Raw genomic sequence first — 72,089 nt, forward strand, 5'->3', positions numbered from 1 at the left:
ATTAGAAGATTAGTCTTGGAATGAATGTACGATATCCCTGATTTCCTAGTATTGTATGATGTTGCTCAAGATACATTTCTATCGCTATCAGTGAAATTTTAACCAAATTAACCAATTTTTTTCGAGTTGTACTGTCTTCAAAGTAAAGTGTTACTGGTCACATCACAGGTATTAGTTTTACGGTCAGCGTTGTTTGACTACCAGTAACGTGTATCTAGGAGCAACAATAAATTCTTTGAAGATCATTCTTAATTACGCTTATTAAATGAATAGTTGCCGTGAAAGCGCCCTTTCATCTTTCTGGAAGGTCAAGTAAAAGAAACCTCACTCTTTGCCTGGTATACAACATCCCTCTATGCAAAATTTGTGCTCTCTCAAAGTCCTCATGTCATTGGCACCATGCTGAAACTCACGAATGTGAAAATTGACACTTTTCAGGAGAGCCAAAACAATATTTTTTTTCCACCTAAAACGAAAAGTTATTTTAAATTTTTTAATTTTCACAGATAACTGTATGTGTGAAACTATCCTTTGAAATACAATTGAACTCTGTTAATACGAAATGTCAAAATTCCCCGAATTTTTTCCTTTTAGAATTTATTCGTTTTAACGGTTAATGAGTAATACTGTGAAAACAAGAAGAAATTCTTACCTATGTTTGAAAAACATTACTACTAATACACGCATTGAAATCTAACTGCCAGTGTATTCAGAAAAAAAATCGCTTATTTATCATAAATGAATATTTTTGGAAAATATTGAAATGGAAAATGATAATCGACATTGGCGGAATAGGGTGTCATCCACAGTGGAAGATGAACAGTTTATCTCCGAGTAAATTGAAATGTCTACAGGTGAACAAATGTACGGACTTTATTTTATATGTAAAATATTTAATATTTCCTCCTCTTTTCATAATGGGACTTCTTTTACCTGACAAAATAAAGAATAATTTCAAAAAAAAAAAAGAAAATTAAGCATTCAACTACGAACATTTTAATAAAGAGGTCAAAAATGCTTGATCGTCTTAGTCCAGACTTTCAACTTTATGTACATATTATATGCGAAAATTTTAATGTAATTAAATAGCAAACCAAACTTAACGAATAAAATGTTCACTTAGTCGCGATTTCGTATTAAACGTGATCGTATTAACAGAGTCAAACTGTAGTTACAACCAGTAGGTATCCCCTTTTTGAGCACTACGGCAAACCATTGGTTTTGAAGAACGTGATTCGCGCGATTGTCAATAATCAACCTCATCTAGGTAATAGATTGCTTCCGATTTATTTGCATTCAGTTCTTTAATTTTCTATGTTCTAATAAGAGTATGCTCAAAACAAGGTTTTGCGTTGTAATATTAAATTTGTTTACGCAATTATCAATATTTTTGTTTAATAACCTGCTTCAGCAATCCCAACTAGCTTCAGTTTCAAATTTTGACCGTGCAACGTATTGACGGAAAGGGGGGGGGGGAGGGTTATGAGCTCTCGTCAGTGTTCAAAGGGAGGCGCAGAGCCTAAATGGTAGAGAACCCATGGATTACCCCTTAGTCAGTCAGCCACGTTCCTAAAATGACTTTTCAAATGCTTATCAAATGATAAGTAAATTTCAGTATTGAGATGAAATGACTTTTGCACTCAAATGTTCTTTTCCAGCATTATTTCATTTTAAGAAAAAGTTTAAATTTTGTGCCAAAACGTTTTCTCGGAAGTAGTCACTTTAAAACTTTATTCCTTCTAATGTTGTTTTTAATTCAGGAACTTTTGAAACAAGTTTTGCCAATTTAGTCTGCCAATATGTCAATAGTTTAGGTTTTATACCTGACCATTTTAGAACCAAAGCTGACAACTGTAGCTTAATTGTTGTTCGTTATGAAACAAAGAATTAGATTTTCAACTGTCCATGTTTTCAAGTTAGTTAACATTTCAGAAGTAAGAAATTAAGACGCTTTACTTCTACAATTACGTTTGATCAAATTATTTCATTGAGTATCAAAATTATATTAATGTTATTCTTTCTATTACTCACAATGCTAAATTTGTATGATTTAGCAAAAGGTTCAAGAGATTGGTATTGTACTAGGTTAGGGTAATTTAATTTCAAGTATTGGTACTTTTAGTGAAATATTTAATTCACTGAGTTCCTCAGTGTAAGGGTGAAAGTGAAATATTACACGAATGCATTCAGTTCTTTAATTTTCTATGTTCTAATGAGACTATGCTCAAAACAAAGTTGTGCGTAGTAATGTTGAATTTGTTTACGAAATTATCAATATTTTTATTTAATAACCTGCTTCAGTAATCCCAACTAGCTTCAGTTTCAATTTACGTTTGATCAAAACTTTTTGAAGTTTCTTTTATGGATATTGCAAAAATTTTAATTGTGAAAGTAAAATAAGTACTGTAGTTTGGTGGAGGGGGGCGTTTGGGAGAACTCGCTGACACAAAACGTGTTTTGAACCCAATTTGCGGAACTTTCGCATTAATTTCACATTAAAGAAAAATATAGAGTTGGGGGAGAGGGAGGGCGTCCCCTCCTCTCCCTCTCCCCCAACTGCAGCACTACGTATAATAATGTTTAAAAAAAAGTTTCGCATTAAATTTTGTTAAAATTCATTCACTTGTACCGTTTAGGTAAATAAAAGCGAGTATTGGATTTATACGTCGTCGAGCACCGAATTTCTGTGGACGACTGCTGTAGAATTTGCACGTATTAAAAATACCTTGATATTTTAAATAAAATTACTCTGCTCTCTGAGAAAATTAAGAGGAACATAATCAGGAAAGTATACAGTTTATTTCTACAGAGCTATTTTTGCTGCACTAGTTGCTGATATTTATACCTTTACGAAAATCAACAATTGAGCTCCTAAAAGGTCGACTATTGGCGCTTTTCCCCGATCAACCTCTTGTAGCTATACAAGTAGAAACAGGGTGAGACATCTAATTAAGTAACTTACCCATGACCTTCGCGAAAGGTAAAGCCATAATGTTTACAACTGAGCTGTTGCTGCACCATTATTTCGGGGCGTCTGCACTTGCTTTCTAAGCATGTCTGAAACATGTTGTATTGGAGAAAGTTCTGGCTATCTGACAAGCCACAGGATTACATCATGCCGTTGAAGACATTTTTTCGGAAAATCGCTTATTATATGGACGAGCGTTGTCTTTCTGATAGATGACACTTGGATAACTTGATAGCACTGACAGTACAACCTGCGTTAAATGTCATCCACGGAACAGCGAGCCATCGTAGTAGAGCAAGAGCCCGTGAGTGTCAGACCTACGTCATAGTATAAAGGCACAAAAAATTTTTGTATAAGCACATCACAGGCAGGTAAGAAAGGTTCGCTATTATTTAAGCAGTCTCGCGCTGGCTTTGGCAGGAAACAAGTAGCTAAAGTTGCGTCAAAAACTGAGTTATTCCATGTCGAGTGACCTCGTCGTCTCCGATTTAAACGAAATTTTATAGAGGTGCAGACATGCCTTTGAAACTAACCTATACAAATTTTCAGCTTCCAAGACCCAAAGCCTGTGAATCTAGGATCGATTTAAAAAAAAAAAGGGCTCTTATGTAGCGGATCAGATGTGAAAAAAATTGCCATGTTTAGCCCAATTCCCCCCTTAGAGGCCATCTGGGAGTCCACTTTTTCTTTTCTTTTTGAGGCATCCTAGATCCTCGTCATTTGTGTCTTGGAAGCTGAAAATTTTCATAGGTTAATTTCAAAGGCATTTCTGCACCTCTCTAAAACGTCCTCCAAATCGGAGATGGTTAGATGGGAACCATCAGGTGACGTGACATGGAATGCATGATGTTTAGTTTTTGCAGCAATTTTACGTACCTTTGCTACCTGCTTCCTTTAAAAGCCAGCGCGACTCAACTTAAATACACTGGCCTCAAAAAGTTTAGGTACAAAATGTTTTTCGAAACTCACCATAAAAAATGGCAGTAACAGTAAAATGCATGGTTTGCATGATTGATAATAAACGAATTTTAAAACCATTTATGAAAAAAAAAAGTTGCTTCCACTTTTATTTTACAGAAAAGAACATATTTTTACGAGTGAGAAGTAACATGCAAATATTGTGCTTCCGTACTTTTGTGTGTAAGTTATGTTGATTTTCAACTGTTGATGGCAGTTTCGGTGACGATAGTCAATAGAGTTTAGAAAATGTCTCAGAGACGTCATTTGCTCGATTCGTTAAGGTGGCGGACTGTTGGGATTGGTCCCATCTCCCTGATGGAGATGGGATTGTCTCAGCTAATCGTCTCAATGTGTCTCGTAGTGTTGTTCAGCGACTTTGGGATCAATACCAATCAGAAGATTCTGTGTCCAGAAGACCTGTTCAAGGCCGACCACGAGCTACATTACTAGTAGAAGACATTTTTTTTCTAGTTCTTTCAGCCCGAAAAAGAAGAACCACTACAGTGCCGCAGCTTGTTGCAGACCACTTTTTTGCATCAGGAAGAAGAATCTCTGCTACTATGGTGCGAAATCGTCTTCACAATGCAGGTCTCTATGCAAGAAGACTAGTTGTGTGCGTTCCACTCAACGGACCACAGCAAAGGATCCTCTTAAGGCCATGTCACACGTAGTGAAATTCGTTCAACCTGATGATCAACTTCGGTTCGACTCAACCGCGAGAGCGAATTCCGACCAGAAAATCCCCGTGTGCTATGCTTTCCGAGGTTGAACGTATTCCATTCAACTTTTTATCTTCTCGGCAAAAAAGTTGGATCAACCTCAACTTTCAGCCAATCAGGAGGAAGCAATCCTTTGACCTGTTACGTCAAAATACAACATGGCCGCCTGTAACAACATCAACTACGTGTGCAAGGAATGGAATAAACTGCTAGAGTAACTTCAGGTGAGTTATTATTACTATATTTTCGTCAAAAACAAATATAAAACGTAATATTTCATAAACCTCCATCTTATTATTGTGTTAAAAGGTCAATTTCTAGTTCAAAGTCGTCGTAAGAATTTCCTTGAGCCAAATTCGCCAATCTCGTAGTGCGCAATCTTGCCAAATGAATGAATGTTAGTAAAAGATCTGAAGCAAGAGCAACGGTAATGGGTCATTCCGTAGAAATCACCCAGGCCGTGTTGCTCGACATTTTTGATTTTCCTAATTTTTTTACTAATTAATTCTCACTACTAGGTGAGTTCAAAAGTGTTAAAAGATATTTTTTAGGCTCATACTTTTTTTTAACCCACCATTTTAAGTTTGCTTAGTTGCCGTTTTTGGACCAAAAACAAGTTTTACGTAAATGCATCTAACTCGGTTAATTTTACAGTTACCAGGACAAAACAAAATCCTACATCACCAGAAGGATGTCCCAGATACGATTTGCTTGCAAAATATTATTTAAATGGTGAGAAAGGTGAAGAAAAAAAATTAACAATTACAAACTGAAAATTAGCATAAAATACGAGTTTTAGTGCAACAAAATTAGTAAAAGGAGGAGAGTCTCAGCTATATTTTTTTTTCTTGTGTAGATATAATATAGGACTACTTGTTGTAGAAATTTTAAACTTGAGAACTTTGTCCTTTTTTTTGCAAACTTTTTCAAAAATGGAAAAAATTGAATTTTGGCTAAGTTTAAAGTCAAATATCTCAAAAGGGACTAGTGAAAAATTATGAAATTGATACAGGTAACACTTTTTTATGACATGAAAATATGATTACAATTTGATGACTGAGACTCAACTGGTACTAGAGTTATAGAGCATTAAAGTTGGCCAAATATTGCACTTTCGCAAAGTTTAAAGCAAATTATTTCAAGAGGGACCGAGTGAAAAACAATGAAATTAGTACAGGTAGCACATTTTTATTATATGAACCTATGATTACAATTTGGTGACTGAGATTAAACTGGTGTCAGAGTTATAGTGCATCAAAGTTGGCCAATATATTGCATTACACTTACACAAAGTTAAATATTAATTCATAGATAAGCTTCACTTTCCAAACATTTAATAGCAACAAAAGTTCATCTTCTTTAATAAATTAAATTCATGCAATAGAAATATGCACAAAAAATAAACAAATGATTAAATGAAATAAATGTTTAGCTCCTTTGTCCTAAACATTTAAGTATATACACATTATAAATCAATTGTTATTAATAACAACACATTTTTTTTTGCTACAATTTATCATTTTTTACTTAAGTTTTCTTCTGCATATAAAATACCACACACCCGGTTATCACATTCAGAGGCTGGAGGCAGATGTTATCGCTGAGATGACATCTGCCTCCAGCTCGGTTATTCGCTCTTCCGAACTGATGAGTTCTAATAAAAACGAAACTGTAGTCTCTGGATATGATAACCGGGCTGTCTGGTATAACATGTGGATTGTTTAAAAACAGCACACACACCATGCCTATACTTTACGGAAATACATTGATTTTACATTTCATAAAAGCTAGGGGGTACTTTGCCTGTCCTCCTCCCTGTATAATATTCATGTTATATATACTTGTCTAATTTGTTTTCATAATTTTAGATTATGTGAGAAAGAATTTCAAGTTATTTTGTACAGATGCAGTTATAGAGGTTGCAGTCAAAAACTGTTTGTTCCAGGGCGAAGTTAATTATTGTTGAACTTTGAAATGTAATTGAAATTATGTATTAATACATATGAATGTGTGTGTGTATGAAACTTAATGTAAATAAAGTTTATGTATAAATTTTATGTGTCAGTTTCTCTAAAGAATACTAGAAAAAATGAACTATTTTTTAATTTTTTTTTCTTTTTTGATATATATTATAAAAGATAATGTTCTTTCAGTATGCTCTGTAAAAACATCTATGAAGCATTGTTCTTCTCAGAGAACAAAAGTAAAACAATTCACAATTTCTTACCTAATTGATTGTACCTGCATGACTCAATGAAATCAATAGAACCATTTTAAGTCCAACTATGAAAAGTAGTACAAACCTGCCTAAATCAGTAGAAAAGTTGGTATTCTTGCGTTCTATGTAACTTGTAAACTATGCAAGAAGTACTTTATACTCTTCACTATTTAAAATTTTAAGTTTTGATTTTTTTTTAAAGTAATAAATTTCATGTGCATGTGTTGGAAAGATAAAATAGAATGGATCATGTACAGAGGTTTCATATAAAAACAGTAGCATGTATATATAAAAGTAGAAAATTCTGTTATTCCACTTTTTGTGTATTGCTAAAAAGATTTCTATTTTAACAACTACACTTGGTATACATTCAATAGCAAAATAGTAATACTTAGACAAGGTTGGGTTTTTGACAAAAAAAAAAAAAAAAAAAACTTTTTTACATGACCTGTTAAAAACTCCAATACTGACATTGATAATTTTTATAAACACATATGGTTTTCTGATGCTGAAAAATTATTTCACATAATATCATTAAAATTAATAGTTCAATTAATAAGTTTGATTAAAATTAATTGATAAATTTTCTTGTAAATTTGTTACACTGTAAAAGTAGTTATGGATAACTGTTACAGCTTGTTTTCAAAGTAGTTTTGTTTTAAACTTTTTAATAATTTAATTTATTTGTAACAATTAGAAACAATTAATTTTATCAATCAAAAAGGCTTTCTGGGAAAGTATTTATGCAATGTCTTTTTTCTTTTGAGTAAAAATGAAACTAAGTTGATCAGCACTCAATAGTTAAGTATAATAGTATCTAAATATTTTGGTGCTATTTACTTTTTTATGTTATTATTTTTTTCTCTAATATAAATATTCTCTGTTTATAGAGGAACTAATAGTTGCTTGATACAACCAAAGACATAAGTGTCAAAAACTTAAATACCAACTCTAATAGCTTTTGTAGCGGTTATCTCTCAATTCAGGATGTCTCAACAAAAGTATGATGGGAAAGTTTTAGACAAATCTATATACCCATGTTCAGCATCAATAGAGAGGATATTCTCCAGTTTTGAATTGATCCATTCCAAACTTAGAAATAGACATGGTGTGCAAAAGGATTTGAAATTAGTATTTTATCACTGCATGCTTTGAGGAGAAAAGATTTAGAGTGGGAATAAATGTAAATGTTGACTAAAGATTCAAATTTTATTAAAGTTTGAAAATTAAACTGGACAAATGTATGCATTGCCTTGCCCTTTCAGCTTTAGAAAATTTAAGGAGTAAATAGTCATTATTATTGTTAAAATTCAATATACTGCTATTTCCAATACTTGTTATCCTATACTAATAGTAGCTCTTTTATTCATCTCTCTCATTCTACAGACAAGCAGCTTGTTGAATCAACATTCTATTTGGGATTTTTTACTAAACATATTTTTTTTTTTTTAAATCTAAAATAGTCGAAAAGTTTCCTCTAGTGTATGAAATCAAAATCAAAATCTGAGAATCATTTGTTGTAGTAATTTTATAGTAAATATAATTTTTTTAGTCAGGTTTTGGGCAGATAAGTGTTTAAAAGTAATAACTTAGAAATGTCCATTTACTTGATTAATAATTGCTGTTATTAAATTTTGTCACATATTTTAAAGTGGTAGACAAGTGGTTTAAAAATCACAACTTTTACATTAATAGACAAGTTATTTATAAATATCGACTCTTACTCAGGTCCAGATCTGCATGCCCGCAGTTGGGGGAGGGGGGGGGGGCAACAACCCAAGAAATTGGAAAACTTTTTAAATAAACGAATACACTTAAACCTTCAATGTTGCAAACACATTTGGGACATTTCTGTAAAGTATCAGGATAATTAAAAGACTTTATTTTGGAAAATCAGCAAATGTGAAATAATTACATAGAATTACCTTAACATGAGCCACGAAAATGTCCGTTTCAAATAAAATTATTTTGAAAAACCCTTTAAATACATTATGAAAAGCAGCAAGACTAATCAAAGTGTAAAAAACGTAATTGTTACATAAGAGTTACCAACATTTGCAAAAAAAAAACTTGCTATTGGACCCAGAAAGATGGATAAAACACAATTTTTATTGTACAAAGTTTTTTATGGTTCATTGATTTTGTAATGAACTTATACGTAAAATGAGAGGAAAAAAAGAATTTCAAACTCCCTCAAAAACAAAATAAGTCAAAAAAAAAAAAAAAAACCTTTGTATGATAATCAAAATAGCGAGTTAAAACATAAATAAATAATAATATTGAATTTAAAAAAGACAGTGAAGAAAAGCTTCCATGTTTTTATTCAATTCTTATCGGCGGAGATAAGATTGGGATCAAAACTTACAGATCCAGGCCTGCTTTTACTCATTGTTATTAGGTAAAAGGGCTGTTACTGCTGTATTGAGCTAGTAAAATCAACATGTTTATAAATCACTTTTTCATAATTTCGAAAGATTGCAACTTTCAAAACTGAAATTTATTTACAGCTTTGAACAAAATTGAGAAAAAAAACCCCATTAAGTCCAAAAAACATCGCTCAGAGTACATTGTGCTAAGTCGCCTAAAATGGTAGACAAAAGCCACGTTTAGGATCAACCCTTCGTTTGAGAGCCTGGAAACCCTGTTCAACTTCTCCAAGAGAAAGTTGAATGAAAGCTTGAAGTTGAACGGGTAAGTTGAGCGAATTTCGTTACGTGTGACATGGCCTTTATGCTGGGCAAGAGAACATGTTTTCTGGACCCAGCAGCAATGGGCTTCTGTGCTGTTCACAGATGAGTCCAGATTTACATTGGAGAGCAATTCAGGGCGTCTACTGATCTGGAGGGAACAGCACAATAGATACCATCAATCCAAAACCACAGTTACAGAAGTGGTTGAATCATGGTTTGGGCTGGGATTTCGCTTGGTGCTCACACTGACCTGCATGTGTTCCATGGAGAAACTCTGACTGGTCTGAGATATCGGAATGAGATCCTTGATCCATATGTCCGCCCATATGCTGTTGCTATTGGTAATGATTTCATTCTGATGGATGGTAATGCACGACTTCACCGAGCTCAGATTGTTGAGGAGTATCTTGAGGATCACGGTTTGGGACGAATGGGAGGGGCCAGCTCACTCTCCAGACCTGAATCCGATAGAACATCTTTAGGACTATCTTGGCAGACAGGTTAATGCTTTAAATCGTTCTCCAAGGTCGTTACATGTGCTGGAACAAAGCTTTGCTCTGTATCTGGTCTTCGCTTCCTATTCCGGTTGTCCGACAACTTAATCAAAAAAAATGGAAAATTGATGCCGCCAATGAATTCAAGTTAGGAAGGAAACATTTCTTATAAGAACCCATTTTTGTATTGTTTCTCTGACATTTTACTACATAACACTGCGATGTTCTGTTTTCTTCAAGCATGGGCTTTCCCGCAAATATTGCTTTTTTTGTTATAAATCTTTTTTGCAACACACTTAAACAAATTTCTATGACGCATTCAATAAAAAACCATTTAATGCACATATCCTCCAAATTTTTTGTTCCTACATTCATTCATTTGCAAATTAAACGCAAAAAACTGGTTGTACCTTAGCTTTTTGAGGCCAGTGTAATAGCGAATCGTTCATACTTGCTGTGATGTCCTTACGAGAAAAATTTTGAGCCTATGACGTAGGACTGGCACTAATGGGCTCTTCTACTACAGTGCTCTGAAAGGTGATTAAAGATGATAGTATGTCCCAACAAATTGCTCCCCACAATGTCGCACCTTGCTTAATTGCAGTATGCTGCTCAGCAACAAAAACTGGAGCAGTGGGAATAAAATTATCGACATGATCAGTTCGGCAATACATCTCCTATTTCAAAAGCCATCATTTAGAGAATGCTTTAATACGGATAGAACACCTTTGGCAGCTTTATAAGAGGCGACGGCATATAATTTGCTTAATAAAAAAGTGCCTAGGATCAGGCCCTTATCCCGCGTACATCCCAGTGATCAGCAAGAAGCGCAATGCTACTCCCTCTTTCCAGATAATACAAAATATATAAACGGAATGATTTCCATAAAAAAATCCTGTTTCAAAAGAATTTCATGACAAGATGGTGACTATTGATCCTTATTCTAATGCCTTTTTACATCAAAATTTGTTTTAATTAATATCTAAGTAGTTTGTTGGGCCGGGTGCTTATTATACCCTCAAGTATTTGTGTCTGCATCTACTTCAATGAATGAAAAAACAAGTACGAAAATAAATGTTTATAAAACATGGTTATTATGTACATAATATAAACCAGTGTTCTTTCTCTGTGCTCTTCAACAGTACTGTTACAGCGAGAATTTCGCTTTTGAAGTACTGATGTTTTTTTCTTCGAATTAAACAAGAGGCCCTGGGCAAATCCAGCCTCCAAATTCTCTCTCAATCTCTCTGGCAACTGCCAAATTCAGATAATCGTTTCTGCATCCAGACACAACTTGAACTCCAACTGGCAGTCTGTCATCGTCCAGTTCAACAGGACAATGCGTCGCAGGCAAACCTAGGACGTTAAAAGCTGCGACGTATCCACAGTTCTGAGGCCGCAAAACCTCGGCATAGTGCCTGCTGGCATGGCGTGGCAAAGTTGGCATGATAAACACGCAATCGTCCTGGAGTAGCTGCCTGAAATCTTCCTCCATCCTCCTACGGATCCGAAGGTAGGGCTCGGCATCAGCTTTGGATCGTGGCGCCAGGTATCTCTCCACCAGGACTGTCGAAGTGGCTGGTAATGAGTATTGGGATCTGTCGAAGAGTCCTAAGAAATACTCCTTCCAGGGATCGCCGGTGACGTCTTCGCCAAAAACTCGGGATTCGATTGTCGCCACGTCTGCAACCACAGCAGACAAAGCGTGCGCCCAGACTTGAAAGCTGCGCTTCAAGCCTCGAATGTGGACCTTCTGTGGCGGTACGTCGCATATCTTGCGAAAATGAGCAATGACCTGCGAAATATACGAAGATTGTGTGAATTGGGTGGAAAGAAAGCGAGAAATGCCTTTGCATAAGAAGTCACCAAAACTTCTCTTGTTAATATATGAACTAAATGAGTAATTATTATAAACAAACCACAAATCATCACGAAATTATAACAAACAGCTGAAGTAGAGCTTATTTATAATGCGAAAATATTCAACACAGCACAGCAAATATTGAGTGTGAAACAACTAATCGTCTGAATTTTTTTCACAAATTTTCTTTATTGACACTGACTTTTCATTTTTTCTTAATAAAGAGTTACCACAAAGAATTCCTTTGGTTCAAAGCAATATCTACTCAGAAAAGTAAAAGTTAAAATAATTAATGGTTTATTCAGTAAATTACCGCCCCATTTGCCTGGGCTAAAGCAGAAATACGTGAAATACACCGCCAGCTCAGTCATTTCCAGCCGAGGACTGCAGTTTCGTGCTTATTAGCACTCATCAGCCCGGCATAGGAAAGTGACTGAGCTGGAGATGGAAAACCTCATAAGGAAGCCAAGAGTGCGAAACACCACAGGTTTTCCATCTCCAGCTCAGTCACTTTCCTATGCCGGGCTGATGAGTGCTAATAGCACGAAACTGCAGTCCTCGGCTGGAAATGATTGAGCTGGAGGTGTATTTCACGAATTAATGGTTTATCAAAAAAAAAAAAGAAAACGTAACAATTGTCTGGTATCAGGTTCTTAAAAGTGCTCAATGTGCATGCCCGAAGAATCAATAAAACAAATTCGTGCATACAGTTTACGAATCTCACCGCTAACTCTACTACAAGCCAGGAGGTCCGTGGCGCTTCCAAAGAGGCAAAATTCATTTCACTATAGCATTAACTGTTTTTTAATTTGTTTCTCCTTTTTAAATAAGTAATTAAACTATTTGGGAAAAAAAAAACACATTCATACAAAGAATATCTGAATAAAATCACTTTGATGTGTAAGAGATGATGAAGAGTAATATTGTAGTCAGTGGTAAGTGTAAAAGAATACATAAATCTCACGAGTTTCAAATGGGGTTGTTTCCTTCAGTCAAAAGTAGTACTTTTTGTCACTGATTTGATAGAATAATCAAATAAATAAATAAATAAATAAATAAAATAAAATAAATAAATAAAAATAAAAATAACATGGATCCAGAAAATACTTTCGTTTTCCCAACAGGTATTTTTTAATTAATATTTTTAAATGTCCGATTTTTCAAACAAGGCGGGGTCTTGATGACGTTACAAATGATGCTCTTTGGCGCATCTTTCTACCAGGTTTCCACGTTATGATAATCAAGAAGCGAAGTAAAATTGCGCTCTACGCTTGCTATCAATCATATCGTTGCCAATACACGTGAGTAAATATGAGAATCAAATATTTTGTTATGTGAATGGCAACACTGAATGGCATTTCATCATTTGTGATGTCATCGGCAGAAGCATAAAAAATGAAAGCGCACCGATTTAAGTAATTTTATAAAAATATTTCCACTTTGTCAAACTATTTAAAAAGTTGTCAGATCCTATGTTTTTAAGCATGCTCTTTCAGAAAAAAATACTTTTAAAATTTGGAAACGACCCCATTCAAAAGTAAATAAAATCGAGATTCAGTCATAAATTCATTGATGGGAAAAAAATGACTATTCTGTTTTAATATCCTGTTGTCATTCTGACAACATTTCTAAGAAATGCTTTGAATTTGTACACCATTTTGGTGAAATAATATACAGAGGTGTGAAAATTATTAAAATAATTGTGATTTTTTTGCCAGTTTTTCGTGAATAATTAAGTGTATACTTGTGCAATAATTTGTGAAGATTAATTTTTTTTTCTTTGTTGCAATCAATATTTCACTCCTTTAGAGTCGTTTTGGGGGCATTGTTTTGTTGAATGTTGGCATTTTTAAGAAAGAAAAACATTTCATCTAAAGTAATGAAATTGTTTGCATTAAGCTCTAGAGCAGCGTTTCTTAAATTGTGTTCCACGAAACCCAGGGGTTCCATGGAGATTTATCAAGGGTTTCACGAAACTCTCATTCCTTGTTTTCCTTTCGTTTTAGAAAATTTTAAAAAACTCTATCAAAATAATGATTTTCAAAGCTTAAAATTAAATTTTAAATTATAAAGTTTTCTTTGTTCTGCAAAATTTTGTTTTCTCAGTTGTTATCAAATTTTTTTTTTTTCTTCAAACTATACTACTTACGAAAAAAACGGGTTTCACGAAAGAACTAATTATTTAAAAGGGTTCCACTCATTAGAAAAATCAAGAAACGCTGCTCTAGAGCATTAAGAATTTGTTCGATCAACACTCGAATTTAAACCAAAAATTTTAATTATCCGCTTGTTATGCTAGTATTTTATTTTCTATCCTTGAGTTGGTATCAGTATCGTTTCATCCTTAAAGCAATTCTTTTTGCAGCTTGAATTAGTTTATAATCGATATATTTTTTTCTAAAGGTTTATTGCGTGATTATGAGTGAAGTAAGTGATATTTTTCCTAGAAAACGAGCTGCGATATAGTGCCTCATCCAAGTAAATCACTGTACACAACAAGATTCGCTAAAAAACTAAAAATTTTGCAAGCAACTGTGTGTTGAATAAAAATATCTTTGGATTTTAAATGTGAAAATATAAATTCTAGAGTAGGGAAACGCAGTAGAAAAAGTAAATTTACAGCAAGGACAGAAAGGAAATAATTCAAATTACTAAAGTCAACAGTCAAACAACTGATCATGAACTAAAAATATCTCTAGAAGTAAGCGTGTATGGAGTAAATTATGTGATTCTTCTATCCGTAGGAAGCTTATCTTAGTACAGATCTCTGTACTCGTTATGTCGTTGCCCTCGAAAAAAGGGCTGACATCACATTTGCTATGGCATTTTAAGAGACTTGCTCGGGCGAAAATTGTGCATGAACGATTTGTAAGTAATTGCAGCCTGGAGAGAAATATTAATTTTTTTTAAACTATACAGTTGAATTCAAGTTGATCATTTATTTTTCTGAAATTATATTTATTTCATTCAGAACTACTTATGAATGTGACTAAAACCTCTTTAAAAGAATATTTCTCAATAAACTACATGCATTGAGGGTATTTTTTACCATTTAGGCATAGTTTTCGGATGAATCAATGTTTAAAATATCGAGAGAAAGCAGTCAGTATGTCAGAAGATGTACCAGCAAAGAATTTCCTCCGAATTGCTTTGCACCAACTGTTAAACATCCTACCCAAGTTCGGTATTGGAGCAAAATTTCCGCTCGTGGTGCTAGATGTTTACTCATTGTGGAAGGTGTTATGACCTAGTATCAGCATGAAAAAGTGCTTGAGCAAAAGTTCCATAATTAAAAGACTGGTTTCTAAATGCAACTTCATTTTCATGAATGATGGAGCTCTTGTGTCTTGAAACTATATCTCTGACCAAAGTTTTGAATGAAAAAAATATAAAAACACTTCCATGGCATGGAAACAGACCAGGTATGATTCAATCGAGAATATTTGAACAATAGTAGAGAAAAAAATTAAAGAAACCGAACTTCACAAACAAGAATAGTCTGACAGAAGAACTTATTTAAATTTCACACCATGACGAGGAAATACAAATAAATTGCCAAAATCTTATAAAAAGTATAACAAGACATTTCAAATCTTTAATGAAAAACAGGAAGATGCATCCTCAGTATTATGTGTGTCAATATTTTTAAAATAAAGTATTATTTCCTTAGAATAACAAGAGTTGACTATAATTTTCGCAATTACTCTAATAATTATTATTTTTTTGATTAACAAAGAGTACTAATAAGGACAATAAATTATCTACACTGTTAAAAATTCAGTAAGATTTTCTGGTAATTGTTACTGTAAAATGGCGGACTTACAGCATCGCTGATTTTTACGGTAATTTACACCGGAGAAATAAGTGATCCCAGCTCCAAGGGAAGTTGCAACCTATTAAATGTTCATATTTTGGCTATTGGATATTGTTAATTGACCCTCAAAACTAAAAAATTCACCATCGCCGAATTTTAAAACACCGTGGTTGATTTTTAACGAATTTTTAAAAATCCACGCGCAAAAGTGCGCGCTTCTGAAACGTCACGAGCCTACGTCACAGGGCGCGAACGGTCAGCCTTCCGCCGAAGATCCCTTGTTTTCGCTAGGAATATTTTGAGCGCGCTGATATTTATATTTTTTAGAAATTCAATAATCCTTTTGAACACACTATGGAGACCGGATTCGTTAAAGCACAATCTAAATAATCTTCCTCATGTAACATCAATGAGGATATTCGAATATTTCCGAGAGGATGAGAGGTTTAATGTTCCAGAAACGCGAGGAGTTAAATGCGAGGAGATAGCCTTTTACGTTTCGTCTTCGAAGTCGAATCGTGACCTTCGGCTTCTGCCCTACCGGAAGGCGCATAACGTCACTTCCTATGCCATCTGACGTCACAGGCGCTTGAACTTTAAAAATTAATTTAAAAAAAACTACTTATCGTATCGCAAAAATTTTTTCACCTATGATGTTCATACATGTTACTCTATCATATAAAAATAAAATTGAAAAATCGAAAACTTCCCTATTGGTTGCTGTGGCCTACCGAGGAAACCGTATAATCTTACAGTAACATTTGATTTTTACGGTAATAGTTACTGGCAACATGGATGCCAGTAACAATTACCGTACATTTTCCGGAAAATGTTTAACAGTGTACTTACTTTTCGTAAAGCATTTCTCACACTTTCTGCCACAGGAAGTGTAAGAAGAGGATCCCCGTCGTTTTCCATATAAAACACTTTCAAAGATTTCAAAGACACCTAAAAAAGAAACAATCGTTTTAAGCCATTTTAATTACACTCATGACCTAAACTAAGGTCACAAACATAAAATCTGCGCAAACTGAAAAACTATTATCTGCGTTGCCATGAAGTTGAGCCCAGAGGTACAGGTAGTTATCAAAATAATAGAAACACTTGGAAAAAATTTTTTGGGAATCGCTACTCTGCCGTAAATGTTCTGTTTATAAAGGTGCCATTCTAACTTTAATCGCTCTCACACTGGTGACTCTATATGGTGATTGAGTTCTGTTGTCACTTTTGCTGCTATTCTTCGCTTTTTATACATTACAATCCACTTCAATACCCGTCGGTTTATTTCACTAAGCTCCTCTTTCCGCCCACTATATTGCTTTGCCGAGCTTGTCTTACCGCGCCGTGTGTATGCTGTCATGACTTTAGATACTGTACTTTTAGATGCGCCAAAAAAGTTGAAATGTTTCAGTTACACTTGTTTCAGCTAGACGCGCTCCAACAAGTTGGCCTCTTTAAAAATTTGAGAGGTCCGACATTTCACGTGCTTGAAAAAAACCAAGATTTCTAGAACTTCCGTTAAACCACCAAATAGTACCAGAATATGTACATTGCTATATATATATATATATATATATATATTGTTACAAATCCTGTAAATAGTAATTATTGTAGTAACGTAACCTGTAAATATTTTCCCGTAATGAATATACAACCCCTTTTTCATATGGCTAAAATATACGACCCCTATTCCCTTTTTGTTCATTGATAAAATTTGATAACGGTCAACGCATTTCGAGAAGCGTGTGGAATATTTGAGAAAATTCTTTTCGGTGTATTTAAGCCGTTAGCGATGGATAAACAGTTTAGTTTCGATTGAGATTTCGAACTGAGTGCATTTTTGCTCTGTTTATTGCGAGGCATTTTCGCTGTGTTGTTTTCGTATTTGGAAATAAATACGTGTGTAAACGTTGAGTTTACGGTGTTGTGTGATAATTGCTTAATTGCTGATGAATAATTTAGCAGTTGTTGAAGATCTTTCCTGTACATAGTGTAAATAAATTTCCTGTGTTTTTATCAAGAACTGTGTCTTCATTTCAAGAAAGTGGAAGTCGCACCGAATCCGTTACAATTTGGCGCCCAACGTGGGGCTACTTCAGGACTTTCTTGCAGTAAGTGTGACTTTGGACATTTTTTCATAAAGACTTTTTAAATTTGGACTTTATTTTTATGGTGATTACTCGCGCAATGGATGAACAATTAAAACAACTTCTTGATGCAATCAACTCTGTTAAAAATGAATTGGCGGCTAATCAAGACCAATTAAAAAGTGATTTGACTGCAAGTTTTACTGCAAATCAAGAACAATTAAAAAATGATATGGCGGCTAATCAAGAACAATTAAAAAATGATATGGCGGCTAATCAAGAACAATTAAAAAATGATATGGCGGCTAATCAAGAACAATTAAAAAGTGATCTGACTGCAAGTATGTTGGCAAATCAAGACCAGTTAAAAAGCGATTTAACGGTGCTGAAAAAGGACTTAGCGTCTAACCAAGAGGAAATTAAAAACGACCTTATTTCGGTAAAGACTGTGATGGAAAATAAATTTAATGACATAGAGCATCGAGTTGATGCAATTGAAGAAAAATTTGATACCGTTGAAAGCCGATTCAATGCTGTAGAAAATAAATTTGAAGATGAAGATAGAAGATTTCATCTACTTAAAGAAGAGATCTTTAAGGACGTGGAAAGGAGATTGGCTACCGCGGAAAGCAGCTCTGTACAGTTTGGCGCTCCCACATCGGTTGCTCGACCGTCCATTAAACTTGCCACATTTGATGGGAAAACTTCGTGGCAGGTTTACAAAACTCAATTCATGATAGTGGCGGAAGCGAACGGATGGGACTCTGCTACCAAGGCCTGTCATCTTGCAGCATCCCTGAGAGGTGACGCAGCGGACATTCTCCAGACCCTTCCGGACAGCCAGCGCCTGGATTTCGCCGCCCTCACATCTGCGTTGGAGCTTCGCTTCGGTGAGAAGTGCCAGAAAGATTTCAGCCGACTCCAGTTGAAATCCCGTTTCCAGAAAACCGGGGAAACCCTGCAAGAGCTAGCGGCGGACGTCGAGAGATTGTCTCATCTTGCTTTTTGTGACTGTCCTGCGGATGTTCGAGACAACCTGGCACTCAACTACTACATCGACGGGGTTCGAGATCCGGAAATCCAGAAAGCTCTACGGATGGCGGATGTCAAAGACCTGAGTTCTGCTGTTGTGTATGCAATGAAGTTGGAGGCCGCCCAGCAAGCAACCCGCAAGGATCGCCATTCAATCCGCGGCGTGAAAACTGATGAGCCTGATCCGGTTTCGTCACGTTTTGCTGATCTGGAAAAGCAAATAAAAGAAATTGCAGGAATCCTCAAAAGGAATTCGGCTCCCAAGGACCATAATGGACAATCACTTAAGTGCTGGAAATGTGGTGGCGAGGGTCACTTACGAAGAAACTGTGAAGCTCGTCAAGAAACCAGAGGGAAGAGCACCTCTCCCTCGCAGGTCCAGGAAAACTAAGCCATGGCAATCTCGCGGGGCGGAGGTCGCCAAATTGGAATGAGCCCCATCTTAAAGTTTTCCAGATTTCATCGACGAGTGGCGGCAGTAATGGACTGTTTGTTTACGCATATGTAAACGGGTTTCCCTGCGAACTGATTATTGACACTGGAGCCAATGTTACGATCATTAGAACAGATGTGGCTCGTCAATTTGGACTCAACATTCTGTGGACGCCGCCCTGCGTTACCCTCCAAACTGTGACAGGTGACAAGATCGAGATTGAAGGTAAAGTAAACTTAGAAATTGTGTTTGGAAATGCCACTTACCATCATACGGCATTCGTTGCTGCTATCACAGACCCCTTCATTCTCGGATTGGACTTTTTAAAGAAGTATGACTTCAACCTCGACTTCAAGACAAATGAGCTGCACTCGATGAGAGAAGACATAGCCGTTTTCCCCGCAGAAAGTGATGTAAAATCCGCTCATCAAATAATAGCCCAAACAGATTTATCGATTCCCTCAAGGTCAGAATCATTAATACCTGGCTCTATTGAAGAAAGCAATAGTTTTCGATTTGGACTCATTGAATCCCCCAACCTAAACAATAATCTAAAAGGAGTAATGATAGCATCTACGCTTGTGGACCTTTCTAAAGATGTAATTCCTGTAAGAGTCGCCAACGTGAGTGAAAGGCCAAGGAATATTCGGAAAGGTGAAGTGTTAGCAACTTGTACTCCAGTAAACTGCATCATTAGAAGAATCCATTCCCCCGAGACTGTGTCTTCTGAGTCCTTGACATCGAAGTTACTTGGGAGTGCGCCATTATCGAAAGATCAAAGAACTGCTGCGGAACAATTGGTGGAGGACTTCAAGCATCTGTTTTCATCTACATCGGAGGATGTGGGCAGGACGAATTTAACGCAGCATAGGATCTACACTGGAGAACACCTCCCTATTAAACAGCATCCAAGACGACTACCGTTCGCCAAGAAGGAAGAGGTTGAGACCCTCCTGAAGGAGATGAAGGAGAACGATGTAATCGAACCTTCATCCAGTCCTTGGGCGTCTCCCATCGTCTTGGTCCGAAAGAAAGATGGCTCCACCAGATTTTGTGTCGATTACCGGCGGCTGAATGAAATCACCAAGAAAGACAGTTACCCTCTTCCACGGATAGATGACACCTTGGACACTCTTTCCGGACACAAGTGGTTTTCGACCCTGGACTTGAAGAGCGGCTACTGGCAGGTTGAGATACACCCTGATGACCGAGAGAAGACAGCGTTTACAACTGGACAAGGCTTATGGCAGTTTAAAGTGATGCCCTTCGGCCTCTGCAATGCACCAGCTACGTTCGAGCGTCTTATGGAGACAGTGTTAAGAGGACTTTCCTACGAATCCTGTCTGGTCTACTTAGACGATATCATCATCGTGGGACGCAGTTTCGAAGAACATCTGGCAAATCTTAGGAAGGTGCTGCAAAGGCTTAGGGAAGCTAATCTGAAGTTAAGCCCGTCCAAATGTAATTTATTCCGCCGGGAAGTGAACTACCTTGGTCACATCATCTCTTCTGAAGGTGTACAAACCGATCCAGAAAAGGTATCTGCGGTCAGGAGTTGGAGTCGTCCCGAAAACATCCATCAGCTGCGAAGTTTCCTGGGGCTCTGCACCTACTACAGGAAGTTTGTAAAGGGTTTTTCCAACATTGCACGACCTTTGCATAAGCTGACGGAGAGCAAGCAAAAGTTCGAATGGTCCAAAGAATGCATTTCTACGACTGAAGGAGGCTTTAACATCAACGCCTATCCTCGCCTATCCTCAGCCTGAAAAATCCTTCATCCTGGACACTGATGCGAGCAACGAGGGCATCGGAGCTGTTTTATCCCAAGAAATTGACGGAAATGAACATGTCATCGCTTACTGGAGCAAATGCTTATCAAAGTCGGAGCGAAATTACTGCGTCACCAGAAAGGAGTTACTGGCCATAGTGAAAGCTGTAGAACACTTCCATCATTACCTCTACGGCCGAAAATTTCTGCTTCGGACAGATCATGCCTCGTTAACTTGGCTTTTGAACTTCAAGAATCCAGAAGGCCAGATAGCCAGGTGGATACAGCGGCTCCAGGGATATGATATGCATATCAAGCACCGAAAAGGGTTGTCTCACGGTAATGCTGACGCTTTATCAAGGAGACCCTGTCCTGAGAACTGCAATTATTGTTCCCGAATCGAGAAACAGTATGGAACGACTAGCCCTACTGCCTATCAGGTGACAGTGACTCCAACATCATCAGAACCTGATCCATGGAGTGAGGACCAAGTTCGAAAAGATCAACTTGAAGACCCCGACATAAAACCAATTTTGGAGTTCATGGAAAGTGACAGTCGGCGACCTAGCTGGCAGGACGTTTCCATCTTCAGTCCTGCAACAAAAAGATACTGGGCTCTATGGAACTCGCTCCATTTACGGAACGGCGTGCTACACCGAAAATGGGAATCTGACGACGGCAAAACATCTAGGTGGCAGTTACTACTTCCCCGATCAAGGATTTCAGATGTTCTGAAAGAAATACATAGTAGTGCGACTGGAGGACATTTTGGTGTCTTGAAAACCCTCAATAAAGTTCGGGAGCGCTTCTTCTGGAGCAAGGCGAAGGATGACGTGGAGAAGTGGTGCCATTCTTGTGACGCCTGTGCTGCTCGTAAAGGACCGAAGAAGAGAAGCAGAGGGAAGCTACATCTGTACAACGTTGGAGCTCCTTTCGAACGAATTGGGATCGACATCCTGGGTCCTCTACCAAGAACTGCTGATGGGAACAAATACATTCTTGTTTCCATCGACTATTTCACCAAATGGCCGGAAGCATATCCCATTCCTGATCAAGAGGCTACCACCGTCGCAGAGACTCTAGTCCAACATTGGATCTCGAGATACGGAACACCTTTGCAGATTCATTCCGATCAAGGGAGGAATTTCATCTCTGCTGTGTTTAAGGGCCTATGTCAAATTTTCGGAATTGAGAAAACTAGGACAACACCACTACACCCACAATCGGACGGCATGGTGGAGAGATTTAACCGCACAATCCTGAATAATCTCTCGCTTATGGTATCCAGAAATCAACAGGATTGGGACAAGAAGCTACCTTTGTTCCTGCTGGCCTACCGCAGTGCTGTCCACGAGACTACCGGATTTGCCCCATCTCAGATGCTCTTCGGACGAGAGCTTCGGCTACCTTGTGATCTCGTCTTCGGTCGTCCTCCGGATGCGCCTTCATCGCCTGAGGAGTACATCCAGGATCTCCAGGCCCGGTTGGAAGACGTTCATAACTTCGCACGAGAGCGAATCAACATCGCGGCGGAGAAGATGAAGACCCGATACGACACAAGGTCTACTGGACATGAATTCAACGAAGGCGACAAGGTTTGGTTATGGAATCCCATCCGACGGAAAGGTCTGTCACCCAAATTGCAGTCGCATTGGGATGGACCCTACAAAGTCCTTAACCGACTAAATGACGTCGTAGTGAGGATCCAGAAATCACCTAATGCAAAACCTAGGGTTGTACATTATGATCGGTTAGCCCCATACTATGGCCATAGTTCATGAGTATTACGTAAACAACCATGGTTGATAACATAAAAGTTGTAGATAAATTTTTGCTTTTAATGTTTAGTAATATTTCTTGTTATTATTGTATTTTCTGTATCTGTTAGTTATTAATTAATGTGTATATTTGTGAACATGTGATAGAAGTTTGGCACCCTTTCTGGGGATTTTACTGCCCGGGACGTGCAGTCCTTGGGAAGGGGGCAATGTTACAAATCCTGTAAATAGTAATTATTGTAGTAACGTAACCTGTAAATATTTTCCCGTAATGAATATACAACCCCTTTTTCATATGGCTAAAATATACGACCCCTATTCCCTTTTTGTTCATTGATAAAATTTGATAACGGTCAACGCATTTCGAGAAGCGTGTGGAATATTTGAGAAAATTCTTTTCGGTGTATTTAAGCCGTTAGCGATGGATAAACAGTTTAGTTTCGATTGAGATTTCGAACTGAGTGCATTTTTGCTCTGTTTATTGCGAGGCATTTTCGCTGTGTTGTTTTCGTATTTGGAAATAAATACGTGTGTAAACGTTGAGTTTACGGTGTTGTGTGATAATTGCTTAATTGCTGATGAATAATTTAGCAGTTGTTGAAGATCTTTCCTGTACATAGTGTAAATAAATTTCCTGTGTTTTTATCAAGAACTGTGTCTTCATTTCAAGAAAGTGGAAGTCGCACCGAATCCGTTACAATATATATATACAGTCGGACCTCCATATATCGAAGTAGCAAATCGCCGGAAAAAAATTCGATATATAGAAATTTCGATATATAGAAACACAATCTTATTTTATCATAAAAATATCCTAAAACATTAAAATTAAAACTAATTTTCGTGCATGAAACCCAACTTCTAATTTAAACGAGCATCGGATTAAGTGAAAGTTAATAATTAAAAATTTAACAGAAATTACATTTTTGCTCCTTCATACACCTTCATTCTTCGGCAATTCAACTTGAATCGCCACATTAGGGGATTTTCGTGTTAACAATGTAATCGAGAGAAAAGTAAAAAATCAATCTACTTAACTTGAATGATTTTTACTGAAGCTAAAAATACTAGGAATGATAATCAACAGACAAAAGGGATAACTTGACACTGATTTTAGTGTTACTGGTTGCAACTAAGATTTGAAATAAACTTGAGGGAATGTAAGAACTCCAGAACGGAACAACGACCCTATCTACACATCCTTGAACCCCCTATTCCTTATGAATTTCGTAGCAACCTTTACCTTTAGTGATCATAATTTTCTCCGCAAACCTTCATTTTTCATGAGACATACAGTCTAAAGTGGAAAAAAACCTACGAATGTCTCGCAAAAAATTTCGATATATAGAGACTTTTTCGATATATAGAAACAATTTTTCTATGTAATGAACATAGAAATTTGCTGGGATTTCGATATATAGAAAATTTCGATATGTGGAAGTTCGATATATGGAGGTCCGACTGTATATATATATATATATTAAAAAAAACATATCTAATTTTATTCTTTACTAGTGGTGCCCGCACGGCTTTGCCCGTAATAGAAAAATTAAAAGGTCTTTTGATTCGCCTGTATATTTACAAATAATGTATGGTGAATCTTCTCGCCAATTGGCTTGTACCCATGTTACGGTTCCACGTTATGATAATTTCGTATGACGCCAATTGGCTTGTGCCCATGTTACGGTTCTACGTTATGATAATTTCGTAATTTACTCGTCCATCTTATGATATTTTTGTTCTTGAAATTGGAATAGAAAAAGAACCACATGGAATTTTCGAAAAATCGCTTCGAGGTGCACACCCCCATGCTACAAACTAACTTTGCCAAATTTCATGAAAATCAGCCGAACGGTCTAGGTGCTATGCGCGTCACAGAGATCCAGACATCCTACAGACAGAGAGACTTGCAGCTTTATTATTAGTAACTAGTGATACCTGCACGGCTTTGCCCGTAATAGAAAAATCAAAAGGCCTTTTGGTTCGCCTGTATATTTACAAATAATGTATGGTGAATTTTCTCGCCAGTTGGCTTGTACCCATCTTACGGTTCCACGTTATGATAATTTCGTATCTCGCCAATTGGCTTGTGCCCATGTTACGATTCCACGCTATGATAATTCCGTAATTTACTCGTCCATCTTATGATATTTTTTTTCTTAAAATTGGAATAGAAAAAGAACCACATCGAATTTTCGAAAAATCGCTTCGAGGTGCACCCCCCCCCCATACTACATACTAACTTTGTGCCAAATTTCATGAAAATCGGCCGAACGGTCTAGGCGCTATGCGCGTCACAGACATCCAGACATCCTCCGGACAGAGAGACTTTCAACTTTATTATTAGTAACTAGTGGCACCCGCACGGCTTCGCCCGTAATAGAAAAATTAAAGGTCTTTTGGTTTGCCTGTATATTTACAAATAATGTATGGTGAATTTTCTCGCCAATTGGCTTGTACCGACGTTACAGTTCCACGTTATGATAATTTCGTAACTCGCCAATTGGCTTGTGCCCATGTTACGGTTCCACGTTATGATAATTTCGTAATTTATGATAGTTTTTTTCTTAAAATTGGAATAAAAAAAGGACTACATCGAATTTTCGAAAAATCGCTTCGAGGTGCACACCCCCATGCTACAAACTAACTTTGCCAAATTTCATGAAAATCGGCCGAACGGTCTAGGCGCTATGCGCGTCACAGACATCCAGACATCTAGACATCCAGACATCCAGACAGAGAGACTTTCAGCTTTATTATTAGTAAAGAAGATAAAGATAAAGAAGAAGATTACTTACAAAGTGCATTCAAAACTGTCACTTTTATTCTCAGGTGTTTCCATTATTTTGATAACTACCTGTATATTAGAATGGGAGAAAGAACATAAAAACACAACAACGTGGAAAAGATTCTAATTGGGAGTTCAGAAACAGGGTATATCAAAAAGTGTTAAATTACGAATAGGGTCATTTTCCCTAAGCAGCGCAATTTGGACAGGGCAAGGAATGGCATTCACTGTGACAGGGGAATGACACTTAGCGGAAATAATTAATTTTACTGACGGTATTATAATTTCTGTGGGAAAAGGAAACACTATTTTCATGATATTTAAAAAAATACAATGCGGTGGTGTGCAAAAATTAGTGGTAGTAGTCGGTAGAATCCATGCCAATTCAACAAGGGGTGTAACATAATAGACTCGTATTTTTTTTTTTTTTTTTGAATTTAACATATGTTAAAATTCATAAAAAATTAAGAAATACTTTAATTTTTGCCCAAAAAAATTCCTGGGCCGAGATACAGGTCTCCAAAGATGGCGGTCTTCTTACTTGGGATTTTCGTCAAAATTTTTAAAGTCCATTATCTCAGGAACTTTAGAACATATTTTGTTGCGGTTTATTTTATTTAAAAGGATATCCTTTCTTGTTTAAAAACATATGCAACATAAGTGCTTTCGTTTTTTTCCACAGGCTTTTGAAAAAAAGAAGTTTCAAATAATGTTTTTCGATTTTTCTCATGCGTCAATATCAAAATTTTTCATTTTTTTTTTTTTTTTTAACTTTATTAGTACCACTATCACGTAATGGCAGACCTGAAAATTCAAAAAAAAAAAAAAAAAATCGCAACAAGTGACCAAAGAACAATTTTAATTACATTATGTAGCGAAATGTTCATTTTGAGTCGCCATTTTATCCTGGATATTGAATTTAGTGAGAACAAAATAGCATATTGCGCTTAACTATTCTTTCGGCGCTATGCTGAAGGGGAAATGCAGCGAATCGGCTGGAGGCCGCGTTCTTGTTTTCATAAAAAATAAAATTTCTGGATAAAGTAGGGACTTAAAATGAAAATTTCGCTACATAACTTAATTAAAAGTGTTCTCTGGTCACTTGTTGCGATTTTTTTTTTTTTTTTTTTTTTTTTTTGAATTTTCGGGTCTGCCATTACGTGAAGAGTTCCTTAAAAACCCTCATTTTTTCAAATGCCTCTAAAATCTGCTAAACGAAAAAGTGGAAGCTCTCCTTTTCAAGGAACGTAGTGCTCAGTGGTACTAATAAACTGTAAAAAAAATTAAAATTTTTTAAATTGACATATTTGAGAAAAATCGAAAAAATTATTTTAAACTTTTTTTTTCAAAAGCCTGTGGAAAAAAACTAAAGCACATATTTCAAAATGTTGCATACGTTTTTAAACAAGAAAAAGTATCGTTTTAAATAAAACAAACCGCAACAAAATATGTTTTACCATTCCCTGAAATAATAGACTTTAAAAATTTTGACGAAAATCCCAAGTGAGAAATCATGACAGGACCGCCATCTTTGGCGACCTGTATCTCGGCCCAGGAATTTTTTTGGGCAAAAAAAAAGTATATCTTAATTTTTTTTAATGGTTTTTAACATATGTTAAATTCAAAAAAAAAAAAAAACGAGACCATCATGTTACACCCCTTGTTGAATTGACATGGATTCTACCAGTCATTTGTTTCCCTTGCATTTGACAGGGGAATGACGACAGGGGAATAACAAAACATAAAGTTTACTTACACATTGTTATAACTACGAACAACAAAAATCAATGTCACTTTAAGTACGGTAGACAAACTCTACACAAACAAAAGTCAATTCATCATTGAGTGATTATTAGAAAATTAAATTAATTATTATTAGAGACAGGGTAGTGACAGTCATTAAAAATACTTAACAAAATTTAACTTGAGACCACCCAATTATACTTGACTCCGTGTATTTTTGCAAAAACAACCAATTAAGATTATTTCCATGATTAGACCACAATTCAAAGACTAAATTATGGGTTAATACAACTATTACCAGATGTAAGAAACATTCATTCCATTCTTCGGCAGTGGAATGACAAAAAAATCAAAGGACATTTTTTAGTATTTTTTTCAAAATAGTGCAAACCTTGAAAAGTTTTTATTTTTCCATTTTACAACATTGCATAATAGTTGTTAATAGGTTAAAGAACAATTTCTTTACAAATCTGCATGGCTTCCTGAATCTTTAGAGCTAACTCTGCTTTAAGGTGGAGCTAGGGACACACAGGGGAATGACATTTATCATGTAAAAATTTATTTAAATGTATAATAATAATAGAGAGTTTGTTTTAGCTTATTTTACAAAAATTAAAAACATGTTGTTAAAGCATTCCAGCGTTTATTTCTATACAAGTTAATTTGTTATTTTTTGAGCAAGGACACTAATTTAACAGTTTAGAGTAAATAACCCAATAGAAGATAATAATAGATATAATAAAAGATAATATAAAGAACCCAATATAACCCAATAGAAGATATAATAGAAGATAATATCAAGTTTTTATCTCGGAGAAAAGCTCATCCAGTCAAGAGTGTGCTCACCATGCATTTTTCACTTCAGGGTCCCCCGGACCTGCCACTATTTGTGTTTTAACCAATTGGATGGGATCCCGAAGACAGCTCTGATTTTTTGATTCAGATCAGTAACCGAGCAAACCCTGGTCTAGCACCCCCAGAGGTATCATTTCGCTAGGAGGACTTTGCAACTACGAGCGTTTTTAACGTCCCCCCAGTCTCCATTAATGAAGACTGGGGGACCTTCGACCGGTCAGGATCGAACCCGGGACCCTTCGGTCACGAGTTCAATGCCTTACCGATCAGGCCACCACGGTCCTAGCCACCATGTACTGCTATACAAGCTTTGCAACGAGATTTCATACTGCTTACGAGGGTGTCCTTAAATGCTTGGGGCATCAATGCCCATTCCCCAAAATCACGGCTTTTAACTCTTGGAGGGTATTCGAAGGGGAGTTACGCTGTGCAGCGGCTGTTCCTAGACCGTCCCAAACATGTTCAACAGGATTGAGATTCGGAGATCTTGAGGGCCAGTCCATGCGTCGAATATTCCCTTCCTCGTCATGTTTGTGACTTTAATTTTGGATATGAGTGCATTTAAGATTATAGTGTTATGTATTGGTTACTGTACAAAAAGATGCTGTTACGTACAGTAAAAATTGAAATGATACTAGTCAACGAGTAATTGAACTTGAAGGTTAAGGTTTTTTCAAGGGGCTTTCATCAAGCTAGTGAAATTTATTTTAAATTAACTATAAAACCAAGGCAATACGTACTCACAACACCTCATCATCCACATAAAACTCACTTACCTCTTTGTCTAATTGAAGATATTGTGCATTTGCGCCTGCCATGACCTTTAACATGACCTTCAGATCAGACGCGTAGCGACACATCGGTCCTGTGCCTATATATTGCTGCAATATCGGCTCTGTAGGAGGGAAGTGTCCACGGTTGGGCACAATGCCTGAAACACAGTATTACCTACATTAGATTTTCATGTTTATCTATCAACTAGAAAGTTAGCCGTCAAGGTATGACGGGTGAAAATTGCATCTACATTTGAACGAAGCCATTGTCTGTTTGGCGATATTTCGATAGTTGAAATTGTAACCCTAACTCCAGTGGATTAACCCTAAACTCCAGTAGGTAGCTTTCATTGTTGACTATTCTTTCGTTTCTTCATTCCCCTGAAATGACAGTCTTACCAGTAAAACTGTTAAGCTGCCGGATGGCGTTCAGCTTTGTCACAATAAAGCCTTTCCCTGCATGTTGACTATTAGCAAAACATATTATCAAATTATCATGCCGTGGCGCGAGTTTCATTGTTGAAACACGCTGGTTACTCGATCATCGGCTATTATATATAAGAGGATTTATCTTTTCAGAATTGTAAGGACAGCTCAGTTTTTGAGTTATTCAAAGAAAATCTCATAATGTTAGCTAAAGATTGTTTCTCTCGAGGAGACTAAATTTATAGTCGAAACATAGAGTAAAGAAATTTACATAGAGAGGGCCCGTCTATATAATAAGGAAACGAAATTGAAGCTGGAATTATGGGATACAGCGGTGCAATAATGAGCGGGGTTATGATAACATGATCGCTTCTCTAGAATAGTTTTCACCAATCTCGCAAAGAGACCGAATAAAGTAGCTGGCGGATTGGTTTGCATTTTTATTCATTTTATAATGCAATTTCAAAAACGCACTTCATAAACTTGCATGAATATCTAAGTTTAAATTAACAACCAATTGAGATTCAGTAATGGAATTTTTGAGTCAAAATGTATCTCAATATATTTAGCAAGAAGCTATGGATCTTGGGATACAGCGGTGCAATTTCCGGCTTCAATTTTTTAGTATAGCGGAACCTCTCTATGTAATTTCTTTACTCTGCGCTTGAGTTCGATGAGCTCAACCTTTATCTACCGGTTAACCGATCACGTGACAGCTAATGATCACGTGCTTCAATCAATCAATCAACAGCTTAAAACAGTAACCGGTACGGTAACCGGTAGATGATAGAACGCTGCGGTTAGTACCGGTTACTCACCGGTCGATCGGCTAGGGTCCTCGAACGCAACCTATGAGTCAAAACGATTCAAACAGCAAAATGATTCGGTCAAAACGATTCACACAGCATAGTATTTTAACAGAACAAAAGTTACCTCTGGAGGGTTTGTGACCAAAGACGCCATTGAGGAAAGCAGGTATCCGTATACTGCCACCAATGTCATTGCCAACTCCAATCACGGAGCCAGCTGAAGCCAAGAGGGCACCTTCTCCACCTAAAGATTATGAGAAAAAAAAAGAATCTTAAAAAAATAGTATTTTTAAAATAACATGTGTGTAAAATTCATTGTCTGTTCGTCTACTTTAAACATACACACCGGCACACTTATTGACAGAGTCAAACAAGATAGGTTGAACAATTCCATCACATCGTGATGGCCTCGTCGGAAAGGCTTCGTACTCGAAACTGGAGGGTTCTGGGTTCGATGCCACCCGGTCGAAGATCCTCCGTGTTCTTTAACGGGTTGACTGGAGCTATGGCCCTATTGTGGAGGAGCCATCCGCCATTTTGAAGCAAACTTGATCCAGTGCTTCGTATCGATAGCATTGCTGCTGATGTTTACATTTCTTTAGTATATGTTAAATTAAGTCAAATGGGTGGTTGTTCGGCTGTTAATTGTGCAAACAGCTCCAAAAAAGAGTTTCAGCTCTTCAGTTTTCCAGCAGATGCAGAAAGAAAAAAAGAAATGGATAATTAATAGCCGGCGAAGTGACAGCAACGATAACCTGTCTATAACAATTTTTTTTTCTTTTTGGCCCCAGCAAAATGTCAGCATGAATAATCAAAATGTCTATAAATGATAACCTATTACGATATTTGTTTTTAGGTCCCAACAGTATCGTTGTAGACAGGTTTTACTGTAGTTAGTTAAATAAAATATTAAATTCAGCTAAGTTTGGTAGTGTCCCGAAACTTTTTTCTGGTAACCCTAGCGATTTACTCACTTGTGACCTCAACAGTGATACGAAAACAACGCCTGAATGTCATTTAAGATTATTTTTTAAGACGTTTTTATTAGCTTCACTTGTATGTTTGTGAGTAACTCTCCTCCGGACTAAGAGCTAGTGGCTTATTACTGTTAGTACATTCCACCACTTTATGAGCGTTTGTGGCCGAGTGGTCTAAGGCGCGGGTCTTCGCCTGACGTTCACCTCCGGGAATCATTGGGCATGCGTTGTAATCCCGTCTACTCCGAAATTAAATTTATAATCTTTCAGCTCAATTTTCGCCCACTTTTTGTGATCGGATTCTTTTAAAATTTGGAATGCAACCTCAGACCCGATGACAATGCAATATTCTACAATCAAATTAATTTATTAACGATAAGTTATTAGTTTATTCTAATTAACATGCTTTTATTAGCTTAACTTGTATGCTTGTGGATATGTTTGTGGGTCCAGCTTTCCTTTGGACAAATAGCCAGTGGCTTATTAGAATTACTTACAACGTATACAAATCAGAGCTGCGAAGTGTAACAAGGTTTGCACATGAATTTACCAGAAAAAGCAAAGCTGACTTTTTAGCAGCAAAATGAACTAAAAAGTTAAAAATAATCTTTGGATGGCAAGTATATAAAGTAATTGACCAAACACTTAATTTTACTGTAATATAAAAAAAGCGTGGGGGCTGCCTATTTACATTTTTGCATGACTAACAAGTGGAAGAAATTTGAGACAACTGATTAGAAGCCCCCCACGCTTTTTTTCTATTACAGTAAAATTAAGTGTTTATTCAATTGCTTTATATACTTGGCATCCAAATATTTTTTTAACTTTTTAGTTCATTTTGCTACTAAGAGTGTTTTTTTTTTTTTTTTTTTTTGGTTTTTTAAACTATTATTTTATTTAAGAAAGAAAATAAGTCAAAAATAAGAAAAAACATAACTTACCCCATGTTTTTGACCATGTTTCTTCAGAAAATGTATTTTTAAAAAATGGCAAACAACCCCATTGAAGCATTATAGTAAAAACTTTAAAAACGCAATTGAAGGGGCTTGCAGCAACAAAGAGTTAACTCCCTTTTTTGGTCGTTTGGTTCAACAAGGAGTTATCTCCGGTTGATAGTTCTCGAGTTATTCGCTAGAATGAGTTAGCTGCTTCATTCGCTTGAGTCAACATGGGGTTAACTCTAGGAGATTTCCCAGCAATGAAAAACGGGAGTTAACTCTTTGTTGCTTCAAACCCTTCAATTATTTACCGCTGCTTCCTCCTGGCGTTCTTTCAGGGTCATAGGGATTATTGGTTCTCCCATACAGGTTATTGTAGGATTCCATCCAAAAGCACTGCTCACTGGTGTTCGTCACTACGATGGGTATAGCGCCGGCCCTGCGCAAGCTTGCCACCACATCCGCGTCCTCTTCCGCTCGAAAGCCTCGACGCTGCACAACTCCAGTAGTAAAGAGCATACCTGGGATGAAAACCATATTTAAAACTCAAAATTTATGTTCTATTTATTCATTTGTTTTATTTCATTCAAATTAATTAATTAATTTATTTATATTCTTTTTTCATTTTATTTCTTTCATTATTTATTTATTTATTTTCCTTTAATATACATATTTTTTTTTTATTCATTTATTTAATTTTTATTTTTATTTATTCATTTTCTTTTCAGTCCTTTATTTTATACATATAATTTTATTAATGTCCCACAATCGAACCGTTTTCAAGTGTAGACACATATGCTGATATGTGTATTATCTATATACATAAACAGCATAAATTAATACCAAGCAATGATCCATTTATCAAACCGTTGTATCACACATGATGTTTCCGGAATTTACAGTCGGAAAGCTTTACTTTTACTTTTCAAAGTAAGGTTATCCCAAACTTTTCCTGCGTTTTGCATATTTAAAGCTCGATTTTTTTCTTCTTCTTTAAATAAGAATTATAAGTAGGGTGATTTTCAAAACGATTGACAGTTTTGAGACTTGACTTTATCCGTTCATTTTTATGTTGATAAAATAATTTTTTGGCACTGCAAAAGCATGTAGTAATAGCTCAGTAAATTTAGGATTTTTTGCACCACAAAATTATAATTAAGAAATATTTTTAGAATTAGTTCCTCATAGCATGTAGAGTACATCCTAAAAAGTCCCCTAAGATCCCATATGTGCTTCCATCAAAAATGGCGGATCAAAGATGGCTTCCAGTACTTTTTGTTTTTTTTATAACTCGGTCAAGAATGAAGATTTTTCAGTTCTAAAAAAACCTCTATGCTCTAAATGTTTCGACATATACTCTTAAATAACCAATAATTAAGCTCAAACAATTGTTTTGACATCAAAAACTAAAATTTCTATTTTTTACGTAATATGCAGCAGAACAAATAAGCTACTAAAATAAGAAAATTTTTATGGTATTTTTTTTTAAATATGAACAGCAAAATGATTGATATATTCCATTTATTGAATAATCAAGTTACTTTTATTCTATTTCTGAAAGAAATCTTGCTATTTCTAGCTTTGGAATGAGAATATGATAAGAGAAAAAAAAAGTGACCTTATAATGAGTTTTCAAAAAAATTGCAGAATATCATTCATTTAGAACTTTAAAAACTGACATATAATATCTTTTTCAAAAGCATGTAAAATACATAAAGAGAAGGTAGTAATGTCAGTAAAAATGTAGAAAAAAAAAAGCATCAACATTCAATATCATCATCCTCATCTTCGAAACTGCACAGAAATTGAATTTTTACTTGTTTCACCATAACAATGCATGCAAAACTTGGAACATTAAAGGTCTGCATTTTCATTGTCATTTAGATCACAGTCTAACATAATTACTGTTAATTTGTAGTCACAAAACATTAAATGCGAAAGTTCCTTCAAAAGCTTCGGGAAGTCACAAAAGCGTTGTGAACATCAGTCCACCTTCTTTCATAACACATCCCCATTTAATTGGATTCATTTTTTTCTTAAGCCACTGTTGTACTTTTGAATAAGCACAAAATAGATGCTGTGGAGCAACTGCACTTGTGGGTGGTGTCAATCTTTAAATTTTGAAGAAGGTGTTTTGGGTACTTAACTATTAAAGCGATTGTATCGTAAGATGCGTTGAGAATTAAGTATTACTCCCACCAAAAAGATGTTTCAGCAACACTTCTACAATCTGGGTGACCTTTTCTGGATAGATTAAGCTGAAAACTGCTGAGCTGTGAGATCAGAGAAAGCAGTTTGAGATTTTCCTTTAGCAACTTGAAAGCTCAAGATTTACCCTTCTGTACTAATAATAAAGCTGAAAGTCTGGATATCTGGATCTCTGTGACGCGCATAGCGCCTCGACCGTTCAGTCGATTTTCATGAAATTTGGCAAAGTTAGTTTGTAGCATGGTAGTGTGCACCTTGAAGCGATTTTTCGAAAATTCGATTTTGTTCTTTTTCTATTCCAATTTTAAGAACATTTTCTCGAGCAAAATTATCATAAGATGGACGAGTAAATTACCAAGTTATCATAACGTGAAACCGTAACATGGAAAAGCAAATAAATATAGCAAATTGGAGAGTAAATCATCATCCAATATTTGTAAATATAGAGACGAACTAAATGACCTTTTAATTTTCTACTACGGGCAAAGCCGTGCGGGTAACACTAGTTCTGAATATAGCTGACGTGGAGTCGGAGTCACATCCTGTGGCTGCGTGGAGCAAAAGAAGAGGATCCTTCAAGGGACCCAAAGCTTCTTGCACTTTCAATATATTGCAACATTTTTCTTTGAATTAAATTGGTTTGGGAGTAAAAAATAGTGATGTTCCAGGCATACCTCTTTCACTTAGAATCGAGAGCAGATCTGTATCAGTACCTATTACTGCGGACTGGTCTAGAGATGTTCTGGTATGTTTTTATTGCAACTGAGGAAATTAATACATTGGCTTCCCTATCCACTTGCACAACAGTCATTCCTCTTAATCGGAAATATTCCATCATAATTTGAATTAATCTTGATTTGTTCTCAGAATTCCGCAAAAAGTTAGTCAATTTAGTCGTTCCCACTATATTTTCTTCAAAAAGCAGTAGTCTCTAGACGTTTTCGACATCACCCTTCTTTGTTTCTTCTAAATGTTAGCTGGTAATGCATCAGCGTATCCATTGAAAACCATTGCTTCAAATAAAAATAAGTTTTTTCTGAAGACACCTCAAGTATTTGAGGCATATGTTTTTTTATTATACGTCTGATTCGTCCCATGCCAATGCCTGTCTAAGAAATTCTTCATCTTTAATGGACAAAGAGATTGGTGTTGGGTGGCTTAACAAAAGACTCTACTGATTCAATGATAGCTGCCACGCTTGTGTTTTTATTCTTTCTCAGAGAAAACTAACCAAAAAACGAGGGTAGTTGATGACTAATTCATATTTGAGATATCTCGTAAATTATCGTTTGATTTGAAAACAGCAGCATCCTGGTGAAAAACTTTGGAAGACTGAACAGAACGTTCATTTCTTAATAATAACCCCTTTTTTTCTCAAGTTTAACTTCACAAAAGAACTTCCTGAAGTTGAAGACAGTGATCTTTAACCAACATTTTTCCCATTGGCACATAGTTATATTAATTACATGGAATAATAGGGAAACATCTATATATATAAAAATCTCGTGTCACGATGTTTGTTCGGGGTAAACTCCGAAACTACTCAACCGATTTTTCTCAAATTTCATATCTATGTGTCATTTGGTCCAACTTAAAAGATAGGATAGTTTTTATAATTTTTTATTGCAAATTTCATATTTATTATGCAGTAATAGTGTGAATTAATTGTTTAGTTCTAAAAATTCTTAATAGATGGCGGTGTAATTTAATTAATCGATATAACTCTAACATCGTATGACTTACTGCTAAAAACACCATGATAAAAAAAATCAGAAATGTTGCTCAGAATTTCCATATAACGTTTCGGGATATTACAGGTTATTATTCACTTCCTGAGAAAATCAACTATATTTTTCAAAACGTTTCCTTGAATTGCTACAAATTGCAGATTTTACACCGTTGTGAAAAATATTCTTCTCCACCAGTATCAAGATTAACTAAACGCATTTAATAGGTGTATCGGTTTCGGAGCGATAACGGTTCGTCCAGATTGACGCAACACCCAGTGAGTGCGAAAAGATATCTGGATCACGAAGTTTTGCAAGAGTTGCAGAGGAACTACATTCGAGCTACTTGCTTGAGAGTCTGTCTTCGCGTTAGCAATGCGTGCATTAATGCTTTGAGAAATTTCTTAGAAAAGCACGAAGGTTCCAGGCTATTATATTAATCCTGCGTTAGGCTTCTCTGAAGGTGCCAGAATCATAACTGCCTTTAACCAAGAAGACTACTGAATTCTTCAAAAATATTCCATGTTAATTTCAGGAAGTTTAATGAATTTAAGCGGAAAAAAATTATTTTCTTTATTTTGTTCCTCAAGAGATTTTTAATATCATTAATTCTTGCAAAGATACGTTCGCAGCAGAAAATTGTAGTGACAATTGCATCGTCAGGCATTGCTGCTACTTTTTTTAGATGGTAGACGAACAGCACATTCAGCTTTAAAGTTGCCTATTAGATATTCATAACAAACAAAACGCAATGCGTAACATTAAAGAAAAAAAAAAAAACGTGGTATGGCTGTAGTGTTGCAAGAGAGTGAAATTATAATTTGGGATAAGTGTACAATGGCTCATGAGTAAAAGCATTCATTCGAAGAACATCATAGGATTGTGCAAGATTTGAACGGCAACGATAAACTTTTAGGCGAAATTGTCTGAATACTGTCTGGGGACTTCCGGCAGATATTACCAGTTATTCCGATGAAATCAACGCATGTTTAAAACAATCGTTTTTATAGCGTAATGTCGAGATAATGCGATTGACCATGAACATGCGAGTATAAACGCAAAATAATCTAATCGCTCAACTATTTTCTAAGCAATTGCTGGGTATTGGAAACGGTGAAATTGAACTGTATCAAAATATACAGTACAACAAATAGACAGACATTTTCTACACTGCCGTTGAGACGAAAAGTGAACTAATTGAGAGTCTATTCCCAGATAAATTTAATTTTTTTAAAGTCATAATTGCCTATGTAATCGCGCTGGTTTTGTAGCAGTTTTGTTTTCGGTTAACATTCCCGAACAAACAGGAATATTTGGGATCGTGAATTGTCGACTGTCAAATACATATCCCGATGCATGTCGCAAATTGTATTTATTAGTCGCACAAAGAAATTGGGAGTTGACACTTTCTAATGCAGTTTGGATATAAGGAGAAACAGTATTCGTCAACTGTTTAAAACAATTTTGACGACATACTATCCAACACAATCATCATTTTTTAAGGAGAAACTATATAACTTTCACGTTTGAAGACGTATTTCATAAAGTTTAACAAACACACAAATGTCCAAATCCAGGTTTTACACCAGAAATGAATATGAAGCTTTAGTTTTAACTGAAGGTTTTTGCGTTTCAATTTCAAATTTGCCACTTAGTTATTATGATATGCCATCACTTGATAGTTGGGGCACCGACTTAGTTAACACTGATTTGTAACGTATAACAACAGAGAAATGACGCTGTCTTAGCTACAATTATTGCGAATAATGAGCCATTACTGACGGCTGGAAAAAAAAAAGCTCCCCATTGTTACTGAACAAGCCTATACAGTTGTCGATGAAAACAAAGCAGTAAACATTCCAACTGAATTTTTAAATTCCCTGGATACACCAGGAATGCGACTACACGATTTCCGGTTGAAAATTGGCTCAACAATTTATTCTTTTTCGCGATTTAAACGCACCTAAATCACGCAACGGTACACGTTTCTTCATCAAAAGTCAACAACTTTGACGGGAAAGTTTAAAGGAGAAATATTTGTGTTGCCACGTAATCCATCAATAGCGTCATAATTTTCAAACACATTTGAAAGGCTTCAATTTTTGATTCGTTTAGCTTTTGCAAAGACCATAAATAGATCTCAAGAACAAACAATGTCTTCTTTCGGTTTGGACTTGAAACATAAATATTTCTCTCATGGGCAACCATATATCGCTTACTCACAAGTGGAAAGTTATCATACTTTTCGTATTAGCAAAAGGCTGGTTAAGCAAGAACATTGTGCACAACTTAGTGCTTAGACAGTTTTCATTTTTCAAATAATAGAAACAATAGTTCGAAGTCAATGTTATCTACTTCATTGAAAAAATTTAATTTTTATATGTTTTTAATTTAGTTAGTGTATTTTGTAAAGAAGTTATTGATTACAAACTATAGAGAAAGCTGAGGTGAATAAAATGTAGTGTAGAATCTAAAAGTGTATGGTGGTTTACGCTTAGTTTCTACATTCGGTTATTTTACAATCAGTTTCGATATTTACTATCACTTTCAAGTTATTTTTGCTTTTTTTTTTTTGGCCGAAGTCATACTTACAAAATTTACTAAGCGTAAGTATAATGCGTTTTTCATAGAAAATTTAGTTAGTACTTACTGAATTCAATAAGTACTTTCTTCAGCCTGCACTGCAAAAAAAAAAAAAAAAAAATCCGAAACGTTAATGAGTAAAAATTTTCGATACTTGCTTGCAGTTCTGGTTAAGCTTTGGCTATGTTTGCATTACTGCTTATAGAAGTTCCTTAATAAATCAGAAAGGTGCTAAGCTTTTTTTTTTTTTATCCCTTCCTAAGTTTACACTAAAGCTCCAGAAACACGACTAGCTTCGAACGGGAAGATCTTAGAATTTTTCAAGAGGCTTCCGAGATAATTTCAGGAAGGTTATTTACTTTTATCGGAAAACTTTCCGGGTTTTGGCATGACATGTTACTGCCAGAAATTGGACACATCAGCTGCCCATAATTTTCCAGGAACATTTATGAATCGTTTTTACATTGAATCACGCCCATTATCAATCTCTTATGTTTTAAAATCGGCTATACTATTTTTAGCTCTATTAAAAAATTTGTTTGATTCTATCAAAATAATGAGTAAAAGTTTATTTTAATCCAACTTCTTTGCCACAGCAACGCGTGGCTGGGTCAGCTAGTAATTTTAAAAAAAATCGTTCTTGAGTAACTAATTTGCTCCCTAAAATGCACAAAAAATACCATTTTGAGATAACAATGATCTTTTTACTAAAAAAAAAAGTTTTGAACGATTTTTGACATACTTCTATCGTTACTTGAGTGTTTTTTTTTTTTTTTTTTTTTCCATTCACTTAATATTACAAAAGGAATTTGGAGCCACTTTACGATTAATGGTAGTTTCAAAGAGCTAAACAAATCAGCATTGAATTTTCACACCGAAAATTTTGCATTTCAGACAAAAAACACAATTTGCAGATTATTTATGTTTATAGCTTTTTATGAGAAAATGTCGGTAAAACACAAGCACCAATTCAAACATACATAGCATTTTTAAAACTGAAAAATAACAACTATTAACTAATATATAAGGGAAATATTTAGAAAAAGAAACTCCAAAAAATGTAAAAAATTATTTGTTTTAGTAACTTATGTATTCTGCTGCATGTTACATAGAACACAGAAATTTAAGTTTTTGTTGTCAAAACAAATGTTAGATTTTTTTATTGGTTTTTTAAAGTTATGTATCGAAACAATATTACTTCTAGAGCCTACAGTTTTTTTCAGAACTGAAAAATTTTCATTTTTGACCGAGTTATGAGGAAAACAAAAAGTATTAGGCGGCCATCTTTGATCCGTCATTTTGGATAGAAGCTCACATGAGAACTTAGGGAACTTTTCAGGATTTGTTCTACCCATGCTCAGGAACTAGTCATGAAAAATTCAGCTAATTATAAATTTGTGATGCATCGACCCTATTTTTGGCCTAAATTTACTGAGCTATAAGGCATGTTTTACACTTAATTCATTGTATTCAGTGTTTTTTTTTCATGATCGTAGATTAATAAGTCTTTTCTATTACTTTAGTTAGCCAGTAACGGAAATTTCCTTGTCCCGACTAGAAAACTCACATTTCCTAATTCCTTTTTGTACCTTTCAACAGCTTTTTTACTTTTTGTGCATTGAAGAAGAAATTAATATTTGTTAGTTACACAAAGCTGAAATAGATTTTACTGAACTGCTTATCAAACAGTTTAAAATTTCAATGCAGAAGTGCAACTCCTGAGTGTTACCCCAGGGAATTAAATTCTTTTTAACTGCATGTTTAATAATATACTAGGTAAAATATTGCCAGATAGGAGGCACTAAAATCAGAGTCACACATTTAATCATCTCACTTTGGTTAGATTTTTCACGTTGCTCCTCGTTTCCAAAATTTTTAATTTCGGAAAATTACAAAAAAAAAAAAAAAAAAAAAGAGCCTTGTAGGCAGTCTTTTCAGATTATATTCGGTTTAAACGTAGCTGTAAGTTGGTGACAAACAACTACTTCTCTCTTCAACAAAATTGTTATTGTCGACAAGTGTAGTTCATATGCAATAAAAACTTTGATTGTGAACACATACATTCGGATTTTTGAAACAATGAATAAGTCATTCTAGTTTATGACAGATGTAAGGGCAAGTGATACCAATACCCTTTTACTTATGTATTAACTTCTATTGTATATTTTACGCGAAGTGATGGCTGAAATCATAGAGTAAAGAAATTTACATAGAGAGGCCCCATCTATGGTAAAAAAAAAAGGATGAAATTGAAGCCGGAATTATGGGATACAGCGGTGCAATTATGGGTGGGGTTATGATAACAACCAAATAAAGTAGCTGGCGGATTGGTTTACATGTTAATTCATGCTGTAATGCAATTTCAAAAACGTGCCTCATAAACTTCCAACAATATCTAAGTTTAAATTAACAACCAATGGAGATTCAGTAATGGAATGATTTGAATTAAAATGTATCTCAAGATATTTAGCAAGAAGCTAAGGATCTTGGGATACAGCGGTGCAACTTCCGGCTTCAATTTCTTAGTATAGCGGGGCCTCTCTATGTAATTTCTTTACTCTATGGCTGAAATAAAAATAAAGGGTTGCTATTTTATAGACAACGTTTGCCACATCTAGGGTTTCCTCGCAGAACATGCGATTCTGCTCTTCTAGATCGAAGGTTAGTATGCCGGATATTTTGCCTATTTAACATTTGATTACATACATTTCTGCGAAAGCTTCCACACCAGTGATTCTCTATCTAAACCTAAGGCGTAACACTAAGAGGTGGGGTGATGCGGAGAAAAGTGGTTCCCTATCTTTTAGCACATAATGCCCCCTTTTTTGCGAATCAAATATCCCGCCACCCCATGTTGCGTGTACTCCCTTTATACAGCGCTTAAGGAGATTTTCTTTAGTTTTATACCAATAGATATAATAACAATATTAAAACGAATGAGGCATTTAAAAATAGAGACATTCAGGATTGAAGTGACCCTGAATGCAGATTACTGAATTGACCAACTAGGCCCCAAGTAGGGCCCCTAAAAAGACATAAAATGGCTAAAATTGTTTTAACCAATGACTAAAATTGTAAGCCTACACGGAGGCCCGAAAAAGTGTATGGCCTAGGATCAGCGGCGTGCACAGGGGAGGGGGGGAAGGACACCTGTTCGCCCGGCCCGAGCCCGGAGGGGGCCCAATATTTGAAAAAACAGGGGTGAAATATAGGAGTAAAAAATATGGAGGGGGGCGGAAAAGTTATTTGTGATGGGCCGCAAAATTTCTGTGCACGCCCCTGCCTAGGACCTTGTAACATCTTAATCTGGTCCAAACTGAATGACTTATTTATTTAGCACTTAAATTTCATCTAATAACAGTTTCTAAATTGTCTCCCCCCCTCTCCGGCGCACTCACCTTTCACAGCGATAGCCTCCTTGACGCTAAGTGGCACCCCGAGGAGGGGCGTGTCCCTCTCCAGCTCTTCCTCGCTCTTCTCCCCTGAAGTGACGAGGTCGTCTGCCCTCTGCGCCTCTTCCAGGGCCTCTCGAAACCGACGATCCACCACAGCATTCACAGCCGGCTGGATTTCGTCTATTCGCTGCATGTACGCGCGAACAACGGACACGCTCTTCACCTGAAAAGAAATTCCATCAAAGACACTCATGCATATTTATGCACTGACAGAGACAGATTCAGAAAGTATTCAAGGTGGGGGCGATTGATTTTACATACCTAACCCTTTTATATTCCAAAACCTCAACCCCCTAAAATCATGGAAGATCGTCTCAAAAAAAGTTTTTTTTATTTATTTATTTTTTTTTTCTGAAAAAATACGGAGAAGTGAACTGAACACCATCCCAAATCTTAACGTCATCAAAAATGCAATGCCCTATAATTGCTTTTTTTTTTTGACATGAGTTAAAAAAAACGTTCTAAGGGAGAGCCACCGAGCCCTATCTAATATAACCTAAAATTGAGTTTTTGGAACTTTGAAAAACTTCCTATACAAAGTTTGATTCCTATCCTTGATACTGTAAGAAATTTCCGAAACGTTTCAGTTTATTTCCGGAAAACGGTCCAGTGTTTCGCCAGTTTCCTGTGAAATTCAGGTATTTGGTGCCAAGCCATTACTAGAAAAAACATTGAGCTATAGGGTGAAGCAAAAAAAAAAATTTTTTTTTTTTTTTTTTTTGCGAGTTGCTATAGCACGGAAAAGTTGCGATTGGTGAAGTAAAAAAACATATTGAAATCGGATAATATCTTCCGATCGCGCAACAAGCCTGAAAATTTAAAAAAAAAAAAGGGGGAAATTTTGTGTTTTTTACGGATTTTTTAAAAATTGTGTGCCAATGTTTTTTTTTTTTTTTAATGTTCTTAGACGGGAAAGTTGCAATTGGTGAAACCTTGAGGAATTAAAAAGAAGTATTGAAATCGAATACCTTTTAATTAAGGAACAAGTCTCAAAAATCGAAAAAATTGAGAATTTCAGCTTTTTTTTCTGATTTAAAAAAAAGGGTAAATATTTTTTCGTTTTTTTTTTCCTGCAATATAGAGAAAGCGCTTTTAAAACGCACTATGTAACAATTAAGCATACATTTATTTCTCGATTTAGAAGGTTTCTAACCATGCAGAAGTCCCATTATTTACAGTAATTAACCATTTTCATATAACAGAAGATTCTAAAATGTTTACCGAAATTTCTATCATCCAGTACACAAGTCTTATTGTTGTGTTACTTGTTGAACCTAATTTATTATCAGTTTTTTTGAAAACTTGGGCATAAATTGATCTGAACTTCAATGTTGATCTTATGTAAGCATCTCTTTATTTTAATTCTCAAACTTCAACCTCTGCCACTTGCTCCACATATCTTTCGACGTCTTGCGTAATTGCTGGGGAATAATTTTACATCCAAGTTTGGAGTAGTACCTGTTTTAATAAAATATTTACTGTCTTTGTTTGTAACTTTTCGAAGAAAGAGTGGAAAAGATGACTTTGTCGTGCTCCAAGCAATAATCTGTGTGTAATCAGCGGCTTCGAAATGACCAAGTTTCTGATGTTTTTGCCTTTAGAAACTGACTCTCTGGCTTTTAAAACTCGTTAAAAACTCTAGTTCTTATATGTGTCTTCCTTCATCAAAAACCATGGCCATCAGTAAGTTTTCGGGATGCGCAAAGAAAGGGTTTCTTCCAATGACAATGTAAACAACTTGTTTCAGGTTTTCGGGCAAGTATTCATAGGTTTGATTTGTTTTAAAAGCATGAATGGGACCGTTTGCAGGCCCGGATCTATAAATTTTGCGCCCCTCTGCAACAAACTCTGTAGGGCCACTCCTCAGAGGCCAGCAGTGTAGGTTTGCAACGTCCATAAGTCTTAATGCTAGTTCTTTTTTTTTTTTTTTTTTTCAATTTCTTGGGCCGATGGGTCCTCTTAAGAATGTGGGCTCCCTCACACTGCGGGTATGCAGATCAGGGCCTGACTGTTCGTGAAGTTTTTGTATTTCTTTATTTCAAACCAGATTGGCATGTAACAATTCAAGATAAAAGTAACAATGTCTTTTAACGAATCTGATGGGATCGTTACATTTACGTAAAGTCTGAGGACTCGATTTGCACAAGTGAGCCATCTGGAATATGAGAGTGGGCCGGGTCAAGATTTGACCAATCATTTTTACAATTGCAACTCTTTATTGCTTGAGATATATCTAGAAGATACCTTTAATCCCTACTCAAGCATTTTCTGATTACTTCTATAGTTGTGCACTTAATTACTTGAAAATCTATTACCGACTGTTTTAAAAAGCCCATTGCAATGGTCGTCCGACATAAATTTCGAATTGACGAATCTCGTTACTTATCCACTTAGTATACATTTTAGAACGATCATAACACATAATATCTAAGTCATTTAATGAAATTCGTTGTTCATTTAGATATGAAACAATGCTATTCAGTAGGTCTTTGGCTTATCCGCAGTTTAGAGACACGTGATTTCGCTTAAAGCTTACGGATTTAAATTAAGAGATGGCTACATAAGAGCAATATTGAAATCCAGACCATTTATTCCCGAGTTTTCCAAAAAACTGATTAATTAGGTTCGACAAGTCCCACTTAAAACGATTGGACTTGTGTATCGGATTGTAGAACGTTTTCTAAATATTTTATAATCTTTTATTTTCTGACGATGGCTCATTGTTGCAAATAATGGGAGTTCTGCATAATTAGGAGATACCTTCAAAATCGAGGGGAAAAAAAAACTTTTCTGTGTAATATAGTACATTGTAAAAGGTTTTGCCCTATAATGCTGGAGAAAAAGAAAAAAAAAGAAAATATATATATTTTTTTTAAACAATCATAATAAAAAGATAAAATTTTCAGTTTTTTTTTATTTTTCAGGCTTGTTCCTAAATCAGGAGGTATTATTCGATTTCTATATTTCTTTTTGATTTCTCAAGGCTTCACCAATAGCAGCTTTTCCGTCCGAGCATTGAAAAAATACATCGACACAAAATTTTTAAAAAATCCGTAAAAAATTATAATATTTTCCATTTTTCCGAATTTTCAGGCTCGTTGCGCGATCGGAAGATATAATCCGATTTCAATAACTTTTTTTTAAATCTTCACCAATCGCAAATTATCCGCGCTACAGCAACTCACAAAAAAAAAAAAAAAGTTTTTTTCGCTCCACCCAATTGTGCAAGGTCGTTCCTGATTTTTTTTTCAGCACCAGTACAAACAAGAAATTGTATTAGATACACCCCTAGCAACGGACGGCCAATTTTTTGAGGCACGGATTTTTCGGCAGACAGATTTTATGTTAAAAACACCTCTAGCAACGGCCACCCAAACCTTCTTAACGGCCGCCGAGTGAGTGCGTCCATCCTATATTTCAGGAAAATTGATTCACTAACACAGCCATTCGGTTCAAGAAGGAGAAGCGTTGTTGTCTGATAACCAATTCCAATAATTTTGGGGTAAAAATGTCACTCACGCTTATTTTGTTAGTTGGTCAGTGTGTGTGCGTCATTAAACTGGGTTGCAAGCAGCACTGTTGAAGAATATTTTTATGAATCTCGCACAACGTATTGAAGTTCTGAGCAAGACGAGCACTAGTAACTGGCGAGCTTTGACTATCAATTTAATGATACGTTTTGTCATCTTCAGCAAGCGAAATTTTCAACTGAAGTGATTTTGGTGTTTTGGGGATAATAGATAAAGTCATCGGAAATTCAGATGCAATCAGAAATAAATTCGTTAGGTATTTACATTTTGAACTCAAAAATGAATTTGGAAACAATTGTTAGAGAACAGTAAAAACTGAAGTCACAAATTGTACTCTTTCTTTGAAATACGTAAACAATAAATTAAATTAAGTTCTATTTAATCTTTAGACTTCATATCTCAAACTTCATTTTATGTGTTAGACTTGTTTATATTATGTATTATAGAAATTATAATGCCACTATAACGATAACTCTTTAAAACGGCCACTCCCTCTGAACGGCAGAAATTTTAAGGAACGAGGGGATGGCCGCTCAGAGATATTTCACTTTGTAAGTGGTACATATTTTAACTATGGCAGATACAATCTTAATATCAGGCTTTGTGAATGAAAGTTGTATTCACAGATTACTCTCAGCACTAAGTCTGTGATGATATTTAGTTTTTGTCGATAGGAAAATTGAGAACATAAATTTCGCTGCAAATAATAAGAGTACAGACAAGGAATTTCGTGATAATGGAGAAAATTCATATTTTAAATTACACCAGAATTTCACTGAACGGCATCATCTTCAATTCTGGTGCAAGGAAGGATCAAGTGCCATTTCAATAGAAGAGTCGTATTTTAGAGCTGACATAATTGAAAGCCATACAATATGACAACAAATGGCTTTTAAATCCACGATTGATATTTTCCCAGCCGATCATTCGAAAAATACTCGTTTAACTTTACTTTAAAATCTTATTCTTTTGGGACTAATCTGAATGTTTTGAGAGAGAGAGAGAAAAAAAAATTAAGATTTCAGAAAATAAAATTTTTAAGGAACCTTTTGGTTCCGCGGAACCCAATTTAAGAAACACTGAAAAAGTGATCGAATTGCTAACACGTGGCTCTCAATTGCATCTCAAAAACACACTCACCTGCTTTGTCCTAATTTTGACAGCCAGGTTCACGGCCGAATCCAACAACAGCGGATTCCGAACAGGTGGCAGAGGTGGCCCTTTCCTTCGAAATGTGCTCAGCCATTCGAAGAAAGTGTCTGTCACAGTCCCAATGGCTATCCTGTAAAAAAACAATAGAAGGGACAGCGTCCATTTCTTTGCAAACGTAAATAACTTTGCGAGCGAGGTAGACATGTCCAAGAGCTTCCGTCCCGAAGTTTTGTTTTAGTGATGCAACCTGCCAACTGTGGGCTTTTTGACAGCCTGCCGGCGGAAGGTTGTTTTCGTCACGTGATCAATTTCCCCTCAGGTGTGGATCGGGGTAAAGACCTCTGCTGCTGGAAGTAGGGGGGGGGGGGGGATCGCGTCCTCGTTGCACCATTCTCTCTACGCTCATTGGCTATCGGGTTAAAAAATACGATTCGGGATGTTGCAGATCAAAACAAAACGCTATTTGTAAAATTAGCGCTTCAGAAAATGAAACTCTTATAACTGATAAGTAAATCAGTGGCGGATCCACAGGGGGGGGGGGCGATTGGGGCGATCGCCCCCCCCCCCCCCCAACAGACTTTGTGGTTTTTTTTTTTACTATTAGGTTGCATACCAAAATAAATCGTTTTTGTTTGAACACTTTCTGAAGAATAATCTAATTTTTTTCAAATTCAAAATTTATACATTAAATTTTTTTCATTTATGCTCAAAATTTAAATGATAAATGTTAAAAATTGAAAGCGTATTTCCTTCTCAGCGTTTGTTTTATATCGTTCGAAGGTGTAATCATTCCTGCATATTTATAACTGGTGCCATACATACGTTTTATTTTTGCTCCAGGGGGGGGGGGGTATTACATATTCCCTTAATTTGCGGTTTTTTAGTTGATTGATATGAAAATACGGGTTTTTTTTCTCCTTTATCTATTTGATAAATTTAATTATTTTATATATAAATGTGAGTTGATGAAGTCAGTAGCATTGCTACGGTGGCGCGGATGGGTTTGCCCCAGGTGGCACCTGAAATTGATCTTCAACTTTTTTTGAAAAATTTAAATGCTTCAATTCTAAAAAAAATTCCCCAACATTTCAATTTATATTAAAAATTATTTTGCAGGGCGGGGCTAAGCCGGGTGACACCCCCTAGAGTGTGACACTAAAATGAATATGAGAAATTTCGATGTTTCAATTCTGAATTTTATTTCCAACATGAAAAAAAAATATTTTTTTTTCTATCAAACATATTGGTCTCACTAGAAGGGCATTTGAGGCGGCTGGTACTCATATGGAGTGGGGCGGGGGGGGGGGGGGCGGAGACAACCAAAACGCATGTAAGAGTTCCGGAAAAATGTAAATACCAACAGAAATTCGCATATGTTTTATAATCTCTCAAATGCATTGGTATCAATACGAGGGAAACGTTTATTTCGGATGATATCCCTCTCGGGGGGGGGGGGGGACACAATTTCGTTTTGTTTATGAATATTGTATAACCTCGTTTCTTTCATCGAACATTGAATAAGGTTTTTTTTCGCCTTCGGTTGATGGGGAGGGGTGAGGGGTGATAGCCCAGATTATCACCCCGGTTGACATCCAAGTTTGCTACGCCACTGATTAAGTGTAATTTAACAATGCTGTAACAGAATATGGTTTTTTAACAGATCAATTTTTTTTAATTGTTAAAAGATCTTTTTTGTCTCTTGTATTTCGCATTTCCTAGTAAAATCCCTTTCAAACAAAAGTAAACTACACTTAAAACGTTTTATTTTGATCCTAAATTTATTTTAATACTGGTTAAATAGTGGAAAATTATGTTTTGTATAACGAAAATTAACCGCTTTATTTGCTTCTGGTTCTATCATAAAAGCAATTTTTGTTACAAGATTTATTTCGATATATCTTTATTTAAACTTTTGTTTCGCGTTTTTTACTGCCGCTATTTGTAGTTATAGTGAACTTTGGTAGTTGCTTGTTTTCATTTTTTCTGCAATCATTAGACATTATTTTTATTCCAAAATGTATTACCGAGGAGATTCATAGAAATGCCTCATAAATCCATGTCATATCGATCTCTGAAAATCCCACGTTACATTAGAATGGTATTTGTTTTCATTCCATAATAGGATGAGAGAAAATATATAAAAAATGGCGATATAAGGGAATGTATTTCCTTTATTTGTAAGACTCAATTTAAAAGCTCGTGAATGATCTTCGCAACGAAATAGCTTTTGTGCGTCCGATACTTTTGAGCGCATGTGAGAACGGATGGGATGGAATCATAGGCGGCTCGTGGGGGCAACTGCCCCTCCTTTTCAAAAACAAAGGGGCACTGCCCCTCCGTTTTTCTAACTTCAAAGTTATAGATCGACCGGAAAATGCTGGTGCTGATCGATTCACGTGTTTAAAGAAAGAAGAATTGACTTAATAAGGGTACTTTAAATGTTTGTCACGTTTTTTGATGAAGATTAAATTGGAGCTTTGAATCGAAAGAAGGAAGTCTACTGTTGATATTTGTCTCGAGATTTCAAGTCGTGTCCCTAGGTTTTTTTTTTTTTTTTTTTTTTTGAGACGATCATTTAACCACAACAAAAATACCATAGCCCAATTTTATAAAATTTAAAATAAAATAATAAATAAATAAATAAGGGCGCTGCCCACATCCCCCCTCCCGTGACTTCTCTGACCCCCCCCCCCAAATTTTTTATGCACCAATCGCCCATGGATAAAATTGCCCCCCCCCCCCCCAAACAGGCCTCTGGATCCGCCACTGAAGTGAATCGATCAGAGCCTGATGCAGGGGCATGCGGGGCATAGGCCCCTCCCCTTAGATTTCAGGAGGCCCAAAATCCCCTTAATTTTTCATGCTAATTAAAAATAAATGATGATTTCACTCAGAATCTAGAGTATAATAATGTCATTGATATTTTTACAAAAGCAAAGACAAGGAAAAAATCTCTTTATTTGTTGATAAAAATTCCCCTTAAAATCTTGATCTCTTTGCAAATCCTAAAACTACTCCAAGTTTAGTCTGTGTTTATTATTAAAAGTTATATCATAGATGACATTGATATTTACCGTTTGCTGCAACGGGCAAAGCTTAACCACTTCTTATATAATTATCGTATACTATATCTCTTACTTTTTAAATGTATAATGCTATATTCTAATATGAGGTACCACCAAATTTAGCATGGTTGTGTTAATGTGCAAGTATCCAAATATTTTTTGCTTCATTCCATAAAATAAGCGGGAATTGGGGGGGGGGGACACAAAATTAATTTCATGCCCAGTGTCTTCAAAAATCTTAGTCGGGCACAAGGAGGGTCCTGAAATAAAACTGTGCCCCATGTCCAATATCAGAATGATCGGGCTCTGGAATCGATTATTTCAGAAAGGGCATAAGCAGTGGCGCACACAAGAGAGGGGTCCAGGGGGCCGGACCCCTCCCCGGTCTTGCTTTTTTCCCCCTGATTGATTACGATTCCATCTATTTTGTACGTAGAATAATTTGAAACCATGGTAATAATAATTTCTGGTCTAATAAGAGAAAAAGTAAAATCCTCTTGTTAAAAGATTTTTAAAAATATTGTGTATTTTTCCTATAGCGAATTACTCATGAGAAGCAGAATGGTCATTATAAATGAATGCACTGTAATACGTAAGCATGTTTTTAGTTTTGTAATTAGATCACTGAGAGATCAGAGAAATGAGATCCTATGAACTTGAATCCATTTTTTAATTAAGAGAAAAGTTACAACATAAATTATTTTGCTCTCTGGTTAATTATTCAAATATATTTCATAAAATAACGCTAATTATTTATTCAATAATTTATTTTTTACCGTTTTTCGCTCCCGGGAATAGATGAAATCAAGTCAATATGTTTGATGGAGTATTGAGGTATGATATGGGAATGAGGTTTTCCATCTTGGACCATCCCTTGCAAAATCCTGTGCGTGCCACTGGGCATAAGTAAATTTTTTTCAAAATTGAGTTAGCTGTGGTTTTCCCATATTTGTAGAAAGAGATATCGACTAGTGTAGTAGAGAAGTCAATCCTTGCACAACAAAGCACTTTATTTAGGGGGTCACATTTTTCGTTCAATGCAGAAAGGGCATAAATGCCGGACTTATGCCCTTGCTGCACTAAACGTGAATGAAGGAATAGTAAGATAAATTGCCATGTGAATATGTGGCAAGATCACAGTAGAACTAGATTTTTCGTTGTAATGAAGTAAAAACAAATAACTCCTTTGATCTAAGCATTATTACGGTAATGGTAGGTTCGTCAGTTGGGGGGGGGGGGGGGGTCATTTTCGATTTTCAATACGACATTTGATTTGAATAGTTCATTTTGATTCTTGATTCAATTTTTGAGGCTTATTTCCGATTTTCAATGCGAAGTTTGATTTGAACATTTTATTTTGATTACCATTTGAGCAATCAGAGGGGCGTGTCAAAAGCTCCCCCACTCGAATCTTGGTAATGGACAAAAATAGGCACATCCTATTTGCTAATATGGTGAATTCCCGCTCTATGTGAAGTGAACTTAACATGACAAAAACGCTCAGAAGCACTATAGATATGACTCATTAATTACCAATAAAAGTCCCATTAAAATGTGAAATCATCCAAGGAAAGGTCTCCGAACCTCCCTATCCTCTCCCTAACGTCGCCATAGGAGAGCTTAAAATTTAGCTTTGAGAAAATAGATACCAAAATTCCGCTCCCTTCGCCAATGTCATCGTAGTACAAATGCATTTTTCAGAGTTTGATGTCCAAAAATTTCTGGGAAGAGCTACGAAACTTCCTCGTTTCCCGAACAAGGCAGTTTTGAAAAATTCTTTGGTAAATGGAGGCCTTTAACTCTGCCCTCTCTCCCCAAACCTCTTCTTCTCACTAAAACGCCATTTTTAAGATTCCAATTTCAAATATTTTCCGGAAAAAACCCCCCAATTCTCCCACCTCCGTCTTATTTCCGAAGTCATCAAACACAGTCTAAAAATTCGTTGTTAGGATTTGTAACTTGTTGCATATAAATTTGGCGCCAAAGCACTACATTGAGCATACAGAATTTCTCAGTGTTATTATCATCTTACGTTTTCAAAGTTCTATCTATTCCTGTTTTCTTTCTCTTAAAAAAAAAACCGACTTAAAAAAAAAACAAAAATTTGACTTTTTTTTTTAAAGTCAAATTTGAGATAAAAGCTTATAGGAAGACAAATCGAAAAAATCGAAAATCCGGCACTACTCAAATTAAGTGCAGTCATTCTTTAAAAAGCACCACTAGAATTCTCCAATCGGGCTACGCGTTTACTGACGCGTTCTCTATCCCAAAGAAGAACAATTTCGAAATCAGTTACAACGTTACTATAGTGGTGCATACCCAACCTGGCAGCGGCACAGTGGCAGCATTGAGAAGGTTAGGTTTGCCTAAACTATATAGCCGAACTCATCGATTAATTCAGAAATTAAAGCAACCGTCGAAAATCCTTTTTTTTTTTCGTTGGTTTTATTTGAAATATTTTTCATTTTGGGTGAGGGGGCGGAGGGCAGCTACCCTCCCTTGCCCCCTTATGATACGCCCTACAGAAGAGACATACCCAGAAGCTATTGAAAAAAAAGACCGAAAAAACCCAAGCAACGATAAAATATACTTTTTTTTTTCAATATAAATCAGGAATTACCGAAAAGTGGACGTAACCACATGTCTTTTGCACATGTGGCTCAATATGGATTTGGTCCCTCGTGCCGCTTCAACTGCGTTTGAAGATCAAGGACAGGAAAAACAAGCGAAAGGAATCGATGGAGGAAATTTAATGATGCTGCCACCTGCGGGAGTTCGTAACAACTTACCTATAATAAAATATGAATATTGTCCCATTCGTGTTTTTTCCAGGGCTGTGGAGTCGAGGTCGGACTGATTTTGGGATAGAGGGGTCGGAGTCGGTCATTTTCACCCAGGGTTCGAAAATATCATGATATTTTCGAAAATATCCGATATTTTGATATATATCCAATATTTTCAATCAACCCAAACTCAAGTCTTCAAACTAGTAAATGCATCTTCAAAACACTCTTTATTTTCTTGTATTGTTATTACAATATGAAGACTTAAAATTAAGGTTTCTTTTATTATTTATATCTATAGCATTTCATTTGACATTTTAAACAGTTTTAATGGAATTAATTTAGCATTAGCTTTTTTACTCGTTTTTCTTCTGTTAGCTAGTTTTACACAGTTATAATTTGAATGAGAAATAAAAATATGTATTAGTTGGTGCACAGCCATAGAGTATTTTCTTTTTTTCTGACCAACGTTTAATACTAAATTAAGCACTTTTAATCGGAATTAAAATTTTTATATTACTAATAATTTTATGAATATAAAATAAAAAAGGAATACTATATTACTTTGTTATGTTAATTATGTATGAATACATCTTAAAAACATAGTACATAACTTTTGGTTATGTTCAAAAATAAATTTAAAATATTACTATGATTAATATAATTTTTATATTGAAAATACTGTGGTTGAAAAAATAAATATCGAAAATATCAAAGTATCATATTTTTAAAATAAATATCGGATATATATCGTGATATATATCATGATATATATCGACTGATATTCATCGGCGAACCCTGTTTTCACCTAAAGTCCGCAACCCTGGTTGTGCTTGCGGATTCAAATTGATTTTGGGGTTTAGGAGTCGTAGTCAGTCATGTTTCCTTCGACTCCGCAGACCTGGTTTTTTTTCGAAGATAGCGGAGTTAGAGTCGGAGTCGTGGACTTTAAAGTTTCAAGAGTCGGAGTCGGCCCCCCCCCCCCAAGTCCACAATTTACCATGGCTGCGGAGACACAGTCGGACTGATTTTTGGGGAAGGAGGAGGCTCTATAATCAGAGTCAATGACAAATAGAGTGATGGACGGCCACAACAGCTTGAGGATGCCGAATTGGAGGACATATTGGACGAAGACCCGTGCTAAATGCTAAGAACTGTCAAAAACATTACGAGTGACTCAACAAGCCAGATCCATATTTGTCCGCTTAAAATCCATGGGAATGATGCAAAAACTAGGATATTGGGTTCCGTATGAATTGAAGATGAGGGACGTCGAACGCCGTTGTTTCACGCGTCAGCAGCTGCTTCAACGGCAAAAAAGAAAAGGTTTTTGTATCGTTTTTTTTACTGGTAACGAAAAATGGGTTCATTACAATATCCTCACACGCAAAAAATCAAACGGGCCGCCGGTCATACGCCAAAATTGAAGCCAAAGTCGAATATTCACGATGGCAAGGTCATATGCTCTATATTTGGTGGGACCAATTGAGCGTAGTCTATTATGATTGAGCTGTTACTATAAGGTGAAACTATCACAGGACAACTTTACCGAACTCAATGTTTCATTGTGTTTGAGCCGACTACTGCGGGAAAAACGGCCAATTGTAATTTTGCAACATGATAACGCTCTGTCAATTGTTGCGCAGCAGCTCAAAACATAACTTCATACGCTGAAATGAATCCCACCCCACCCGCCATATAGCCCAGACATTGTCCTTTCAGACTACCATTCGTTTTTGTCGATGACGCATGCTCTTGAGGATCAGCACTTCCACTCTTTTGAAGAAGTCCAAAATTGGTCCGATTCGTGGATCGCATTAAAGGAAGCATCGTGTTTTCGAGATGGCATCCCAAAATTGGCAGAAAGAAGGGGAAAGGTAATGGCCAACGATGAACAATACTTGAAAAATGAATATGAAACCCTTTTTTCAGAATAAAGCGTCAAACTTTGAAAAAAAAATCCTTTAAAACTTATTCGTACACCAGATAATATTTGTGTTTAGTAGTGGCACAGCGAATGAGGGGGGGGGGGGCGGGGCGGAGACACCTTATAAATGTAAGGGATTGCATTTATGTTAAACCCCTTATAAGCCATTGGTTTAAACATAAATGCAACAATACAGTAGTTTATGCATATGAAAGGACTGTTTTGATTGAAAAAAAAAACCTTTAGAAATTATTTTTGATCCCCTTCAGAAGGTATTTTTCATCAACCCCCCACCCCCTCCGGAAGGTATTTCTGGCTGCGCTAGTGGTATTGAGGATACATACATATGTTTACTTCTCCAATCAAATAGTTTTCAAGATGCGTGTGAGCATATTAAATAAACATGCAAATAAATAAATAAATAAACACACCACAGAACAATTACTCGTAGATTGCATTTTCGCTCGTTTCACCCTATCATTCTGAAACTCTGTTTCTGCAGATCAGGGAACACAATTGGTGTTTCACTAGTCGACCCGTGCGGAACTCCGCACTGTACTTCGAATCGTTTTATAAGGCATTTACCTCTTTAAAAATTTCAAAGAAAGAATATTATGAAGAAAAACCGAAAAAAGTAAACGGAAAAAAGTAAGCGCACAAGACAAGGCATGTAATTTGAAGACATCAGTAACAAAACCTCGTTAAATACAATGTTGTGATAATTTGATCATCGCTCCCCTTTTGGTTGTACGTATTTTCAATGCAAATATAAATATCATTAAAAGTGTGGCTGAGTGACACGTGAAAAATCAGTAATTTTGCATGTGAAAAAACAGGTTGTGGCAAATACAGTTCTGCCCATGTGAGCATCTGACGAAAGAAAAAGAAACATTAAAGAGATATTTAGTGGCACGGATTCGAACTGGCACCATTCTGATTAACAGTACGACGCTCCAACAAACCTAGCAACTATGCCTTCCTTTTCGAATGCAATTCATTGAAGGAATGCGTAATAAAACACAGTAAAAAAGTTTTTCGCCGAAAAAAAATAATAAGATCATGCGTCTATGTTTTGTCATTAGCCAGCATGATACGATTTAAAATTATTCGTAAAACGTGGAATTTGATTAAAGAATGAGTAAGATCTCACGTAGCGATTGAAACAAACATTCCAGAGAAGTAATAAATTCGGTTGAAAAAATAAGTGTTTTTATTATTGAATATTCAACAATTTCCCATAGCAGGCTTCTTTAACCTGTATGGCTTAAAAGCCGGAACTTGTTTTCCTTTTAATCGAACACTTAAAATTCAAAACCAAAACCAGTTGAACTGAGTCCGTTTTTTAAGTGTAATTTTTTGAACGTAGACAAAATGTTTTTTTTTTTTTTCAGCCGAAAGCAGAGGAGTAGAAAATGATTTCTTACTAATGAAGTTAATAATAATTTCGTTGTTTTATATAGTATTCGAATAAACAATTAAAGATTTACTGGTTGAAACTCGTAGTTTTAATTTGGCGTAGTTTTTTTTTCATTTGTACAAAAGTTCGAACACTGCTATTAGAAAAATCTACATTTCAGCATACAATGAAAATGTTTTTCTGCACAAAAAGGATTCCCTTGAGGTATATCTAATCCCTTTTTTTATGCTTACATTATGTTCAGTGGTCTGAACGGAGTCAAAGCTTAAAAAAAAAAAGGGAAGAACACCCTTCGATTAGCAGTCAACTTATCTGAATGATAACTGTAGCCTGCATAAAGGAGTCGAAACGCCAAATAGCATTCCCACTGCATTTATTTTATTACGTGTGTTATCTGTTGTATGTTATGAGTACATGTAATGCGTAATATTACTGTAAATTTGCTATTATGTCGGACAGCCCGAACTGGCCCGAAGTTCAGACAGTTTATAGCCGAACGCTCTACCGAAAAAAAAAAAAAAAAAAAAACACACAGGTAATTTTAAATTTTTTTCTTGCCGAGAAGTGTTTTTATTCTTGAAATTTTTTTTAAAATTTGTTATCGCAAGCTGTTTGAACCGTTATGACTTAGATGGCAGCACGTGTTCATCATTTAACAGCACGGTTAAAATACAAAATAATTTGAACTAAGTTCCTTTTTAAGCGAAGCTTTTCAAATGTAGTAAAAATGTGATACGCTATTTGTTTTTTATTTGCAAAAAGAAGAAAAATATATATATTACCCTTTAAATTGAGGTAGTATTTTCTTATTTGTACAGAGAGTCAAAAACTCATTAGAAGAATCTATATTTCAACATACGATTTATTATATTTTACTGAACAAAAAACAATTCCAATGTAGTCTGAAATCTTAAACCTGATACTTATATTTTTGCTTACATTATGCTTTAATTTTCTTCCCGGAGCAAAAGCTTTAAAAAAAAAAAAAAAAAAAAAAAAAAAACTTACAATTGAGTATCAATTTAGCTCCGTGTTGTATCAAGTTTTCTTAACAGCTACGAGCGTTTCTACCTCTTGTATTCCCTCATTTTCGTTATTCATTTAATACGCGATAGTGTTCGAATTTTTTGATGCAGATTGTCCGGACGTGGGCTCGAACACGCATTCTCCTGGTTACCAGTCGTACGCTCTGCCGATCAAGCTATCAAGCTCTGTCGGTAGCAGTGCAAGTTAAAGTTATAAATTTACCGAAAACCTCATTCTGGTTCTTTAAAACAGGTTTTTTGCCCGAAAAAACAATTTTTAGACCGTGGGTCTATTTTTCGTCAGTAGCCAGCACGATAAGCTTTAAAATAAGGTGTAAATCGAAAAAATCGATCAAGAATTGAGGAAAATCTCGCGTAGAAACCAAAAACAGGCTACAGAAATAATATATAAGGATTAATAATTAGATCATGCTTCTATGTTTTGTCATTAACCAGCATGATACGATTTAAAATTATCCGTAAAGCATGGAATTTGATTAAAGAATGACGAAGATCTCACGTAGCGATTGAAATAAACATTCTAGAGAAGTAATAAATTAGATTGAAAATAAGTGTTTTTATCTTTGAATATTGAACTATTTCACAAAGAAGGTTGCTTTAACCGTTACGGCTTAAATGCCCGCACATGTTTCTCTTTTAATCGAACACTTAAAATTCAAAACCAAAACCAGTTGAACTGAGTCCGTTTTTTAAGTGTAATTTTTCGAAAGTAGACAAAATGTATTTTTTTTTCAGCAGAAAGTAGAGGAGTAGAAAATGATTTCTTGCTAATGAAGCTAATAATAATTTTAATGCTTTATATTCTATTCGCGCGAATAAAAAATTAAAGGCTTACTGGGTGAAACTCGTAGTTTTAATTTGGCGTAGTATTTTTTCATTTGTACAAAAGGTCGAACACTGCTATTAGAAACATCTACATTTCAGCATACAATGAAAATGTTTTTCTGCACAAAAAGGATTTCCTTTAGGTAAATCTAATACTTTTTTATGCTTACATTATGCTGAGTGCTCTGGATGTAGTCAAAGCGTAAAAAAAGGAAGAACACCCTTCGATTAACTATCAACTTATCCGAATGATAACTGTAGCCTGCATAAAGGAGTCGAAACACGAAGTAGCATTCCCACTGCATTTATTTTATTACGTGTATATGTTATGAGTAAATGTAATGAGTAATACTAATATAAATTTGATATTATGTCGGACAGCCCAAGCTTGCCCGAAGTTCAGATAGTTTATAGCCGAACGCTCTACCGAAAAAAACTTATCAATTTAACCGAACAACTAAGTCCAGTGTTTATAAGCTTTATTAAAATATGAACACACACACACACACACAGGATATGTTTTTCTTTTTTTCGAAAGCGACGTAAAAAATTGGAAAACTGCATTTGAACTTTGCTTTAAAAAAATGCATAAGAACTACAGGCTGCGTCAAGGTTTTGAAGCAGCAAGGGGCGTTTTTGAAAACTCGATTTTTCGACCGTAAGTCTCTTTTTCGTCATTAGCCAGCCTGATAAGTTTTAAAATGAGAGGGGAATAATTTCGAAGATAAAATATTGAAATGAAATGTTTTTATTTTTGAAAATTTTTACAATTTGTTACCGCAGGCTGCTTGAACCGTTATGACTTAGATGGCAGCACGTGTTCATCATTTAACAGCACGGTTAAAATACAAAATAAGTTGAACTATGCTCTTTTTTAAGCGTAGCTTTTCGAATGTAGTAAAAATGTGATAAGCTTTTTTTTTTTTTTTTTGTAAAAAGAAGAAAAAATACATATTTTACCCTTCAAATTGAGGTAGTATTTTTTTTATTTGTACAAAGAGTCAAAAACTCATTAGAGGAATCTATATTTCAATATACGATTTATTATTTTTTTCGGAACAAAAAACCATTCCACTGCAGTCTGAAATCTTAAACCTGATACTTATATTTTCGCTTACATTATGCTTTAATTTCCTTACCGGAGCCAAAGCTTAAAAAAAAAAAAAAAAAAAAAAGCCTTAGAATTTAGAATTAATTTATCCCCATGTTGCATCACGTTTTCATAACAGCAAGGAGCGTTTCCTTCTCATTTATTCTATGCCCTCATACATTTTATTTACTTAATTAAGTGTTCATGTAATGCGCGATATTTCTCCAATTTTTTGATTCAGATTGTCCGGACGTGGGCCCAAACACGCATTCTCCTGGTTACGAAGAGAACGCTCTGCCGATCAAGCTATTCAGCTCTGTCGGTCATGGTGCACGTTAAAGTTATAAGTTTAACCGAAAACCTCATTCTGGTTCTTTAAAACAGGTTTTTCGGCTGAAAAAAACAATTTTTAGACCGTGGGTCTATTTTTCGTCAGTAGCCAGCACCATAAGCTTTCAAATAAGGTGTAAATCTATGAAATCGATCAAGAACTGAGGAAAATCTGGCGTAGAAACCAAAAACAGGCTACAGAAATAATATATAAGGATTGCGAGGCACTATTAGAGATCAAAACAGATAATTTCAGCCTAATACTCTTCAATAAGAGTTGGATGTAGTAACCGAACTGTAAAGAATAAACACCTTCAATTAGTGTAAGAAATTATATGCTCCACACGGTTGCATTTGCGTAACACTTTACAGAGATCCCATGATTAAGAACTGGGATCTTCATAACCGCGTAATGGGACTTTCCGCAATTGCCTACTGCGCAGATGCATGAGAGCGCCTGGGTTATATGCCTATAGACAGTCGTGAAGGCATGACTGGAAAAAACCTCCTGACCGAATAGCGGGATAACTTTAGAGCATATCTTTTGACTGCTGTTCGGGAAAAAGGGCAAATTGGCTGCCCATCATGTATATTGTGTCAGTGAGTAGAAAAATAAATTAGTTGTGTGTTGTGAATTATGTGTGTGTAATTATCTCCTAAAAAACAGGTTGATTTATGGAAAATGTGAAAAAGAAGAAGTGGGGAAATCCTCTTCAATGAGGGATAAAATTTTGAACAATATTCACATGTACTTTTCATTGGTTAGGGACTTTTTTTTTTTAGAAAGCCTCTTCTGCTTTTAATCCTGCTGCAAAAATCATCACACTAATTCGATATTAATTTTACATATCAATGTTACAAATTTCTCTTCTCTATTTCGATCATCGATAGAAAAAATTATCTTTTACCGGCTGGGACATCGGGATTTTGTCTGAAAACCGAGACTGTCCCGGTTAAACCAGGACATCGGGCAAGCGTAGATATGTGTGCTTTTGTAAGAAGCGCTCAGAGCGAAAGTGGATCAAGCACGTATTATTTCCTATTTAAAATTAAATTTCCACAAAATTACTGTCCGTGAATTTTTAAATTATGATTCACGTACGATTCAGTTTTATACCACAAGTTGAAAAAAAAATTAAAAAATAAAGAAGTCACTCCCGCATTCAAAATTGGTTAGGGCAAACCGAATCAGGCATTGCGAAGGCTACGTAGATACTAATCACCAGCATTACGAATCTGCTTAGTATTGCCATAGGTTGCCAGGTTAGTTAAGACTCAACTATTGCGCCAGTTGAGGAGTAATTTATCAAAAGGGAACATATTCACTTTTTAGAAAAAATAATTTTATGACATTTTCTAAATCTTTCAAATGACATTTATCAAATCACTTACCCTCAAGAAGTCTCAACGTGGAAAATCCTATTTTATTTAGGGATAAAGTGTGGCTTTTTGATCAAAAGGTAACAAAATCCGTCTCTGCACGTTTTATTTTGAACAAAAGGGCACATATCGTGAAAGAATATGTAGTACGAAGACTTTTAGATTCAAAGCAACACGTCCAAAATCCTCAAATTTTAATCCAGTACTTTTAGATTCATATACTTCGATAAGAGAATATGAGAAGGTGAAATGTTAGGGTTTCGGTGAAATTGGAATTCTCAACATTCAGGTTTTCGTTCAAAAGGGCACATATCCAAAATTAAGATGGCAGTATCTTCTTGTTTTTATACACAAACATTTCTTACTCCGGGCCATGATTTGCTGTGCTTTTGTGCTCAATTCTGTACCCAGAGAAGTTGATAAAACTATTTTGCCCTAACCCTAATTCGTTTTTCTCACCTCTCGAACATTTTTGGAAAATGGATATGTTCCCTTTCGATAAATTAGTCATCAGTTAACTCTTTATCTTATCTCAGAATTTTAAATTTTCGGACTTGATTCAATTTAAGCTCTGAATACCTCATGAGAGACAGATCAATATACACAGATCATAGAACAAAACCACTAGGAAAATAGTCTCTTTATTGCAAATCTATGAAATTTGAACTGTTGCAAGATAAACAAATTTTCAATGAAAACAGCACATTAAATATTGCAAATCGATGTCACAATAAATATTTGACAAGATGTTTTGAACTGATCCTGATCAGTAATTTTAAGCACAAGGTGAAGCTTTTAGGTTTCAGTAATTTCCTGGTCAGAAATTAAGAAACGTTACAGGTTCAGTAGTTATGTGGCAGGAGAAGCTAAAATTTCATATTTGTCTTCTGGCGTACGTACACACTTTTATTAATTAATAAATAAATAAATTATTATTATTATTTTGCTGAAATTCCCCCCTGAAAAACATTACTTCTTCTTACTATAGGTAACCAGCCAATGCCTAAACTAATTTTTAGTGGTTTTTTTTAAACGTTTATTTATTAGTTTAATGTTTAATTAGTTAAATTGTGTATTTACTGTCACGTTTCATGATTATTGAAACACAGTTTTAGAGAAGATAGTAACAACAACAACAACAATACTACACTCTATGTTTCTGCTTTTACTTCTTCCCACCCTCACACAGAAGTCTTAAAAATCTTGATGTTTAAAAACACTATTTGTTGAAAATGCATTGGAAAAAAAAAGTTTTCTTCAGCTAAAATCCTTTTAGATTGTGTAGATGGTTACTGCATTAATAAAGGCAAGGAAGGTCAACAGCGGTGAGCACATCTGACATAGTGCAGTGGGAGGAAGGCATTTTTCTCAGCATTTTGTAGTAATTTGTATGAATCTGTTTCATATTGTATTGTAGCACACTTCTCAATAAAGTGTTTTTTGACCTAAATTGTTCGAGTGTAAGTTACTTTTTGAACGCCCCTAGTATAATTTCTAAATGTTTTTAAAAACCCTCCATTTTGTTTCATTGAGTCACAAGAATTCTATGATTGAACATATTGTATATAATATTAGTGAAAGATTACAGATTTAAACAACTTCGAATGCAAACGTAATTTCCTAACAGTGATTTTAACAACTTCGAATGCAAAAGTAATACCTTAACAGATTTTTCAAAATTATTAGTTGATGCAATGAGTCGAACAAAGCGTTGCCAACTGTTTTTTGTAAAACAAAAAGTAGAACACTGATATCATACCTTGACAACAGTGTGTAGCAATGAGTCTTTTATTGTTTTTTGTTTTTTTTTTTGAAGTCAAATATACTAAAAAATATGAAATGAAACAAAGCTAACCCATGGTATCCAAACTGATCCTAAACGACTGTATAGAAATAGTCAAATGATTTGAAAAATATCTAGAGGATTATCAAGTTTTTGAAATTGTTTAAAAAAAAAGTTCTTTTTTTCTTTGCAAAAAAAAAAAAAAAAAAAAAAAAAAAAAAAGAAAAAGAAAAAAAAAACATACTTTAGTCGATTTTAAGTGTGTACATACACCGATGGCTACGTTCGGAACCACCTCCCCGGTCGCACCGCGTGGTTAGTCAGGTTGTGTTTATGACATCATTGGAATTTTTCTGAAGAGCCCGGTGGAACAGCTATGTTTCCAAACAATCGTGGTTACACCGCGGTAATTCTAGTTCCGCAGCAGACGACGCCCCAATCAAAGAGAGTTTAAAACTTGAAACACGATCAGATTGGCCCAAAAAATACCATGCGATCTAGCTAACCACGTCGAGACTGCGGTAAGAGCGGTTGCATATTCGGGATGACAGCTAGAGAGTAACCTCAAGCACTTCCGAAAGCTGGTCGGTGGCACCAAAAATCAGCTGATTGGGTTTCCGATCACTTGCGGTGGCATCGGTGCGTGTTTCCGAACGTAGTCTTAATAAGACTGCCGTTATTATTATTATTATTTTTTTTTTTTGCAATTTTGTTAAAAGTTTTTCAGCAAAATAACAATAATAATAATAAAGAGAGAAAAATAAAATGGCTAATGAAGAACTAAATGCAGTGTTTCAAGTTCATTCTTAATTTCATTAGAGAAAGTTAAGTACTGCACTGATAGGTTCTAAAATATATACCTTTGTGCATAAAAAGTAAAATAAGAAATAGCAACTTCAAAATGCACAAATTACAAATTATTGCAGACACGTGTTTCGACATTACAAATAACATCTTTTTCAATGCAAATGAGCTTAAGGATAAAAAGACATCAAACGAAAAGGATTTGTTCGAATGTCTTTTCATGCATAAGCTCATTTCTTTCGCATTGAAAAGGGTGTTCCTTGTAACGCCGAAACACGTGTCTGCAATAATCTGCAATTTGTGCATTTTGACGTTATTTCTTATTTTACTGACACTGTAATTTATTATGTCAAGTGAACACATAATATATTTCATGGTATTCTAAAAAAATCTTCAATATTATTTGAAGCAATCGCTTAAAAGCGAACTAGATTCTACATTTCAAGATTTAGAAAAAAAATAAAAAAATAAATGGCACAAACTAATTCAAACTAGGGGCGAAAAAATCATTTGTGGCCGTCATATCAACATAACGCATAAATTCAAGAAACTGTCTGAGGCATTGAACATTTTTAACAAAATAACTTAATCTTGAAAGATTCGTAAAGTAACTATACATTATATATATATATGTATCTGTATATATTAATACTATATGCTGTTTAAAATAGATTACACATGAATTGTTCAAAAAGAAAGAATTTGCTTCAATAGCTGAAATCGAATACATTTATAACATATATTATCACGTGTTGCTTTTTTTTTCAAGTTCAGACAAAAATACACATACACACACACACAAATAATAACAATAAACAAACAGAACAATGGTCATATTCTACCATACCCCCCAAAAGATTTAATTTTAAAATCAAATAACATAAAAATGTCAGCAAAGCGCATTTGCGCATTGTAATAATGCGAGTTAAAGAAAATATCCTTTGGACTATGTTTCTAAATAGTGAGTTCAACTTCAAAATTTTAATTTTTATTTTGAATTTTTGACTTGGAACACAATTAACAAGCCCTTTAAGTATAACATCCAATTTCTTTAAACAGATCATGGATCTCAGAATGAATTTGGTAAAAGTTTCACAGCATGCAGCTTCATAATGATTTTCAGAGGTTTTTATAACGTGGTTCTCTTTGAAATAGAAACTTGCTTGCATCCGCAGAAGCTCAGACTCAGATAATAAGTTTCTCAAGATCCAGCGGCTTGCCTGATTTTTAATAATTTCTCTGATGTGGTTTTATTGCAAAAAGAAATTCCCTACATCAACTGAGCTCAGAAGCGATTGGAATGAGTTTGACAAATGTTTCTCAACACAGGGTTCGTACTCAATTTGAGAAATAAAATGAAGGAGTTTTGGAGGAGGTTTGAAGGAGTACTAATGAGCTGTTATTAAATGATGTCACTTTTTTTTCAACTTATTTGACCCCATTCCCCCTTTATCACAAAGTCACACTTCACCTAACTCGTCTCTTGTCACATGTCATATTTCTTATAAACATATTGCTACAATAACTGTGTGATGTCACTTTTTGTCGCCCTCTCTCTTTCCCTTGTCACAATTTCATGAGCCTGTCTCCTCCTCAAGGCATGAGATCACTTGTGGATGACCCTTTTTACAGCATCATAACTGTAAATTACTTAACAATTTTTTTTTTTTTTTTTTTTTTTTAACACAATCACTTAATATAGTACATCTACTTATGCAGTTTTAAATATTTAAATAATAATTAGACAACCTGACTTTTGCTGCTGAGAGTGTGTTGGGAACTGAGACAGTGATGCTGAAAGTGTGGTGAAGGAAAAACAATAATCATAAAACTTGAAAAAATAGCCAAGCACCATTTAAGCATGTTTTACTTAGTCTTCTAATAAAATTTTCACCTCCAACTTTTATGACTTAACTATTATCAATTTGTAAATCACATCTTTATGAAAAAAATAATTGCACGAAATTACTACATTAAGATTGCCCTTGTAACGAAGTTAGTTGTCGATCAAAGTATTATAAGTTACTGTCACAGAGGAAGATTATGAAGTCTTGAACTAAAAAAGAAGGAGTTAATAAAGGAGTTAGATGGTCTCTTCAAAAAAAAAAATTCCTAAATGAAGGAGTATTGGAGGATTTGAGGTTTTTCCACCTCCAGCTCAGTCACTACCTATTCCGGGCTGATGAGTGCTTATAAGCACGAAACTGCAGTCTTCGGATGGAATGACTGAGCTGGCAGTGTACTTCATGAGTGTTGGATCAGTTTTGAAGGAGCGTACGAACCCTGTAAACATCGAGTTGCTTCTCAAATGTCCCTGACGTGGTTTTAATTGCAACAAAAAATTGCAAGTATCAACTAGATGTCAGAATCAACTGGAATAAGTAGGACAAAAATTTTTCTTTTAACATTCAGCCACTTTTTCGATTTTTAGTAATTTCTCTGACGTGGTTTTTTCATTATGAAAAAGCTCAGTCATCTTAACTATTCCACATTTCCCTACTTAAAATATGAAGCGGAGTGAAGTGAACTTACATGGTTCAAAGTTATGCTCCACAGAAGGATCTGTTTTTAAGACAGAGGTTTTTCTTTTCATGTGAAGGATCCGTTTTTGAGATCGTGATTTATGGAATTGATCCATTCTGGGATAAATGAAAGTGCCTTTACATTTTAAAGTGTTTCTTTCAGAATAATTCTGGTTCTGCGGTCTTTTCACTTTAGGGTTTAACCTAGATAGGGTCAACCTTATTATGTTAACATTTTATGTACCCAAAACAAAACAAATATATAAACTAAACAACAACAAAAAAAATTTTTAGAGAAAATTATTAAGAAAAAAAAATTAGAAATTTATTAATATAATGTTAAAATATGTAAAAAAAATAAATAAAATAACGTCACACACATTACAGGACTATAAGCTCAGCGCATATCCTCACTTCACCCACGTAGTCAAAAATATAAATGTGAGAATGCTTTTATATGTTATTTACATGTATTCGTAGTTGAATGCTGCCCTACATAAAACCTTCGACAGATAATTAAATACAATTTCAACATTCGGTTAGTATCAATAGAATATACGCTATGAATGAGATTGATGACGATGCATATATACAAGTACAACATTGGCAAAATCAACAACAAATGCATTATTATTTACATACTTCTCTCAAATGACCAATGAATTTTGTCTTCATGATAATATATATATAAAAAAACTTTGCAATGAGGCTTAAAAGTCATTATATGAAGAGGGAAACTGTGAGACTTCAAGATAAATTGTTAGTCTTATTAAGTTCAGAATAATCATCTGATTTGACAAAAAGATAAAAACAAAACCAAATTAAATACAGAAAAAATTGTAACTATTTTCGGGTATTCTTTCACTTTAAAGCTCACATATTCTGCAATAAAGAGGGAGTTCTTGCAGTCCAGAAACAGGTGTATGCGATGATGAACAATTTTTGTTCCTTATTTGCGTTGTTTTTATCCATATAATTTCAGCTCAAAGGTTGTGTTCTGGATAAAATCAAAGGAAGTTTTCTTTTTCATTTCAGCTTTGAATGATATAATATACAACAGATTTTCAGCACTTTTGTAAAGTGCTAATTTTAATTAATGATCTTTGTGGTGATAAAAGGGCAATTGAGGCAGTTGGAAGCAAAGGGATGTAAGCGGACATTTTCAAGTTTTGAGTAAAACGCGTTTAAATATAGCATCCTAGGTAGGCTTTCATTGAGTTTTTTTTTTCTAAATCATGCTGTATAGCAGCAACTACGAGGGCTACTAGTACCATCTCTTGCCCCAAGACAACAAGAGGAGAGGTTCACCTACCATGTGTACTGGTTATTTCCAATTTTTTAAATTTTGTCACTTGCATCCCTTTGCTTCTCACTGCCTCAATTGAAAATAGCTTGAAATTGGAGTTTAAAGAATGTGACTAGATGGGTCACTTGATGCTTTATCAATATAAGCATTCGAAAAAAAAATCCTTCGTTTACAAAAAGGGGTTCATTCACCTTAATTTCAAAAAAAAAAAAAAACTAATAAGACTCATGTGCCATCGGCAATGACTCATCAGCAGCCGCAGGGGTATAAAACTGTCCCGTTTCTATCGGAAGCCACGGTGGGTCTTCTGGGAGATCGTCAAAAAGTATCTCGCCATCTCCTGAAAACATGCTGAGATCAACGTCACCATCTGTGTTTTTGGATTCATCTTTGTCGGCGCCTGAATCAACATCAGATTGCGTTAAGTCTTGATTTAAGGCACTTGGCGTCGCAAGGGTCGCTTTGTCTCCATTTTTATAAACAATCGAGCCATTGCTAGGCTGTACATAACCTATTGTTTTTGAGTCGTCATTGATTTCGTCACAGTCTTCTTCCTCTGAATCTCCCTCAACTCGTACCTTGCTAAATATCTTTCGATGTACACCGAATTTGATGGTACTTTTCCCACCTGTTTCCCCTTTCGATGCGATGTCCTCCTTAAGACTTTCCGAAAGTACGGGTTCGAAAGTACTTTTAAAGCTTTTAGACTGTCCTAATATCTGTTCCTCCGGTGGTGGGGATTGGTCTCTATTTTCACTATCATTCGAGTCATTGCTAACCGGTACATAGCCTTTTTCCTTCGAGTCGTTTGTGTCAGTTAGATAGATTTCTTCCCTGCCTTCTTCCTCTGAGTCTTTCCCAGTTCGTACGTTGCTAGTTGTCTTTTTTTCATCTATTTTGATGGTAGTTTCAGTACCTGTATCCGTTTTGAATGCGGTGGCCTCCGTTGAGCTTGACGAATGTTCGGGTTGGAGAGTCTTTTCTTTAGATTGTCTCAATATCTGCTGATCCGATGGAAGGGAATCGCTTGTTTCTTGACCTATTTGTTGGCATGTTTTATTCTCACATTCACATTTTCTGATCACTTCATTATCGGCGGCAGATTTTTTTCTTTTGATGCCGATTTCATCCCTTTCTTTTGCAGCACTTATTTGACTTAAACTCGTTGCTGGCACAGAGTTTGTCTCGACATCTACATCTTTTAATATTCTTCCCTCAGCTTCTTTAAAATACGGACTAAAATCTGCTTCTGTTTCTGGTCCTGAGGAATTTTCTGTATCATTGGGAGTTTCATTTTTAGAACCAGGTGAGAGCGAATTTTCGCTGTCATTGGGAGTGGCATTTAGCATAAGCTCTCCTGTTTCTGGTACGGAGACATTTTCTGTGTCATTCTGAGTTTCATTTTTAGAACCAAGTGAGAGAGAATTTTCGCTCTCATTGGGAGTGGCATTTTGCATGAGCTCTCCTGTTTCTGGTCCGGAGGCATTTTCTGTGTCATTGGGAGTTTCATTTTCAGAACTAGGTGAGAGAGAATTTTTGCTGTCATTGGAAGAGGCATTTTGCATAAACTCTCCTGTTTCTGGTACGGAGGCATTTTCTGTGTCATTCTGAGTTTCATTTTTAGAACCAAGTGAGAGAGAATTTTCGCTCTCATTGGGAGTGGCATTTTGCATGAGCTCTCCTGTTTCTGGTCCGGAGACATTTTCTGTGTCATTGGGAGTTTCATTTTTAGAACCAGGTGAGAGAGAATTTTCGCTGTCATTGGGAGTGGCATTTTGCATAAGCTCTCCTGTTTCTGATACGGAAGCATTTTCTGTGTCATTCTGAGTTTCATTTTTAGAACCAAGTGAGAGAGAATTTTCGCTCTCATAGGGAGTGACATTTTGCATGAGCTCTCCTGTTTCTGGTCCGGAGGCATTTTCTGTGTCATTGGGAGTTTCATTTTTAGAACCAAGTGAGAGAGAATTTTCGCTCTCATAGGGAGTGACATTTTGCATGAGCTCTCCTGTTTCTAGTCCGGAGGCATTTTCTATGTCATTCTGAGTTTGATTTTTAGAATTAGGTAAGAGAGAATTTTCGCTGTCATAGGGAGTGGCATTTTGCATGAGCTCTCCTCTTTCTGGTCCGAAAGCATTTCCTATGTCATTCTGAGTTTCATTTTTAGAACTAGGTAAGAGAGATTTTTCGCTGTCATTGGGAGTGGCATTTCGCATGAGCTCTCCTGTTTCTGGTCCGGAGGCATTTTCTGTGTCATTGGGAGTTTTATTTTTAGAACCAGGTGAGAGAGAATTTTCGCTGTCATTGGGAGTGGCATTTTGCACGAGCTCTCCTGTTTCTGGTCCGGAGGCATTTTCTGTATCATTCTGAGTTTCATTTTTAGAACCAAGTGAGAGAGAATTTTCGCTGTCATTGGGAGTGGTATTTTGCATGAGCTCTCCTGTTTCTGGTCCGAAGGCATTTTCTATGTCATTCTGAGTTTCATTTTTAGAACTAGGTGAGTTAGAATTTTTGCTGTCATTGAGAATTGCATTTTGCACGAGCTCTCCTGTTTCTGCTCCGAAGGCATTTTCTATGTCATTCTGAGTTTCATTTTTAGAACTAGGTGAGAGAGATTTTTCGCTGTCATTGGGAGTGGCATTTCGCATGAGTTCTCCTGTTTCTGGTCCGGAGGCATTTTCTGTGTCATTGGGAGTTTCATTTTTAGAACCAGGTGAGAGAGAATTTTCGATGTCATTGGGAGTGGCATTTTGCATGAGCTCTCCTGTTTCAGGCCCGGAGGCATTTTCTGAGTCATTGGGAGTTTTATTTTTAGAACTAGGTGAGTGAGAATTTTTGCTGTCATTGGAAGAGGCATTTTGCATAAGCTCTCCTGTTTCTGATCCAGAGGCATTTTCTGTATCATTCTGAGTTTCATTTTTAGAACCAAGTGAGAGAGAATTTTCGCTGTCATTGGGAGTGGCATTTTGCATGAGCTCTCCTGTTTCTGGTCCGGAGGCATTTTCTGTATCATTCCGAGTTTCATTTTTAGAATCAGGTGAGTGAGAATGCCTGCTGACATTGCGAGGGGCTTTTGGCGTGAGATGTCTTTCTTTTTGTGTCGTTGAATTTCTAGCGTTGAGTAGAGCTACATTTTTTATAGGGTATTTTTTCACCTTTACGTTGGTGTGATTTGAGGAAAGAAAAAAACTTACGTCATCTTTTTGCTTAGAAATAGTGTTGGGAGTCACGTCCCCCTTTCCAGTGATTGTTCGTAATATTTTTATATCTTCGGGTCGGTTTCGTATTTCAGAGTTCGCCCCGTTAATTAATGCCTGAACACCCTCTGAAGCTATTTGCGAAGAGATTATTGCCTGTTTGCATTCACCACACGTCATACACTCATAACGTATCAAGCACTTCTCTTTTCCTGGTTCTTCATTGCTTTTTCTAGGATAAGCCATAATTTGGATAGTACACTTGTGCCCAGATTCTGGATACAATTCGTAATATTCGAGAAGGTACGGGTGATCTATGTGGGTGTTGGCGTGAGCAGTCAAATCCACATTTGCAATGGGCTGCTTTGACGTCCTTGAAAGACTCTCTTCTTCTTCAGGAGTAATGTTTTTAGCGAGATGTGCTCGCTTCTCGGAATCATTCCGATTCTCCTGCGATGAAGCGGGAGATTTTTGAGTGGTGTCCACTTCTTCGACTGAAGAAATTTGTTCTGAAGCTCCGTTGCCTCTTGATTTATTACCTTTCTCCAGATACGTTTGCGTTCTCTCCTTCACACTTGCAACACTAGACGGTTGAGAACGGCAAGAGTCTTTGAGTTCACTTTTTTCTTTTTCCAAAATGTGTGTGTCCTCACTATATTCCAGGGACTTCCGTTGAGCCATTAAGGTTTCATTTTCAAGTCTCATTTGATTAATACCACTGTTAGTCTCAACATGCGTGCCAAAATAAATCCTAAATGATTCAGAGTCACCGACATTTTTTTTAGAAACATATTTTTGACGTAACAACGGAGTAAGTACTTCATCAGTACGTAACCTTTTCTGAGGAGACTCTGAAAAATTCTCCTTACTGAATTTCCTTTTAGGATTTATACGAACATGGGAGTCCTTATCCTGTGTACTTTTTAACTTTTTATGAAAAGGTTGAGAAGGAAGGTAGGTTTTTCCCTTAGCTGTTTGAGATGAGTTTTTGGGAGATTTGGATGAATGTTTTCCTTTTATTTTTTCCACTAAAACTATGCAATTTCTTAACTCATACTCATTTTTCCATTGAACTTCTTGCTTTCTTTTTATGATTCCACAAAAGCTTCCCAAAGTTGGTTTGTTCTGAAATGAAAACAATATGCATATTAAAGCCTTAGAACAAGTAACTAAATATAATAAATAAACAATAGCATGAAAAGTATTTTTAACAAAAATAAAGTGGCTATAAAATTGAAAAGAAAATTTTGATCATGTTGACATAAACGTTTGGCCATCAAGTATTCTAGCTAGAAAGAATATCTATCTACTTTATTAGTGTTAGCAGAAAAAAATATTCCTTGTTTGAATTGTAACGTGAAGAAATGTTCAATCCTCCACCAACGTAGCAAAATTGGCACCTTAGAAAAATTGACACTCTACAACGGTTTTCATATTTTTAAACGGGGATTGAGTGCAGTTACAACATTTGCTCCACCAAAAGTCAACTTCAATGCGCAAGAATACTCAGAAATGGTCAACTGGATGTACTGTGAATTATCTTCTTCCCCATCTTTATACATAAAGGGCTAATCTCTGTCCGGATGTCCGGGGTAAACTTCAAAACTACTGGAGGGATTTTAACCATTTTTTCACCATAGATAGCTACATAATCAGGGAACAACTTAGGCTATAATTTATCGCTAAAAAACTTAGTTTAAGAAGGTCGTGATCGAAAACTGTAAATGTCATATAATATCCACATGAAATGATTAAAGATTAAACCCATTGTTTCGAAAATTCGTTGCCCAACAACAGCAATATTAAAAGTAATCATAATGTAAATTTTGAA

General features: G+C 35.6%; 1 protein-coding gene across 1 annotated transcript; it reads right to left on the minus strand.

Annotated features, from left to right (window-relative positions):
• Nucleotides 1-11,244: 11,244 nt before the first annotated feature.
• Nucleotides 11,245-53,756, minus strand: LOC129228325 (fatty-acid amide hydrolase 2-B-like). The gene is made up of 8 exons (XM_054863001.1): nt 53,635-53,756; nt 46,769-46,916; nt 42,048-42,261; nt 32,443-32,652; nt 30,341-30,460; nt 28,985-29,139; nt 16,574-16,672; nt 11,245-11,844 (listed from the first exon to the last, which is right to left on the minus strand). The coding sequence occupies exons 1-8, from the start codon at nt 53,754-53,756 to the stop codon at nt 11,245-11,247; spliced, it is 1,668 nt and encodes a 555-aa protein (XP_054718976.1).
• Nucleotides 53,757-72,089: the final 18,333 nt, after the last annotated feature.

The sequence above is a fragment of the Uloborus diversus genome, chromosome 8 (assembly GCF_026930045.1).
Source record: "Uloborus diversus isolate 005 chromosome 8, Udiv.v.3.1, whole genome shotgun sequence".
NCBI classification, from domain to species: domain Eukaryota; kingdom Metazoa; phylum Arthropoda; class Arachnida; order Araneae; family Uloboridae; genus Uloborus; species Uloborus diversus.

Bases quoted from the DNA above. Each gene is read 5' to 3' on its own strand.
- LOC129228325 (XM_054863001.1), bottom strand. From the start codon at position 53,756: ATGTCCTCCAATTCGGCATCCTCAAGCTGTTGTGGCCGTCCATCACTC. The intron at 42,262-46,768 runs GTGTTTTTGAGA...TTTCAGGTGAAG, and splicing joins TTAGGACAAAGCAGGTGAGT to AGCGTGTCCGTTGTTCGCGC. The intron at 11,845-16,573 runs GTAAGTACACTG...TATATTTCGCAG, and splicing joins TGAGAAATGCTTTACGAAAA to GTCATTGCTCATTTTCGCAA.